Source organism: Lonchura striata, unplaced genomic scaffold (genome assembly GCF_046129695.1).
Source record: "Lonchura striata isolate bLonStr1 unplaced genomic scaffold, bLonStr1.mat Scaffold_82, whole genome shotgun sequence".
Lineage (NCBI taxonomy): Eukaryota > Metazoa > Chordata > Aves > Passeriformes > Estrildidae > Lonchura > Lonchura striata.
Genome location: NW_027461187.1, coordinates 701240 through 773328, shown reverse-complemented (window position 1 = coordinate 773328; position 72089 = coordinate 701240).

The window sequence follows — 72089 nt, the reverse complement described above, 5'->3', positions numbered from 1 at the left end:
TATTTAAACTTCTGAAAAATTGGGAAACTCCCAAAAGCTCAAAGCATGAAGCCATTTAAAGGAGATGCATTGGAATGACCAGAGAACAGCTGCAGGAGGAAATCTGGGAGCAATGGGAAGGACATACATGCAGCTGCTCTAAATGAAGAGATGTCCTTAGATAGGGCCATTTAACCAGGAGTCCTGGAAACACCCAAAGGAAGCGCGTCATGAAATATTATACTGAATGTTGGTGGCAGAGGTAGAGGGGAAGATGAGTATTTCTTCTCCTGCCATCAGTAGAAGAAAGCAGTAGAGCCAGGAAATTGCTGTTCTGGGTGGGAAAACATTACCATTTCTTCAAAGTTCTCCAGTGAGCCAGATAATAAAGATTTGCTTGTATGTTATGGAACAGAGAGATATTGAAACCTGCTCCCCTTTCCATGAACAGGCATGTTCTACTTGTTGGGCCCCAGTACCCTGAGGTGCTGAGCTGGGATTGGCATATCTAAGAGAGGAGCTGAGGTAGAGCAGAGCACCTTGCAGGCTGAGGTGTCTGCTGGAATTGCATGTCCTCCCCATGCCACAGCTTCCCTGCATTTCCCTCCTCCAGCCTCTGTCCCCAGCACAGCCATGGAGGCTCTTTGGCCTCTTGACTTTTCCTGCAGGCATCAAGAGCAGCTGAGCTCTGCCTTTGGCACAGTCAGCCCTGGCCAGCGCAGGCCATGCTCAGCAATTCCTTGTCTGTGCCCGGACTTGCTGCGAGCCCCGGCAGCGGCTGCGGGGCCCCTTTGTGGCCCTGTGCTGGCCCAGCCATGGTGCCACAGCCCCTGTGCAGCCCAGGCCAGGCCAGGAGCATTGGGGCTGGGAACGGCCCCTGTGCCGTGGGGCCCTGGGCAGCCTTGGGGCTCTGTGCCCCATGGCCTCCCTGCTGGGCAGCCTCTGCCAGCTCCTGCAGAGCCCGTGGGGGCTCCTTCTGCTGCCCTGAGCCTGCAGAGCAGGGCAGCGTTGGCTGCTGGTCTGAGTCATTCCTAAAGATCCCGTCGGGCTGTCTCAGACACTTGGGGCCAGGGATTCCTTCCAACCTGGGCCACTTTGGGTGGGCACGGGGTGGCCCCAGGACAGGTGGCAGTGTGTGCAAGGCCCTTTGTGACACATACAGCATGGAATGGAGCCGGGTGTCCAAGGGCCCCTGGTGACATGGTGCAGCATGGAACGGATCTAGGTGTCCAAGTGCCCTTGGTGACACGGTGCAGCATGGAACGGATCCAGGTCTCCAAGGGCCCTTTGTGACACGTGCTGACATAGGAGCTGTAAGTGGCAAGAGCACGCCACAGTGCTCGGAGCAGGCGACGGGACAGGACGGGACAGAGCGGTGCCGTGAGGTGCCCCCGCACAGCGCGCTCGTTCCTGCCCTACCCGGAGCTTTTCTGAGGCATTGTTCCTGCAGCTGACCTCGAGGCCAGAGCACAGGACTCGGTGACCTGTGGCGTTCCGAGGCTTCAATTTTGCAGGTGCCTTTGAGGACACACGGTGGGACTTGGTGACCCAGAATTTTCCAAGGCGTCTCTCTTGAGGGTAGCCAGAAATCCGGTCAGTGACATGAGAGTGCCCAAGCTGACCTGGATGGAGGAAGAAGAAGCTGCTCCAGCACTGCAGACTGAAGAGGTGGTGCCTTTCCATGCAGCGCAGGAGGGTGAGTGGCAGAGCCAGGACGCAGGGCTGGTGCCTTCAGCCAGCTTGGCCCCATCCCACCCCATCCCGTCAAATCCTGTCACATCCCACCCCATCCTGTCCCGTCCCGTCCCATCCCCTGGGGACGTGCCCATGGACTGGACCAAAGAGGGGCCCGGGCAGACACCCCACAGTGGCCGTGCTCCATCCACCTGGGGCATCCTGGGGCTGTCCCTGCCTGGGGAGCGCAGGGCTGGGCTGTGTTCTCCGGCCTCTCCCGCAGACCCTCAGCCCTGGCTGCGCTCGCTCTTTCCCAGATGCAGCCCTGGACCAGACACAAGAGCAGGAACCCACCCATGGCCGCTTCCACAGAACAGCACAGGTACCTGCAGCCATCCCCACCTGGGCTGGGCCTGCTGTCACTGCTCAGCCCAGCAGCACACCTGCAGCACTCCATGGCTTCTTGCTCTTCTCCTACAGCTCGTTTGCAAATTCATCAAGAGAATTCGGCAGGAAGAGACCAGTGTCATGAGCCCTGGGCTCAGAGCATACTCAGAGCTCCTCGGACATGAGACCAGTGCCGCCCTGCTGGATTTGCTTGTGCAGAGTGGTGTTCCCAGAGCAGAGCAAGTAAGCAGATGTGGCCAGGCTTCAATTGCCCCATGAGTCACATGGCTTCCCAAGCCACTAGTGCTGGCCCCTGTGAGCCTTTGAGGCCATCGCAGTGCGGCGGGAAGGGAAGCACTTCTCTGGGGACCCTGGGAACGCTGATCCCTCTGGCAGCTTTCCAAGTCTCCCTGTGCCTTCTCCAGGTGCCCGGCATGGTGAGATACATCCACCAGTGGCTCATGGCCAATGATTCTGCTGAGCACAGGCTGGACAACGCCCTGCTGTATCTCACAGAAGCGCAGCCAAATGAGGCAGTAATGACACTCCTGCGTGTGGCCCCATCCTGTGACAGGTATGGGGCCCATCTGCCCAGAGGGCTCAGGGCTCACCCCAACCCATCGCCCTGTACAGCCTGGGCCAGGTTTCTGACCAACAGAGAGTCCCAGGGCCCTCTGGCTGCTCCCTTTCCAGGCCCTGGCATGTCAGCCCCAAGCCTGCTGCCATGCTCCCTCGTTGTCCCACAGGGGCCTGTCCCCACAGGGCTGGGCTGCCTGGCTGCTGCTGGAGAGGGGCAGTGGGCAAAGGCAGAGCCGGCAGTCAACCCGGGCCTCTAGAGATGCCCAGACCACGGTGCTGTGTCTGAGATGCCCTGAGACAGAGCTCTAACCCCGCAGAGCTGCCATGGCCATGTGGAAGACCATCATGTGCACACCCTGGACTGCAGAGCTGGCACAGCAGATACTCCTGGATGTGCTGGGGAGCTGGCCAGAGCACAGCATGAGCACCTGCGATGGGAACAGAATGACTGTCTTTGCCCTGGCTGTGAGTTTCTGCCAGTGGACTTTGCTGGCCCCAAGGCCACCTGTCCAGCAGCTCTCCATCCTCCTTTCCCCACTGCATCTCCCTGCCTCAGGCACTGGCCTGAAAGCTGGCCTAGGGACAGCTGCAGGGCCACCAGGCCCGCTGCTCCCCCTGTGTCTCTCTGGACCTCTCCCTGCCACGCTCGGGCCCTGTCACACGGACACCTTGGCACTGAACGCTGCCTCGGGGGGCTTCGTCCTTTGCAGGCAACTGTGGTGATATGGAAGATCCTCCAGGAGCGCTGTGTCCCAGATATAGTGGATGAGCATTTCCCGCAGTTATTTGTGCATCTGCTCTTCCAAGTGTTCTTCAGCACCAAAGAGATGCCAGAGGAGGTGGATACCTTCTGGAAGGGATGCCAGGAAGAACATGGCCTTGCCAGCAGCCCTAACAGGTGCTCTATCCCAATCCTTCTGTCCCTGCCACATGGCCAGGGCAGGAGCCAGTGCTCCCAGTGTGACCCGGGCTTTGCTCTGCACTCAGGTTTGCAGTGAGGACCCTGAAGTCCCTGCTGTGCCAAATGGACTATGAGGATGTGGTGTTGTCAATGGAGCGCAAGCATGGCTGGGACACGCTGCTCTGTGCTGACACCCACATTTATGCCGTGGGTCTGCTGGCCAGGTGAGACCCCCTTCTCCCCATTGCTCCCGGCATTTGTGCTCTGTGGCTGGGATATCCCACTCAGTCCCCATGGCCATGGGCCAGAGGGACAAGGGACAGCCAAGCAGACTGGGAAAGGCTGGGAGAGGAGGGTGCCTAGCAGCAGCCACATCTCAAAGGGCCCAGGTCCCCCTGCAGGGTGGGGGGTAAAGACAAGAACTGCATCAGTCTGTCCTGGGAGGGGCTTCCCCCCCCGACTCAGGGTCTTAGTGTCGTAGGAGCGGGCCCCCGGCCAGTAATTATCACTGACTCCATGTATTTCAGAGGTCCGATCAATAATAATTATTATTAAGAAACCCATTGTTCTTATAGATAGTTATGATATAGGTTGATTTAATGTGTTTTCTAGTCTAAACACTATACCATTAGTTACTTAAGAAAGCACATTTTGGTAGACAAATCTCTGTAACATATTCCGAATGTTCACAATGCCAGGTGCAGCATGTTAAGATAAGAATGTTTTTTCATTCTTTCCTCTGATCTTCTCAGACTTTCTCAGGCGATGCCTGGGAAAGTTGTTTGTTTCTCTCTGAGGCCAGAGAGCTGCTGCCACATCTTAGTGCCATTTTCTGCCTTCCAGGGAGATGGGCAAAGAATCCATCGATGAGTGTAAAAGCATCTTAGACTATCTCCTTCAGTTGCTCCGCAAAGAGATGCCATACTGGCACTTCCCTGCCCTGGCATTCCTTGTGGAGGTGAGTCTGAAGGCCGGCGCTGCCTCCCAGCTCTCTGCCCTCTCGTAGCCGCAGCTGCCTGGGATGGTGCCCACGCCCTGCGCTGCTGCCTGGTCCCCGCCCTGTGCGGTTCTGGGCTCCTGCCGGCCGGGTCCCCTGTCACTGCCCTGTGCCTTTCAGGTCCTGCATTGCCTGGACTTGAGTGCATGCAGTGACAGCATCATGGATCTCTTGTCGAGGCACTTGCTGAGTGAGCACACAGAGATGCGCCGCCAGGTTCTGAGAGCCCTCCTCTTGGTCAGGGATAATCCCTCGCTGGTAAGGAGGGGGCAGCAGCTGAAGCCGTGCAGGCAGCGTGGTGCTGGGGAACGCAGTTGCTGGTCTTCAGGCACTGGGTCAGCCGCTCCCAGCTCTCCTGCCTCCCACTTCAGCTGCCCGAGGGCTGCGGGACAGGCCTTTGGCCTCTGGGCCCTGTGGCAGCAGGGTGGCCTTTCACACACTTTTGTTCCGCACAGGCCAAAAGAATGCGGAGCCTGACCGAAAGCCTTGGGGAGCTCCTGCAGGAAAATGATAGTGATGTGGTCAGGATGAGCATTGTTCTACTTAGTGATTTCTTCTTGGATAATGACACCCCAATACCCAGCCCCATCGCCCTGCAGCTGGCTAAGGTGCTCCTGCCACTCTTTGAACACGTAAGGCTCTGTGCCCTCAGCCACGGCCACTGGCTGCTGCCCAGACACTTGGTGCCCTGTGGAGATGCAGGCCTGCGCCAAGGTGGGCCAGAATCAGCTGATGCCAAGGTCTTGTTTCCTTCCTGTTACACAGGATGACTGGCATGTGCAGTGGATCTCCATGTTTGTATTTCGAGCCTTGCTGTCTACTGTAGTGGAAGAAGAGAAAAAGCTCCTGATGACACAAGTGTGTCACAGCCTGCTCCCACTCTTCTTCCACTGCCATGATGAGAATCAGAGTGTGGCAGAGGTGAGGACTCACGGGCTGCTGCTGTCGCCCTGGGAGGGGGCTTGGCTGCCTCCTGCCCTGGCGCCTGGCAGGCTGCATCCTCCTCCTGGCCCTGGCACAGGGATGCTGATCCTGGGCTGTGGGGCCATTTCCGTGTCTCTACTGCTCTCCAGGCTTCTTGGGAAACCCTGCTTTGTGTGGCCAAATTCCTGAACAGGAGAGATCTTGAAAAACCTGTAAAGAAGGAGAAACTGTGGAGGTTCATTGAGATCCTGGTAAGGAGGGCCGGGAAGCCGCAGCCCCAGCCTGGAGCAGCCCCTGAGCGCGGTGCTCGGTGTGCGGGCTGGCAGCTGTGCCCCTGCCCGCTGCTGCAGCCCGAGGCCGCGCGGGCTCTGCTCCAGGCTCCTGCGGCCCGAGCCGGGTGCCCATGGAGCCCCGGCCCGGGGGGCTGCGGGGCCAACCCTTCCCTCCTGTCGCTCTCTCCAGCTGGCAGAGGACAGCAGCAGCGTGGCCGAGCACCTGCGCCGGGCCCTGCCCTACCTGCAGAGCCCACAGGAGCCCCTGCGAGAGGCGGCCGTCAGGTTCATGGGTGAGCCACGAGCCGGGCCAGGAGGGCGTGTGGGCACAGGGCTGGCGGCGCCGCTGGCAGGGAGCTGTGCCCTGGGCCTGACAGGCTCTGTGTTCCCAGGGACGGCCGGGCGGTACCTGAGGGGGAGGAAGGAAGAGCTCCATCTCATCTGTGAGGGTGAGTGAGGGCAGCGGGCTGCACGCGAGGGCTGGCGGGGGAGCTGCGAGCCCTGCCCCGGCTGTGGAGGGCTCTGCTCCCTGTGCGGACCAGGGGCAGCGTGGACAGAGCACACAGAGCTTTCAGGGCACCTGGGGGATTCGTGGCTAGCAGCTTTGGGCTGATCCAGCTGGTCCCTGCTCCCTGCTGGCCATAGCCAGAGCCGGCTGGGATGGCCCTGGCACAGGGATCTCCTTGGGTCCCCTCAGATGCGGGAACTGACCATGGCGCTGTTCCTCTCTCTTTCAGCCCTAGAAGACACGGCCAATGACATCAGTGTCGCTGTTGCGAGCCTGGCAGTTCAAACATTGTCTGTCCTCCAGGGAATAGAGAGAGCTCGATATTCCCGCTTCCACAGCCTGCATGATCGGCTCTGCAGGGCATGGAGGAGACGGCCTCGTCTGTCGGGGCTCGGCTGGCTGCGCTGCTGCAGCTCTGCAGAGAGCTGATCCCAGAGGCTCTGTCTGCTGGGGCCACTCGAGCCAGCAGGAATGTTTCGTTTCTTTAGGATTGTTCTTTTCTTCTTTTTGTTTTTCTTTAGCATAGAAATATAGGATGTGTTGTAATAGACAGACTCCCAGGATCTTTCTTTTGCTGCCCAGGCTCTGCAGGGCCTAGGGGAAGAGGGAGAAAAGGGTTCCTGGGCTCAGCAAGCTGCCCAGGCATGCAGGGTTGCAGGGAAAATGGCCAGAAGCCCCTTGGCCTTTGGTGGTTCTGCTGAAGCCTTTGTGCTGCCCACAGAGCAGATGGGCAGGGGCTGGAGCTGTGGGGATCTCTGTGAGAGCGGTGCCTGGAGATGGCCACAAGCCCTGTCCCAGGCAGGAAGCGCCATCCGTGTCCTCCTGCCCGTGTGTTGCTGCCTGGAATGCTGAGGGCTCCCAGGTGCCTCTTGATGGATCAGGTTGGCCAGGCTGGGGGAGACCCTGAGGGGACGGGGCCACGAAGGGATGAGGGGCTGTGGAAGCCCAGACAGGACAAGGCAGTGGGAAGGCACGGGGGGGACGTGTGAGGGAGTGGGTAACGTTGGCTCGGGGAGGAAAGTTGGTTGGAACCAAAGGCACCACTCACCCTCACAAAAATATCACCAAAAGTCCTCACAAAAATATCATCAAAATCCCATAAAAATCCCCCCCAAAACACCCAAAACCCAACTAAAATCTTCCTAAAAAATCCCCCAAAACTCCCCAAAATCCAATAGAAATCGACTCAAAATCCTCACAAAAAATCCCACCAAAAATACCATAAAATTCCCACAAAAATTCCACTGTAGATTCCTTGAAAATGCCAGAAAAACCACACAAAATCCCAGGTAAATCTCCACAAAAATTCCACCCACAAGCCCACAAAACTCACCCAAAAAAATCCACAAAAAATCACCCCAAGGCTCACAGAAATCCCTCAAAATCCCCATAAAAATCGCCCCCAAAATCCCCTTAAATGCCACACAAAAATCCCACAAAAAGTCCCACTAAATCCCCATGAAAATCCCACAGAATCCACAGAGAAAAATTTGTACAAAAATGCAGCCAAAAATCCCCCAATCACACAAAATCCACACAAAAAATCCCACCAAATCACCCAAAATATCCGACCAAAATTTCCCTAAACCCCCCCAAAATCCACACCAAATACACTCAAAAAATCCGCGCCGAAATCCCACCAAACCGCTCTCAAATTCCCCAAAAAATGCCCCCAAGTCCTATCACATCCCACCCGAAGTGCGAGGAAATCCACCCAAAAAATCCCCACGAAAACTTCCCTCAAAATGCCAGCCAAACCTCCCAGGAGCAGCCCAAGAATCCCGCAGAGATCGCTGCGAGTGCCCGAATCGCCCGGAACAATCGCCGAGCCATCCCCGCCCGGCCCCGCGCTCCGGCCCCGCTCTCTGTGGGGCCGGGGCCTCTCCCCCCTTGGCTCTGCGCTGGTCCCGTTCGCGCTCCGCTCCCGCTCCCGCCCCACCAGCGCTCCCTGCCCTGGGCCGCGCTGGCCGAGCCCGGCCGGGCGCGCTGGATCCGCTGGGACGGCGCATCCCGGCCCCGGCCCCGGCCCCGCGGGGCTCCCGGGGCAGCTCCGGCCGGGATGCGGCACTGCCGCGGGGCTTTGGGCTTTCCCGGCGCTGCCCGGCGGCTCCCGGGGATCTGCGGCTTCCCGAGGGACTCGGGGAGCTTCCAGAGGGGACCTGGGCTGGCTCCGGGGGGATTTGGGATCACTCCGGGGGGAGCTGGGGACGGCTCGGGGGGTTTGGGGTTGTTCCCGAGGATTTTGGGGGGATCTGGAAGAGGCTCCAGAGGGGATCTGGGGCTTTCTGAGGGATCTGGGGGAATTCAGAGGGGATCTGGGAGAGTTTCAAGAGGGATTTTGGGGTTTTCCACGGGATTTTCAGAAGTTCGGAGGGATTTGGGGATGCTCCAGAATGGATCTGGGGCAGTTCCAGAAGCAATCAGGGACGTTTTTGAGGGATTTTGGCAAGTCCTAGAAGGAATTTGGGGAATTTCAGCAGGATTTTGGGGTAATTCAGAGGAATTGGGGAGGTTCCAGCAGGAATTTGGGGTCATTCCCAGGGGATTGCGGGGTGGATTTCTGGTGAGATTTCAGTTTCTTCCCCAGATTTCAGGCTTTTTCCCAAGATTTCCTGTTTTTTCAAGAATCTGTGGATTTTTCCCTGAATTTGGGTCTCACTGTGGGGTAGAAGTTGAAGGTTTGGGAGATTCAGGGTGAATTCTTGGGGGCTCCTGGACGGATTTTGGGTGGGTTCCCAATTGAATTTTGTGCTTTTGTCCCAGAATTTCAGGATTTTTCCCAAAATTTGGGTATTTGCCTGAAGATTCTGCTATTATCACAGGTTTGTCCCGGAAGGGGAAGCTTTGGCGGGTGGGTGGAGGGGGGGGGGGGGGCGTTAGGGTGGATTTTAGGGATACTGAGGCTGGATTTGGGTTTTTTCCCAAGGATTTTGGAGTTTTTCCCAGAATTTCAGGATTGTTCCCAAAATCCCAGGACTTCTACTCTGATTTGTCTCTTACCATGGGCATTTGGTAGAAGGGGAAGCTTTGGGGCGGTTCCTGGTTTGATTTTGGCGATATTTGAGGCTGCATTTTGAGTTTTTCCCCCAGGAATTCAGGATTTCTCCCAGAATTTCAGGATTTTTTCCCAAAATGTCAGGATTTTCCCAAGGATTTGGGTCTCACCATGGACTTGTCATAGAAGGGGAAGCTTTGGGGGGTTCCTGGTTGGATTTAGGGGTGTTTCCAACTCAATTTCAGGGATTCTTGATGGGATTTTGGGGGGAATCCTGGTTGGGTTTGTTTTTTTTCCTCAGGATTTTGGGTTTTTTCCATGAGAATTCCAGGATTTCACCCAGCATTTCTGTCTTACCATGGGCTTGTCATAGAAAGGGAAGCTTTGGGGTGCTCAGGGTGAATGAATTTGGTGGGATTCCAAGTTGGACTTTGGGGGTATCTGAGGCCAGAGTTTGGCGTTTTTTCCCCAGCATTGCAGTTCTTTCCCCAGTGCCAGAACTCCCCCAGCCGCTGTCTCCCCACGGGTTGGCCGCAGGAGGGGAAGCCCTGCAGGGAGCGCAGGGCGTTGGTGGCGCTGCTCATCTCCCTGAAGGTGAGGAAGGCCTGGCCCCGCAGGCCGAGACTGCGCCGCACCAAAATGTCCAAAATCCGCCCAAACGGCGAGGAAACGGCGCAGAGGGACTTCTCCAGCTCTGGGACACCCAGGGGACAGCCTGAGCCCCTGGGGACAGGCACGGACACTCTCAGAGCCCCCAGGACCCCCCAGCCATCCCCGTCCTCCTTGGTGTCCCGGTTCAGGTGGTTGATGGAGATGCTGGGCTGGGGCTGGGGGTCCTGCACCGCCAGGGCCGGGACCCCTCTGTGGGGACAGGGGGGCTTCAGGGGGCGTCTGGGGGGCTGCGACCCCTTCACCCCCTGGCACCCCTTTAGGTGTCCCCAGAGCCCCAAATCCACCCCAGACCCACCTAAAGCCCCCAAATTACCCTCAGATCCCCCCACTTTACCCCAAAATTGACCCCAGAGCCACCTCAGAACCCCCAGATCCCCCCAGTTCCTCTCACAACTCCGCCAAAGTCCCCTCGGACCCCCGCAATTACCCTCAGATCCCCCTAAACCCAACGGAGAACGCTCCAGAAGCTCTCAAGCTCCCCCCAAAGCTCCCTAAAGCCCCCTCATTCCCCCAAACCCAGCAGACACACGCCTATTTCCTGTCAGTTCCCCAGAAATCCCCAGTTTCTCCCCGAGCCGCCCCAAACCCCCCGTTCAGTTTCCCCGGCCCCACCTCAGCCCCTCCTCAGCCGCGCTCCCCTGACAATTTCCCGCCTGCCCCGCGCGCGCGGGCTCCTCCAGCCAATAGCGGCGCGCCCCGTGCCGAACCAACCAATCAGCGCGCGGCTGCAGCCAATCAGAGGGAGCCGGGAGCGGCGCCCCTCCCCCGGCGGCCCCGCCCCCCGGGCTCGGGCGGGCCCTGCGGGCGGCACTGCCAGAGCGGGGGAGGCGCTGGGAGAGGCGGGAGCCGCGGGAGCCGCGGGGGCCGCAACGCTGGGGAGGGGGCTCCGCACAGGGGCCGGGGGCTGGGAGGGGCTGGGGGGGCTGGGGAGGGGTCCTGGGGGGATCGGGGGCCTTTGGGGAGGGATCCGGGGGGAGTTTAGGGAGGGCTCTGGGGGGTCCTGGATGGCTCATGGAGGAGTCCTCGGGGGAGTCTGGGCGTCCTGGAGGGCTCTTGGGTGGGGGATCCTGAGGGGTCCTGGAGGTGTCAGGGAGAGTCTGGGGAGGGGTCTTGGAGCATTGTGGGGGGACCTGGGGGGTGGGGATGGGTCCTGAGAGGGGCCTGGAGGGGGGGTCTTGGGAGGGTGTGGGCGGAGTTGGGGGAGCGGTCTGGGGGGTCCTGGTGGCGTCCTAGGAGGTTTTGGAGGTTTTGGGGAGGGGCTTTGGGGGATCTGGAAGGGGCCCAGAGAGGGTCTGGGGGGAGTTAGGGGTTTTTGGGAGAGGTCTAGGAGGGATCTGGGGAGAGGCTGGGGGGTCCAGAGTTGGGTTTGGGGCGGGGTCTGGAGGGTCCTGGAAGGGTCCTGGGTGGGGTCTTGGGAAGGGTCTGGGGGGGTCTCAGGGGGCATCCTGGGCTGGGTGCAATTGGGGTCTGGGGGTTCTCAGGGGGTCCTGGGCCAACTTTGGGGGTGGGGCTCTGGGGAAGATTTGGGGTTCCTGGAGGGGGTCCTATGGAGATCTGGGGGTCCCAGGCAGTCCCAGGCCCACCCTGAATGGGGTATGGGGGATTCGGGGGACGGGGGCACAACAGCGGTGATTTTTAGGGGATTTTGGGTGTTTTTAGTGGAATTTTGGGGGCCTTCATGTAGTAAACAGGGCTCATGCCTTTATTAATGTTCAGTTCTTTATTAAAAAGATCAGCTGGGCAGGGAGCTCAAGACGGAGCTTGCCCCCGCTTTTGTAGCTTTTTCCCGGTAGCCAAAGGGCGAGAAGGCTGCAGAGTCACTCCCTGGAGTCTCCGTGGCACACTGGTAGCCGGAGGTGAAGAGGTGTGCAGTCTGTGTCTGAAGTCCTGGTAGCCGAAGGGTGAGGGCATGTGCAGAGCCTGCTGCCAAAGTGCAGCAGCAGCTGTCCCCTGTCCTTCCCTCCTGGGAACACCAGGAAGAGTTGTTCCTTTGTTCCTGCTTCCCACAGCCCCGTCCAGTGTGGTCCCCTGCAGGCTATGGTGACAGGTCAGACACAGACCAGGGATGTGGTTCCCTTTTCCCCAAGCAGCTCACCCATCCAGCCCCCTCCACTGTGCCCAGCCTTCCACTTAGGGGTGTTTTCATCCCCAAAACCCCCTCCCGTGATTCCACTGGTCTCTCTATTTTGCATCCCAGTCCTAGAATGGTAGTGTGGGTGGGGGTGTAGGTGATTCCCAGGAGCAATTCGCTAATTAATATTTCAATGTCAGTACTTAGCCCAAACCGAAGTGTCTCAGCAAGGCTGTTTTGTTCATAATAAATCCCTCCACTATTTCTTTGATCGGGCTTAAGCCTGCATCAACTTACAGTCTCTGGCTTTTGAGGGTTAGCTTCTTTGGGTAATTCTCTTAATTCCTAGCAACTAAGTGAGACTTAATAATATTCTAACTAAAACTTTCTTCAGTTGACTTCCTTGGCTAAAGGACACTTATTAAAGAATTACAAAGTGTTTAAACTTTTACTGTGGTACTTTAACTCAGAAACGGTTACTACTACCTTACTGTATATCAGCTTCTAGCAAGTTTTTTTTAAATTAAAGTCTTCGGGTCCCCTAATTACCGTCCATATACAAGAGGAGGTGGGTGACCCTGTTGGGTGTGGTCTGGTGTCTGGGGGTGGCACTGGTCCTTTTACTCTGGTGATATAGATTCAGCCTTTTTCTTGAATACCTGGAAAGGTCCTTCAAATTTGAGGGTTAGTGGAGTGGTGGTGTTCTAGGATTTTATTAACACCCAGTCCTCAGGACTGATGTGGGCATTGGTATCCAGAGGGGAGGTTTTGGGGAGATAGCCCTTCTTTCTGAGGCCTTCTAGGGATTTTCTTATGATTTTTAAATATTTTTGAGTTGCTGCCTCCCCTTTTAAATAATCTGCAGTACTGAAAAGGGTGATTAGAAGAGGGAGTCTAAACATTATTTCATAAGGAGAAGCCCCTATGTCGGACCGAGGTCTTGTTCTGATGCACAAGAGAGTAAGAGGTAAATATTTGAGCTAATTAATTTTTGTCTCTTTAATTAATTTGGTTGTTACATTTTTAAGAGTTCTAGTCATCCTTTCTGCCCTTCTCGAGTTTTGAGGATGCCATGGGGTGTGCAATCTCTACCTTATCTCCAGGGTTTTTGTTACTTGATGCAAAGTTCAAGCGACAAAATGCGGACCTCAGTGCGAGTCAATGTTGTTGACTAGCCCGTATGGAGGTATGATATTTTCTAAGATTATTTTTGCAACTTCTTGTGCGGTTTCCTTTTTGGTAGGGAAAGCCTCTGCCCAGTGAGTGAGATGATCTACGATCACTAGTAAATGTTTGTACCTCTGCACAGAGGGCATTTTACTGAAATCTACTTGTATGTTTTGGAAAGGTCTTAAAGCAAGTTTTCCTCCCCCATGTGCTGTTTTTCTCATTACCTATTGGTCAGTTTTCAGGCAAATCGCACATCCTCTTGTGACTGCCTTTGCCAGGTCATACACTCCAATACATAAATTTTCCCATAAAATGTGGTCGCACAAACCTTGGATTCTCCAGTGGGTCAATTCATGACTTGAACTATTATCTTTTTATCTCGTGGGATGGTCCTTACCTTTAATTGGATTTGCAAGTTGTGAGAACCCTGGGTTTGGTTTGGGGTCTCGAGTGGTGGTAAAGTCTGTCTTCCAACCCGTGCTTCCAAAGAAAAACTCCACAGTCTCTTGTTGTTCGGTCTCAAGACGATTTATTGCTAGTTATCTAACAGATATGTTCTCGGGCTGCGGCTGTTTGATCAGCGGCCCGGGCAGAGACGCACACACTCCTGACACCCTGACTGTCCGGTGTCTTCTTCTTCTCCCTCCCCGCCCAGGGCTGCTGCTATCTTTTATAAGATATATTACGTATAACATGTTTACAATTATTCCCCAATACCTACTACCTATATTACCAAGTGCTTTTCTACTCTAAACCAATCTGCAAATGCCAACATCACCAAGAACATGGAGGTAAGGAAGAAGAAAGAGGAAAGACAGGAACAGCCCACTTTCCTCCATCTTAGAACTTCTGACCCCCATGTACAAAGTAAAAAACCCCTTGTATATATGCTAAAACCCCCCTGTACAATACTAAAAAAATTTCCCCTCTACTTTGTAACTACTTTTACTATACTATCTAACCCTTTATGACTGCTTGTTTCACCTTCAAATTTGGTAATTCATTCCATGGTTCAAACTCGAAATCACAGCTGTTTCCAGCTGCCTGCCGGGGTCTAGAATGCCTCTGACCAAGGCCTGGAACCTTTAAAAATGTCTGAGAGACATTTTGAGTTCCCACATCTCCCCTCCCTGTTTGAACCAAAAACACCTGCTTTGCCACTTTGTTCAAGGCCCTTAGAATACACATGAAAATGCATGGCATAACAAGCAGAAGAACTACAAGCCCTATAAGAATGTAAAATATTATTTTTTAAATTTCTTTCCACACTGGTGAGAGATCAAAAAGGTTAAAGAAATCATCCCACCAGGATCCTGTTACTTTTTTCAACTTGGTGATACTACTTTCTAACTGTTTTATATTTTCATGAATGGTTTTTGAATGATCTGACAAGTTCATTCAGCACATCCCCTCAAATTCTTCACATCCATGCCCATGTGACAGCAACAAATAGTCAATTGCTGCCCTGTTTTGAAGCACTGCCTGTCTTGCACTGCTGATATCTGTTAACATGTCACTCAGTGCAGACGAAATGGCATGACTGTGTTTGCTCAACCAGCAAGCTATGTGGTCCAATTGTGTCAAGGCCACCCCTGATGCTGTTTGGGGCGAGAAAATTGCAACTGCAATTCTCCGAGCCTTGTCCCAGGTATAAACATCATCATCACAATTCGGACTCTATTGATCAAAGGATCTTTTTCTCTTTGCATGTCTGCTCCTTTAAAGTTTTCAAATCAGGTGTTATCAATGACAGCTCCCCAATGCTGCATGGACTGCCCTTGACTTTTGCAGGGATAGCAGGACAAACTCTGTCCCCGCAAATCAGAAACACTCCCTTCGGTAAAGTGGCTGGGTGTTGAAGGGATGATTTGCTCGTCACCTTGGTGTAATTGCACCAGGATGATGCATTTTTATAAAAAGGCTGATTTGGAGTGACATCTATTGTATGATTATCTGTCTTTGCCACTCCCACTGGATTAAATTTGATGCAGTATTTCATTTTTGTTGACCCAAAAATGTCCAACTCTGGGGGTTCCAGGTGAGGCACAGGGAGGTACTGCGTTCAAACATGCCATCCTTCCATAGGATCTGAAAAAGTTTTCAAAACCTTTGGAGGGATATTTTTTGGAATTGGCCACTCCTTCACTGGCACACCTACCAAACATGTTGAAAATGGTTTCCCTGGCTTTGAATGAGTCAGACAAATACTGTCCAGACCCGCTGCCTTTGCCAAAATTTCCCACACATTTTCCCTCAGTTGTTTCATGGGAAAGTCTGTCTCATTGCCCAAAGCAACAGGCAAGAGAATGAGATGCATGAACACTGCCTGTCTAAACTCCATGTCCATGTCCCCAACCTCTGTGAAAATCCCTGCAATACACCAACACTCAAATAACACTTAATTTCCCCAAAAAACCACTAAGTCTCTGGGTAATCAATCGTTGTCTGACGAGACGTCTGCAGCGTCGTTGTCTGCCTCCGTCTGCGTGCTCTCTTCTTTGCTCCTCGGGTCTGCGTCCACCTGTGTCTGCACCCGAAAAGGTTTCACATGCCTCGCCGACACCCACTTCGGTCCTCGCTCTGTGGAAACACAAGAGAAACCCTTGCCCCAAGTTATTAATGTAAATGGACCTTCAATTTGTCCTGATTCTGGATTTCTGATCAAAACCAAAGGATTTTCCCTTAACTTTGCTTGTGCACTGTTTGTAAAATGCCTGACAATTGGTGGTGTGGGCTCTGAGAATGAACCATTTAAAAAAATTCAACACATACAGAGCTTTGTTCAGCCACATATAAGGTGTTGTGCCTGCCTCTCCCCTTTTCTGTTTATCCAAAAGGGATTTCAGGGTGTGATGTGTTCTTTCAATGATTGCTTGACCTGAGGGAGAATAAGGAATACCAAAAGTGTGTTTCACTCCCCATTTTTTCAGAAATTTGTCAAGCACCTTGCCTGTATAAGTTGGACCATTATCTGTTTTTATTTCTTGTGGCACCCCGAGTGATGCAAATGCTTGTAGAAAGTGTCTGCAGGCATGTTCTGCGGTCTCCCCTGTATGTAATGATGCAAAAATCGCCCCTGAAAATGTGTCTACTGAAACATGGATATTTTTGAGCCTCCCAAAGGATGGGTATTTTGTGACATCAGCTTGCCAGAGCTGAAGACTCTGCAATCCCCTTGGATAGACAGCTCCTGTAGATGCAGGAGGCTGCACAAGCTGACAGTCTGGACAAGCACTGATGATCTCCTTTGCCTGACTTTTAGAAAGGCGAAAGGATTCCATCAATGGCTGTGCATTTTGATGGAAAAATGCATGGCTCAATTTTGCCTGCTCAAAAATATCTGGCAATGTCTGAGATATGGTCATTTTGAGCTTGTCTGTGTGAGCATTTCCTTCTGCTAAGAACCCTGGGAGTGATGAATGTGCCCTGATACGTACAACAAAATATTCGTGTTCTCTACCTTCTAGAATTGTCCTCATGCATGACAAATATGAATATAAAATTTCATTGTCAGTGTGTTTCAAAAGTGATTCCTCTAACCGTTTGACCACATTCGCAACATATGCTGAATCTGTGATCAGATTGAGAGGTTCCTGAAACAATTGACAAACCCTGACCACTGCTGCCAATTCCACAATTTGTGGTGAATCCTGTACCATTTTAATGTCTGATTCCCACTCCCCTGTTTTTGGGTTTTGCCATGTAACTACTGATTTGTGTGTTTTTCCCAAACCATCAGTGAACACTGTCACCCCTTCCACTGGTTCCTGGCTTATTTTTGGTTTTTCCCTGAAACTTACTTTTGCATTCAGCATCCTGTGAGCTGGAAAATGAATTGTACAAATTCCCAGATATCCTAACAAAGCAACTACAAAATCCTGTGATTTCTGCATCGCCCATTCAAAATACGCATTTTTCAAAGGAACATGAATAACTGAGAAATCTCTGCCTGACATTGTCAGCAACCTGTTTCTCACCTTGATAATAATCTGTGCTACCATTTCTAGATCTGTGAGAATTGTTTTTGAGGGCCTGTAAGCTAAAAAATCCCACTCTATCAAGAAAAGAGGGTCCACTTGAGACAAATCCCACTGAAAAATCAACCCATATAACTGTGCTGTTTCCCCCAACACTGCTAAATGAAAAGGCAATGATTCTACAAAGCGATGTGCTTGTCTCTGCTGAATCATGTCTGTGATCTTTTCAAGGTTTCTTTTTGCTTCAGGCGTCAGAGTTCTGGGAGATTTGATGTTGTTGTCCCCTCTCAAAAGATCGAGCAATGACGAGATGTCATCATTGGTGATTCCCAGGATCGGTCTCATCCAGTTGATCTCCCCCAAAAGCTGTTACAAGTCCTGGAGATCGGTGACCTTTGTGTTGATTTCCAGTTTCTGTGGCCTTATCGTTTGCTTTGTGATCTTCCATCCCAAGTATTTCCAAGGTGCAATTTCCTGTATTTTTGGTGTACTATTTTCCAGTCCTGCTTTTTGCACCTGCGCAATCACACAGTCACGAACCTCTTGCACCTCCTGTTTTGTTGGTGCTGCAAAGAGCAAATTGTCCATATAATGGATAATATTTTTTTGGATGTTTCTCTCATGCTGGATGCAAAGCTTGGGCCACGTACCATTGGCAAATACTTGGAGAATTTTTGAGCCCCTGAGGAAGAACCGTCCAGTGGTGTCTTTGCAGAGGTTCTTCTCTGTTGATGCTTGGGACAGAAAATGCAAAGCATGGAGCATCATCTGGATGAAGTGGAATGCTGAAAAAATAGGCCTTGAGATCAATGATCACAAGCGACCAGTCCCTTGGGATCATCGAGAGAGATGGAAGCCCAAGCTGCAGTGGCCCCATGTCCTGATGACCTCGTTGATTTTCCTGAGATCATGAAGCACTCTCCAAGACCCTGAAGTTTTCTTGCAAATGACGAACACTGGGGAGTTCCATGGGCTGTCTGTTGGTTTGATGTGTCCCTTCTGCAGCTGTTCCTGGACCAACTTTTTCAATGCACTCAATTTTCTCCACTCCAGGGGCCACTGATCCACCCAAAGAGGATCATTTGTTTTCCAGGTCAGTTTCAGAGTTTGAGTGCCACAGTGACCCCTGTTAAAAATCCAATTCTAATTTCAGTCCCCATTGTGCCAAAAGGTCCCTTCCCCACACTGTGATGGGCTTTTGCACGATGAAAGGACGGATAACTGCTGTCTTTTTTCCCGGGCCTGTGACAACAATTGCATTCTCACTCTGCATGCACAGGGAACTCCCCCCTATGCCTGTGAGAGAACCCAAAGCTGCAACCAAGTCCCATTCCCGAGGCCAAAAAATGTATGAAATAACTGTAACATCCACTCCTGTGTCAAGCATCCCTGTAATAGCAATTGTCTTTTTGTTACAAGTCAACTGACAAGTAACGATGGGTCGATCCCGGCTCAAATGTTTCACCCAAGATGCATGCACGTCTGCTTGATCACCAGGAAAAGAGTCCCGTTTGTAAAACACCGGCATGGCTTGCCTTTCTGGATGAGATGGCAGAGCCATGGCTCGAGCAATCGGTGTGTTTTGTGGAATTGTCAGAGGTGGTCGCAAGGCTTTTGCCGTGACCATCAACTCCTCATTATGGTTTGCTGAAATCAAAGATGGATAAACAACAAGTCCAAGGATAGTACTTCTGTCCCTGGCCATTATTAAAAAGTCCTGCCTTTTCCAAGAAGTCCCTGTGACACCTGTAGGTATCACTGCATGGCTATTGTCCAAAAGACACGTCAATTTGGAGGTTGCCAAGACACATTGGAATCCAGGTGGTACCAAGTCTGGGTCGCTGGGGATTTTGGAGATTGCTCTGCTGAGGGGCTCTGTTCATTTCTCCCCGAGGATTGTTCCTGTTGGTTCTGTGTCACCGCCAGGATTTTTGCCTGAGCGCGCTGGTGTTGATTTGCGCTCTTTTTCCTGTTTCCCAGAATCGGAAGAAGTTTCCCATCCACATCTGTCTGTGAGTGACACTCACTTGTGAGATGTTTCCCTCTCCTGCATCGAGGGCAAAGGTCTGGTGGCTTGTTGGTCTTTGCAAGTTGTGGGCAGTTCCTTTTAATATGTCCTTGTGTCCCACACCCAAAGCACCGTCTCTTTGCCTAGAGTTGCCCTTTGTATAATTTGCAAGAACTTCCCTAACACGTTTTTCAATTCGATCCCCCAAGTGTTCCTCCATGATGGAATCAACATGTTGTGGTGTCCCCACCTTGCTGCACGCCTCGATCATGTCTGCCAAGGTGGCCTGGTACGGCATCATGCTGATGATCCGTCTGCACTCCGGACTGGCATTGGAGAACGCAAGGCTTTTGACCAGGTGTGGTTTCGCTTCCTCCTCGCTCACCTGCCGCTCCACTGCCTGAGAAAGACGATCCACGAATGAAGAAAACGGCTCTGAAGGACCCTGTTTGATCTCCGTGTAGATGTTGTCCTGGACCCCCACTGGAGCAATTTGAAGAATTGCCCTCCGTGCTGCCTCTTTGATGTCGCTGAGCACGTGATGCGGGAGCCTCACCGCCTGTTGAGTTGGATCGTCCTCAGGAGGATCACCAGCAAGCTGCACCATGGTGAGGTTTGCATTTGGCCCGCCCTGGTATCTGGCTCTCAGCTCCTCCAGGGATCTCCTCCATGCCTTCTGCCACATGAGAGCTTGGGTGTCTGTAAGAACTGATGTTGCAAGATATTTAAGATCATATGGTGTTAAGTCATACATGCTAAAAATACTTTTTAACATCTGCTTGAAATATGGTGATGACAACCCATTGTCCCGAATGGCCTTAGCTAAATCTTTGATTGCTCCACGGTCCAGGCGTTCCCATCTCGGGTCTTGGCCCTAAGCGTCATAGTTCACGGCCATCATTATATTTCCCGAGCCAACTCTGCTCGAATGTCCTGCCAGTCCAATTTTGCACTCTGCAAAGCTGTAAATTCAGTGGGTACTTGCCTGTAGAGTGGAGTCATCTGTTGTGGCTGCACCTCTGGTGCAGCAGCACTCACCGATACCAACGGCGTCTGCAGCATCTGCGAAGATGAAGGCTGAGAGTCTCTGGAGAAAAGTGAAGCATCTGCTGTGGATAAGAACACACGACTGCCCTGCATTATTTGGAAAATTTTTGGAAGATGAACCAACAGTTCTGGCTCTGACTCCAAGGCTGTGCTTAAATATTGTAAAATAAATTCAACAACCCCCTTTGATATTAAAATTGACTCTCCCGGCCCCGAAATTTTGGCAGACCTTGATTTTGGAATTGTCCAAGCTGGGACACCCTCCGAAGCAGTGATGCGTATCGTTTCATCCCGTTGCTGCGCCTCAGCAGAAGTGTCCTGAGTCCCGCACTGTTCCGGTGTCAGTGGAGGTTCCTGCTGCCGTGCAGATGTGACCTTTTTCACCCTGGAGTTTTTCTTAAAAGAAACTGGAAAAAAGTCCTGCAATGTCACGGTCCCACCACTGGGTGGCGCAGTGCCTTGACCGGACAAGTTCTGCGAAGCCTGTTGCAATGTTGTGGTTCCGCCGCTAGATGGCGCTGCCGCCTGACCAGCTGAGGTGGGAACCGCACTCTGCTCTTCAATCTGCACTTCCGATAAACATTTGAGCATTTCTTCGGACAATTGATTTACATTTGCAAATCCCGCAATATTCCTGATAAACCTTTGAGCATTTCTCCTAACAACTGATTCACGTTTGCGATCCCTGCAATCGGAGAAACTGACTCTTGTTGCAATAATTGTTTTAATTTGGCCATGTCTGAAGCTGACAGGGATTAGCCCTGGGTTTGGGCTAGCTGTTGCCATGGGAATGATGACGGAACCGTGCCCTGAGGAATTTTTACATCCTGGCCACGCCCCGTCCGTGCCTGCATCATCACGGGGGAGTGAACGCTTCTGCTCCAACCCCGGCTATGCTTCGGCCTCGCTCTGCCCCACAACGCCTCTGATTCAGAGCCACTGTCATACCCCTGAGACAGACATAACCACTCTCCTGTTCCCATTCCGGCTTTGGCATCGCCCCAGGAAATGAAGGGTTGAGCCTGGAGCAGACAGTGTCTGTGATGAGCTCCAGAGGAGCTGAGCCCAGGGGCTGCTGGCCAAGGCCCTGGCCCAGTGAGCATTTCTCAGCTGGCAGGGCGGCCTGAGAAGGGGAAAGGGGAATGCACCAGACCAGGAACCATGGAACCAAGGGACCATTGTTACACTGTGGGGCCATGTGAGAAGAAGTGACCATTGGGACACTGTGGGGCCTTGTGAGACCAAGGGACCATTGGGACACTGTGGGACCATGTGAGATCAAGGGACCATTGGGATACTGTGAGTCCTCATGGATTCATGGACACCACTGTGACATTGCTGGGCCTCATGGAAGCAAGGGGACCCTAGTGACGCCGTGTGCCTCAGTGGAATGTAGGCATCATTGTGACACTGTGAGGCCCCATCCAGCCAAGGCTCCATTGGGACACTGCGAGACCCCATGGAAACAAAGCTCCAGGGTAACACAGAGAGGCTGCCTGTAATCAGTGCTCCATTGTGACCCTGTGGAGCCAAAGGAGAGCGTTGTGACACTGCAAAGCCCCATGGTCCATTGGTCCAAAGGTCCATTGTGACATTGCAGGACTCATGGAACAGAGGAGTCACATGACACTGTGGGGCCTGTGGAACCATGGAGAACATTGTGACACTGCAAGGCCTCAAGGAATCATTAGGACTGTTATATGTCTATAGGATAATTCGTGCAAATAAAATTGTCGTCTATTTTATAGTCATGTGCTGTTAAATTATACTCTTATAAGAAGTTTTTAAATCGCACAAGCCAGCAACAGCGACTGCAACACCATGTGAAAGCCACCTGGACAAGAGAGGGAGGACTTTATTTACAAGCGAACGAAAGTGGCCAGCCCAGAGAGGGATCATGCATCAAGGTTGTCCGAGAAACACCCGGACGATAAATACACGATAAATATCCGAGACCGAGATAGTCAGAGCCATCAGGGAGGTACATCTCAAATCCGAATTCCGGGACTGCAAACACAGGTGTTCATCACTCTCCGGACACGTATTGTTCAACTTGCCACAGAGAAAAGAACTCCACATGAATACATGCACTTTGAAAAGGAAGAAAGGGGACTCTGGCTCAGGCAAGGAAAATCGTATAAAAATGGGTCAGACAGGACGGTCGGTGTGAAGCATAGAGGACCCTCTGCTGCAGCTGTCCAACCTGTGTCTCACCCGGTGGCAATCCCGGGCTCCACATTGACTTTTTTTATAGTGGCTTTTTTTCATTTTTCTCAAAGTTTATATTTGGTACACTTAATAACTTTTATTAAATTAAAAATTAATAACTTGGAGCCTTGCATTTCTAAGATGTTTATCACATTCGGTTTCTCATGATAAGCCTATCTACTTCTGCTAATTCTGAGATGGGGAAAATGAACTGTCATGATTCCCGCTTGCACTAAAGGATTGTGACACGGGCTGACTTTGTGATGCCAGAGTCTTCTGTGCCATCACAGCGCAACTGTATGACATCCCAGAGTGATAGAGCAGCACTGGCTCTGTGACATCACAAGGGGGATTTGTGAGATCTCAGGGTGGGCTGTGACATCCCAGGAGGCAGTGTGACATCTCAGGGGCTCTGTGACCTTACTGGGGAGGTCACTTCAAGCCAGCTCCCACTCACAGTTCCTCCCAGAGAAGTCCAAAGCTGCTCGTGCCCGGTGGCATCCCGTGTCCCTCTGGGTCCCCCTGCCCCTGGCGCTGCAGCCTCCTGCTGAGGATGTTCGAGGAGATCAAGCCCAGAGCCTGACACGGGGACAGGGGCTCAGGGCCGTCACAGTTGGAACAGGGAGACAGGGACCCCCTAGCAGCATCCCTGTGCCCCCAGGGCCAGAGCTTGGCCAGGGCTCCTTCACCCTCTTATGAAGGAGGGCTTGAGAGCACTTTAAAAATCCCCAGCAGGGGAGTAGCATAAAACAGCTTTAAGATTAAGTGACAGCACCACAGAGTTCCTTGGCAAGAGTCACTCTGCTCCTGACTGGACACTTCAGGCACACCAAGGAAACAAAGCAACAACAAAACCAAACAAAATCCAGGCAATCAAACCAAAAAGGAGTCAAGAACTGTCCCGGTGTCTGTGTGTCTCTGTGTGTTTGTGTGTGTGTGTGTGTGTGTGTGTGTGTGTGTGTGTGTGTGTGTGTGTGTGACGAAAGGACAGTGAGGGCAAGGATAAAAGGAATACAGCCTAAAAGCTAAACAGAGCTGTGGAATAACACTTAACAATATTCAACTTCGCTTATAACTTCTATTAAGCTTCACAAATTAGCAAAAGAACAACTCTTAGCAGCATTTAACTTTGCTTACAGCTTGTGACTTTGTCGCTATAAGACACGTGAAAGCACGACGCGAGCCACCTGCTATTTTCAAGGTAAAGAGAAAAGTTTATTCTCTGACTCCAACTTTTATACTTTCCCAAAGGTGACATTGGATTGGAGAGTGAATGGGCCACCTGTCCAAAGACATTGGACAAAGCACTAGTACATCAAGTTTGTCCAGCCCCATAAAAGATTGTAAACAATATGTTGTTGACAGAAATTGTGTGGGAAGGTTCTCCAACAGAATGGAAACTCAGAAGGCTTTAGAAAATCTTAAGAATCAGGGTGACATGACTTAACCTTACTTGCAGGCCTGACTGGCTCAGCTATCCAAGGCAATCAAAGCCCTCAGAGAGCAGCATTTCTGCCACATTTCCCTGAGCACAGGCACTCCTGTGTGCACACAGACACAAAGAGTCACTACAAGGCACCTGTGAGAAATTCCCCTGAGCAAAGGGAAATGTTCCCTGAGGAGACTTTGGCATCTCCCCAGGGGATGAAGGGTTGAGCCTGGAGCAGACAGTGTCTGTGATGAGCTCCAGAGGAGCTGAGCCCAGGGGCTGCTGGCCAAGGCCCTGGCCCAGTGAGCATTTCTCAGCTGGCAGGGCGGCCTGAGAAGGGGAAAGGGGAATGCACCAGACCAGGAACCATGGAACCAAGGGACCATTGTTACACTGTGGGGCCATGTGAGAAGAAGTGACCATTGGGACACTGTGGGGCCTTGTGAGACCAAGGGACCATTGGGACAATGTGGGACCATGTGAGATCAAGAGACCATTGGGATACTGTGAGTCCTCATGGATTCATGGACACCACTGTGACATTGCTGGGCCTCATGGAAGCAAGGGGACCCTAGTGACGCCGTGTGCCTCAGTGGAATGTAGGCATCATTGTGACACTGTGAGGCCCCATCCAGCCAAGGCTCCATTGGGACACTGCGAGACCCCACAGAAACAAAGCTCCAGGGTAACACAGAGAGGCTGCCTGTAATCAGTGCTCCATTGTGACCCTGTGGAGCCAAAGGAGAGCGTTGTGACACTGCAAAGCCCCATGGTCCATTGGTCCAAAGGTCCATTGTGACATTGCAGGACTCATGGAACAGAGGAGTCACATGACACTGTGGGGCCTGTGGAACCATGGAGAACATTGTGACACTGCAAGGCCTCAAGGAATCATTAGGACTGTTATATGTCTATAGGATAATTCGTGCAAATAAAATTGTCGTCTCTTTTATAGTTATGTGCTGTTAAATTATACTCTTATAAGAAGTTTTTAAATCGCACAAGCCAGCAACAGCGACTGCAACACCATGTGAAAGCCACCTGGACAAGAGAGGGAGGACTTTATTTACAAGCGAACGAAAGTGGCCAGCCCAGAGAGGGATCATGCATCAAGGTTGTCCGAGAAACACCCGGACGATAAATACACGATAAATATCCGAGACCGAGATAGTCAGAGCCATCAGGGAGGTACATCTCAAATCCGAATTCCGGGACTGCAAACACAGGTGTTCATCACTCTCCGGACACGTATTGTTCAACTTGCCACAGAGAAAAGAACTCCACATGAATACATGCACTTTGAAAAGGAAGAAAGGGGACTCTGGCTCAGGCAAGGAAAATCGTATAAAAATGGGTCAGACAGGACGGTCGGTGTGAAGCATAGAGGACCCTCTGCTGCAGCTGTCCAACCTGTGTCTCACCCGGTGGCAATCCCAGGCTCCACATTGACCTTTTTTTATAGTGGCTTTTTTTCATTTTTCTCAAAGTTTATATTTGGTACACTTAATAACTTTTATTAAATTAAAAATTAATAACTTGGAGCCTTGCATTTCTAAGATGTTTATCACATTCGGTTTCTCATGATAAGCCTATCTACTTCTGCTAATTCTGAGATGGGGAAAATGAACTGTCATGATTCCCGCTGGCACTAAAGGATTGTGACACGGGCTGACTTTGTGATGCCAGAGTCTTCTGTGCCATCACAGCGCAACTGTATGACATCCCAGAGTGATAGAGCAGCACTGGCTCTGTGACATCACAAGGGGGATTTGTGAGATCTCAGGGTGGGCTGTGACATCCCAGGAGGCAGTGTGACATCTCAGGGGCTCTGTGACCTTACTGGGGAGGTCACTTCAAGCCAGCTCCCACTCACAGTTCCTCCCAGAGAAGTCCAAAGCTGCTCGTGCCCGGTGGCATCCCGTGTCCCTCTGGGTCCCCCTGCCCCTGGCGCTGCAGCCTCCCGCTGAGGATGTTCGAGGAGATCAAGCCCAGAGCCTGACACGGGGACAGGGGCTCAGGGCCGTCACAGTTGGAACAGGGAGACAGGGACCCCCTAGCAGCATCCCTGTGCCCCCAGGGCCAGAGCTTGACCAGGGCTCCTTCACCCTCTTATGAAGGAGGGCTTGAGAGCACTTTAAAAATCCCCAGCAGGGGAGTAGCATAAAACAGCTTTAATATTAAGTGACAGCACCACAGAGTTCCTTGGCAAGAGTCACTCTGCTCCTGACTGGACACTTCAGGCACACCAAGGAAACAAAGCAACAACAAAACCAAACAAAATCCAGGCAATCAAACCAAAAAGGAGTCAAGAACTGTCCCGGTGTCTGTGTGTCTCTGTGTGTTTGTGTGTGTGTGTGTGTGACGAAAGGACAGTGAGGGCAAGGATAAAAGGAATACAGCCTAAAAGCTAAAGAGAGCTGTGGAATAACACTTAACAATATTCAACTTCGCTTATAACTTCTATTAAGCTTCACAAATTAGCAAAAGAACAACTCTTAGCAGCATTTAACTTTGCTTACAGCTTGTGACTTTGTCGCTATAAGACACGTGAAAGCACGACGCGAGCCACCTGCTATTTTCAAGGTAAAGAGAAAAGTTTATTCTCCGACTCCAACTTTTATACTTTCCCAAAGGTGACATTGGATTGGAGAGTGAATGGGCCACCTGTCCAAAGACATTGGACAAAGCACTAGTACATCAAGTTTGTCCAGCCCCATAAAAGATTGTAAACAATATGTTGTTGACAGAAATTGTGTGGGAAGGTTCTCCAACAGAATGGAAACTCAGAAGGCTTTAGAAAATCTTAAGAATCAGGGTGACATGACTTAACCTTACTTGCAGGCCTGACTGGCTCAGCTATCCAAGGCAATCAAAGCCCTCAGAGAGCAGCATTTCTGCCACATTTCCCTGAGCACAGGCACTCCTGTGTGCACACAGACACAAAGAGTCACTACAAGGCACCTGTGAGAAATTCCCCTGAGCAAAGGGAAATGCTCCCTGTGGAGGCTTTGGCATCTCCCCAGGGGATGAAGGGTTGAGCCTGGAGCAGACAGTGTCTGTGATGAGCTCCAGAGGAGCTGAGCCCAGGGGCTGCTGGCCAAGGCCCTGGCCCAGTGAGCATTTCTCAGCTGGCAGGGCGGCCTGAGAAGGGGAAAGGGGAATGCACCAGACCAGGAACCATGGAACCAAGGGACCATTGTTACACTGTGGGGCCATGTGAGAAGAAGTGACCATTGGGACACTGTGGGGCCTTGTGAGACCAAGGGACCATTGGGACACTGTGGGACCATGTGAGATCAAGGGACCATTGGGATACTGTGAGTCCTCATGGATTCATGGACACCACTGTGACATTGCTGGGCCTCATGGAAGCAAGGGGACCCTAGTGATGCCGTGTGCCTCAGTGGAATGTAGGCATCATTGTGACACTGTGAGGCCCCATCCAGCCAAGGCTCCATTGGGACACTGCGAGACCCCACGGAAACAAAGCTCCAGGGTAACACAGAGAGGCTGCCTGTAATCAGTGCTCCATTGTGACCCTGTGGAGCCAAAGGAGAGCGTTGTGACACTGCAAAGCCCCATGGTCCATTGGTCCAAAGGTCCATTGTGACATTGCAGGACTCATGGAACAGAGGAGTCACATGACACTGTGGGGCCTGTGGAACCATGGAGAACATTGTGACACTGCAAGGCCTCAAGGAATCATTAGGACTGTTATATGTCTATAGGATAATTCGTGCAAATAAAATTGTCGTCTATTTTATAGTTATGTGCTGTTAAATTATACTCTTATAAGAAGTTTTTAAATCGCACAAGCCAGCAACAGCGACTGCAACACCATGTCAAAGCCACCTGGACGAGAGAGGGAGGACTTTATTTACAAGCGAACGAAAGTGGCCAGCCCAGAGAGGGATCATGCATCAAGGTTGTCCGAGAAACACCCGGACGATAAATACACGATAAATATCCGAGACCGAGATAGTCAGAGCCATCAGGGAGGTACATCTCAAATCCGAATTCCGGGACTGCAAACACAGGTGTTCATCACTCTCCGGACACGTATTGTTCAACTTGCCACAGAGAAAAGAACTCCACATGAATACATGCACTTTGAAAAGGAAGAAAGGGGACTCTGGCTCAGGCAAGGAAAATCGTATAAAAATGGGTCAGACAGGACGGTCGGTGTGAAGCATAGAGGACCCTCTGCTGCAGCTGTCCAACCTGTGTCTGACCCGGTCGCAATCCCGGGCTCCACATTGACCTTTTTTTATAGTGGCTTTTTTTCATTTTTCTCAAAGTTTATATTTGGTACACTTAATAACTTTTATTAAATTAAAAATTAATAACTTGGAGCCTTGCATTTCTAAGATGTTTATCACATTTGGTTTCTCATGATAAACCTATTTACTTCTGCTAATTCTGAGATGGGGAAAATGAACTGTCATGATTCCCGCTGGCACTAAAGGATTGTGACACGGGCTGACTTTGTGATGCCAGAGTCTTCTGTGCCATCACAGCGCAACTGTATGACATCCCAGAGTGATGGAGCAGCACTGGCTCTGTGACATCACAAGGGGGATTTGTGAGATCTCAGGGTGGGCTGTGACATCCCAGGAGGCAGTGTGACATCTCAGGGGCTCTGTGACCTTACTGGGGAGGTCACTTCAAGCCAGCTCCCACTCACAGTTCCTCCCAGAGAAGTCCAAAGCTGCTCGTGCCCGGTGGCATCCCGTGTCCCTCTGGGTCCCCCTGCCCCTGGCGCTGCAGCCTCCCGCTGAGGATGTTCGAGGAGATCAAGCCCAGAGCCTGACACGGGGACAGGGGCTCAGGGCCGTCACAGTTGGAACAGGGAGACAGGGACCCCCTAGCAGCATCCCTGTGCCCCCAGGGCCAGAGCTTGACCAGGGCTCCTTCACCCTCTTATGAAGGAGGGCTTGAGAGCACTTTAAAAATCCCCAGCAGGGGAGTAGCATAAAACAGCTTTAATATTAAGTGACAGCACCACAGAGTTCCTTGGCAAGAGTCACTCTGCTCCTGACTGGACACTTCAGGCACACCAAGGAAACAAAGCAACAACAAAACCAAACAAAATCCAGGCAATCAAACCAAAAAGGAGTCAAGAACTGTCCCGGTGTCTGTGTGTCTCTGTGTGTTTGTGTGTGTGTGGGTGTGTGACGAAAGGACAGTGAGGGCAAGGATAAAAGGAATACAGCCTAAAAGCTAAAGAGAGCTGTGGAATAACACTTAACAATATTCAACTTCGCTTATAACTTCTATTAAGCTTCACAAATTAGCAAAAGAACAACTCTTAGCAGCATTTAACTTTGCTTACAGCTTGTGACTTTGTCGCTATAAGACACGTGAAAGCACGACGCGAGCCACCTGCTATTTTCAAGGTAAAGAGAAAAGTTTATTCTCCGACTCCAACTTTTATACTTTCCCAAAGGTGACATTGGATTGGAGAGTGAATGGGCCACCTGTCCAAAGACATTGGACAAAGCACTAGTACATCAAGTTTGTCCAGCCCCATAAAAGATTGTAAACAATATGTTGTTGACAGAAATTGTGTGGGAAGGTTCTCCAACAGAATGGAAACTCAGAAGGCTTTAGAAAATCTTAAGAATCAGGGTGACATGACTTAACCTTACTTCCAGGCCTGACTGGCTCAGCTATCCAAGGCAATCAAAGCCCTCAGAGAGCAGCATTTCTGCCACATTTCCCTGAGCACAGGCACTCCTGTGTGCACACAGACACAAAGAGTCACTACAAGGCACCTGTGAGAAATTCCCCTGAGCAAAGGGAAATGCTCCCTGTGGAGGCTTTGGCATCTCCCCAGGGGATGAAGGGTTGAGCCTGGAGCAGACAGTGTCTGTGATGAGCTCCAGAGGAGCTGAGCCCAGGGGCTGCTGGCCAAGGCCCTGGCCCAGTGAGCATTTCTCAGCTGGCAGGGCGGCCTGAGAAGGGGAAAGGGGAATGCACCAGACCAGGAACCATGGAACCAAGGGACCATTGTTACACTGTGGGGCCATGTGAGAAGAAGTGACCATTGGGACACTGTGGGGCCTTGTGAGACCAAGGGACCATTGGGACACTGTGGGACCATGTGAGATCAAGGGACCATTGGGATACTGTGAGTCCTCATGGATTCATGGACACCACTGTGACATTGCTGGGCCTCATGGAAGCAAGGGGACCCTAGTGATGCCGTGTGCCTCAGTGGAATGTAGGCATCATTGTGACACTGTGAGGCCCCATCCAGCCAAGGCTCCATTGGGACACTGCGAGACCCCACGGAAACAAAGCTCCAGGGTAACACAGAGAGGCTGCCTGTAATCAGTGCTCCATTGTGACCCTGTGGAGCCAAAGGAGAGCGTTGTGACACTGCAAAGCCCCATGGTCCATTGGTCCAAAGGTCCATTGTGACATTGCAGGACTCATGGAACAGAGGAGTCACATGACACTGTGGGGCCTGTGGAACCATGGAGAACATTGTGACACTGCAAGGCCTCAAGGAATCATTAGGACTGTTATATGTCTATAGGATAATTCGTGCAAATAAAATTGTCGTCTATTTTATAGTTATGTGCTGTTAAATTATACTCTTATAAGAAGTTTTTAAATCGCACAAGCCAGCAACAGCGACTGCAACACCATGTCAAAGCCACCTGGACGAGAGAGGGAGGACTTTATTTACAAGCGAACGAAAGTGGCCAGCCCAGAGAGGGATCATGCATCAAGGTTGTCCGAGAAACACCCGGACGATAAATACACGATAAATATCCGAGACCGAGATAGTCAGAGCCATCAGGGAGGTACATCTCAAATCCGAATTCCGGGACTGCAAACACAGGTGTTCATCACTCTCCGGACACGTATTGTTCAACTTGCCACAGAGAAAAGAACTCCACATGAATACATGCACTTTGAAAAGGAAGAAAGGGGACTCTGGCTCAGGCAAGGAAAATCGTATAAAAATGGGTCAGACAGGACGGTCGGTGTGAAGCATAGAGGACCCTCTGCTGCAGCTGTCCAACCTGTGTCTCACCCGGTGGCAATCCCGGGCTCCACATTGACCATTTTTTATAGTGGCTTTTTTTCATTTTTCTCAAAGTTTATATTTGGTACACTTAATAACTTTTATTAAATTAAAAATTAATAACTTGGAGCCTTGCATTTCTAAGATGTTTATCACATTCAGTTTCTCATGATAAGCCTATCTACTTCTGCTAATTCTGAGATGGGGAAAATGAACTGGCATGATTCCTGCTTGCACTAGAGGATTGTGACACGGGCTGACTTTGTGATGCCAGTCTTCTGTGCCATCACAGCGCAACTGTATGACATCCCAGAGTGATGGAGCAGCACTGGCTCTGTGACATCACAAGGGGGATTTGTGAGATCTCAGGGTGGGCTGTGACATCCCAGGAGGCAGTGTGACATCTCAGGGGCTCTGTGACCTTACTGGGGAGGTCACTTCAAGCCAGCTCCCACTCACAGTTCCTCCCAGAGAAGTCCAAAGCTGCTCGTGCCCGGTGGCATCCCGTGTCCCTCTGGGTCCCCCTGCCCCTGGCGCTGCAGCCTCCCGCTGAGGATGTTCGAGGAGATCAAGCCCAGAGCCTGACACGGGGACAGGGGCTCAGGGCCGTCACAGTTGGAACAGGGAGACAGGGACCCCCTAGCAGCATCCCTGTGCCCCCAGGGCCAGAGCTTGGACAGGGCTCCTTCACCCTCTTATGAAGGAGGGCTTGAGAGCACTTTAAAAATCCCCAGCAGGGGAGTAGCATAAAACAGCTTTAATATTAAGTGACAGCACCACAGAGTTCCTTGGCAAGAGTCACTCTGCTCCTGACTGGACACTTCAGGCACACCAAGGAAACAAAGCAACAACAAAACCAAACAAAATCCAGGCAATCAAACCAAAAAGGAGTCAAGAACTGTCCCGGTGTCTGTGTGTCTCTGTGTGTTTGTGTGTGTGTGTGGGTGTATGTGTGTGTGTCTGTGTGTGTGTGTGTGTGTGTGTGTGACGAAAGGACAGTGAGGGCAAGGATAAAAGGAATACAGCCTAAAAACTAAACAGAGCTGTGGAATAACACTTAACAATATTCAACTTCGCTTATAACTTCTATTAAGCTTCACAAATTAGCAAAAGAACAACTCTTAGCAGCATTTAACTTTGCTTACAGCTTGTGACTTTGTCGCTATAAGACACGTGAAAGCACGACGCGAGCCACCTGCTATTTTCAAGGTAAAGAGAAAAGTTTATTCTCTGAGTCCAACTTTTATACTTTCCCAAAGGTGACATTGGATTGGAGAGTGAATGGACCACCTGTCCAAAGACATTGGACAAAGCACTAGTACATCAAGTTTGTCCAGCCCCATAAAAGATTGTAAACAATATGTTGTTGACAGAAATTGTGTGGGAAGGTTCTCCAACAGAATGGAAACTCAGAAGGCTTTAGAAAATCTTAAGAATCAGGGTGACATGACTTAACCTTACTTCCAGGCCTGACTGGCTCAGCTATCCAAGGCAATCAAAGCCCTCAGAGAGCAGCATTTCTGCCACATTTCCCTGAGCACAGGCACCCCTGTGTGCACACAGACACAAAGAGTCACTACAAGGCACCTGTGAGAAATTCCCCTGAGCAAAGGGAAATGCTCCCTGTGGAGGCTTTGGCATCTCCCCAGGGGATGAAGGGTTGAGCCTGGAGCAGACAGTGTCTGTGATGAGCTCCAGAGGAGCTGAGCCCAGGGGCTGCTGGCCAAGGCCCTGGCCCAGTGAGCATTTCTCAGCTGGCAGGGCGGCCTGAGAAGGGGAAAGGGGAATGCACCAGACCAGGAACCATGGAACCAAGGGACCATTGTTACACTGTGGGGCCATGTGAGAAGAAGTGACCATTGGGACACTGTGGGGCCTTGTGAGACCAAGGGACCATTGGGACACTGTGGGACCATGTGAGATCAAGGGACCATTGGGATACTGTGAGTCCTCATGGATTCATGGACACCACTGTGACATTGCTGGGCCTCATGGAAGCAAGGGGACCCTAGTGACGCCGTGTGCCTCAGTGGAATGTAAGCATCATTGTGACACTGTGAGGCCCCACGGAAACAAAGCTCCAGGGTAACACAGAGAGGCTGCCTGTAATCAGTGCTCCATTGTGACCCTGTGGAGCCAAAGGAGAGCGTTGTGACACTGCAAAGCCCCATGGTCCATTGGTCCAAAGGTCCACTCTGACATTGCAGGACTCATGGAACAGAGGAGTCACATGACACTGTGGGGCCTGTGGAACCATGGAGAACATTGTGACACTGCAAGGCCTCAAGGAATCATTAGGACTGTTATATGTCTATAGGATAATTCGTGCAAATAAAATTGTCGTCTCTTTTATAGTTATGTGCTGTTAAATTATACTCTTATAAGAAGTTTTTAAATCGCACAAGCCAGCAACAGCGACTGCAACACCATGTCAAAGCCACCTGGACGAGAGAGGGAGGACTTTATTTACAAGCGAACGAAAGTGGCCAGCCCAGAGAGGGATCATGCATCAAGGTTGTCCGAGAAACACCCGGACGATAAATACACGATAAATATCCGAGACCGAGATAGTCAGAGCCATCAAGGAGGTACATCTCAAATCCGAATTCCGGGACTGCAAACACAGGTGTTCATCACTCTCCGGACACGTATTGTTCAACTTGCCACAGAGAAAAGAACTCCACATGAATACATGCACTTTGAAAAGGAAGAAAGGGGACTCTGGCTCAGGCAAGGAAAATCGTATAAAAATGGGTCAGACAGGACGGTCGGTGTGAAGCATAGAGGACCCTCTGCTGCAGCTGTCAAACCTGTGTCTCACCCGGTGGCAATCCCGGGCTCCACATTGACCTTTTTTTATAGTGGCTTTTTTTCATTTTTCTCAAAGTTTATATTTGGTACACTTAATAACTTTTATTAAATTAAAAATTAATAACTTGGAGCCTTGCATTTCTAAGATGTTTATCACATTTGGTTTCTCATGATAAACCTATTTACTTCTGCTAATTCTGAGGTGGGGAAAATGAACTGTCATGATTCCCGCTGGCACTAAAGGATTGTGACACGGGCTGACTTTGTGATGCCAGAGTCTTCTGTGCCATCACAGCGCAACTGTATGACATCCCAGAGTGATGGAGCAGCACTGGCTCTGTGACATCACAAGGGGGATTTGTGAGATCTCAGGGTGGGCTGTGACATCCCAGGAGGCAGTGTGACATCTCAGGGGCTCTGTGACCTTACTGGGGAGGTCACTTCAAGCCAGCTCCCACTCACAGTTCCTCCCAGAGAAGTCCAAAGCTGCTCGTGCCCGGTGGCATCCCGTGTCCCTCTGGGTCCCCCTGCCCCTGGCGCTGCAGCCTCCCGCTGAGGATGTTCGAGGAGATCAAGCCCAGAGCCTGACACGGGGACAGGGGCTCAGGGCCGTCACAGTTGGAACAGGGAGACAGGGACCCCCTAGCAGCATCCCTGTGCCCCCAGGGCCAGAGCTTGACCAGGGCTCCTTCACCCTCTTATGAAGGAGGGCTTGAGAGCACTTTAAAAATCCCCAGCAGGGGAGTAGCATAAAACAGCTTTAATATTAAGTGACAGCACCACAGAGTTCCTTGGCAAGAGTCACTCTGCTCCTGACTGGACACTTCAGGCACACCAAGGAAACAAAGCAACAACAAAACCAAACAAAATCCAGGCAATGAAACCAAAAAGGAGTCAAGAACTGTCCCGGTGTCTGTGTGTCTCTGTGTGTTTGTCTGTGTGTGTGTGTGTGTGTGTGTGTGTGTGTGTGTGTGTGACGAAAGGACAGTGAGGGCAAGGATAAAAGGAATACAGCCTAAAAGCTAAAGAGAGCTGTGGAATAACACTTAACAATATTCAACTTCGCTTATAACTTCTATTAAGCTTCACAAATTAGCAAAAGAACAACTCTTAGCAGCATTTAACTTTGCTTACAGCTTGTGACTTTGTCGCTATAAGACACGTGAAAGCACGACGCGAGCCACCTGCTATTTTCAAGGTAAAGAGAAAAGTTTATTCTCCGACTCCAACTTTTATACTTTCCCAAAGGTGACATTGGATTGGAGAGTGAATGGGCCACCTGTCCAAAGACATTGGACAAAGCACTAGTACATCAAGTTTGTCCAGCCCCATAAAAGATTGTAAACAATATGTTGTTGACAGAAATTGTGTGGGAAGGTTCTCCAACAGAATGGAAACTCAGAAGGCTTTAGAAAATCTTAAGAATCAGGGTGACATGACTTAACCTTACTTCCAGGCCTGACTGGCTCAGCTATCCAAGGCAATCAAAGCCCTCAGAGAGCAGCATTTCTGCCACATTTCCCTGAGCACAGGCACTCCTGTGTGCACACAGACACAAAGAGTCACTACAAGGCACCTGTGAGAAATTCCCCTGAGCAAAGGGAAATGCACCCAGGGGAGGCTTTGGCATCTCCCCAGGGGATGAAGGGTTGAGCCTGGAGCAGACAGTGTCTGTGATGAGCTCCAGAGGAGCTGAGCCCAGGGGCTGCTGGCCAAGGCCCAGGCCCAGTGAGCATTTCTCAGCTGGCAGGGCGGCCTGAGAAGGGGAAAGGGGAATGCACCAGACCAGGAACCATGGAACCAAGGGACCATTGTTACACTGTGGGGCCATGTGAGACCAAGGGACCATTGGGACACTGTGGGACCATGTGAGATCAAGGGACCATTGGGATACTGTGAGTCCTCATGGATTCATGGACACCACTGTGACATTGCTGGGCCTCATGGAAGCAAGGGGACCCTAGTGATGCCGTGTGCCTCAGTGGAATGTAGGCATCATTGTGACACTGTGAGGCCCCATCCAGCCAAGGCTCCATTGGGACACTGCGAGACCCCACGGAAACAAAGCTCCAGGGTAACACAGAGAGGCTGCCTGTAATCAGTGCTCCATTGTGACCCTGTGGAGCCAAAGGAGAGCGTTGTGACACTGCAAAGCCCCATGGTCCATTGGTCCAAAGGTCCATTGTGACATTGCAGGACTCATGGAACAGAGGAGTCACATGACACTGTGGGGCCTGTGGAACCATGGAGAACATTGTGACACTGCAAGGCCTCAAGGAATCATTAGGACTGTTATATGTCTATAGGATAATTCGTGCAAATAAAATTGTCGTCTCTTTTATAGTTATGTGCTGTTAAATTATACTCTTATAAGAAGTTTTTAAATCGCACAAGCCAGCAACAGCGACTGCAACACCATGTCAAAGCCACCTGGACGAGAGAGGGAGGACTTTATTTACAAGCGAACGAAAGTGGCCAGCCCAGAGAGGGATCATGCATCAAGGTTGTCCGAGAAACACCCGGACGATAAATACACGATAAATATCTGAGACCGAGATAGTCAGAGCCATCAGGGAGGTACATCTCAAATCCGAATTCCGGGACTGCAAACACAGGTGTTCATCACTCTCCGGACACGTATTGTTCAACTTGCCACAGAGAAAAGAACTCCACATGAATACATGCACTTTGAAAAGGAAGAAAGGGGACTCTGGCTCAGGCAAGGAAAATCGTATAAAAATGGGTCAGACAGGACGGTCGGTGTGAAGCATAGAGGACCCTCTGCTGCAGCTGTCCAACCTGTGTCTCACCCGGTGGCAATCCCGGGCTCCACATTGACCATTTTTTATAGTGGCTTTTTTTCATTTTTCTCAAAGTTTATATTTGGTACACTTAATAACTTTTATTAAATTAAAAATTAATAACTTGGAGCCTTGCATTTCTAAGATGTTTATCACATTCGGTTTCTCATGATAAGCCTATCTACTTCTGCTAATTCTGAGATGGGGAAAATGAACTGGCATGATTCCTGCTTGCACTAGAGGATTGTGACACGGGCTGACTTTGTGATGCCAGAGTCTTCTGTGCCATCACAGCGCAACTGTATGACATCCCAGAGTGATGGAGCAGCACTGGCTCTGTGACATCACAAGGGGGATTTGTGAGATCTCAGGGTGGGCTGTGACATCCCAGGAGGCAGTGTGACATCTCAGGGGCTCTGTGACCTTACTGGGGAGGTCACTTCAAGCCAGCTCCCACTCACAGTTCCTCCCAGAGAAGTCCAAAGCTGCTCGTGCCCGGTGGCATCCCGTGTCCCTCTGGGTCCCCCTGCCCCTGGCGCTGCAGCCTCCCGCTGAGGATGTTCGAGGAGATCAAGCCCAGAGCCTGACACGGGGACAGGGGCTCAGGGCCGTCACAGTTGGAACAGGGAGACAGGGACCCCCTAGCAGCATCCCTGTGCCCCCAGGGCCAGAGCTTGGCCAGGGCTCCTTCACCCTCTTATGAAGGAGGGCTTGAGAGCACTTTAAAAATCCCCAGCAGGGGAGTAGCATAAAACAGCTTTAAGATTAAGTGACAGCACCACAGAGTTCCTTGGCAAGAGTCACTCTGCTCCTGACTGGACACTTCAGGCACACCAAGGAAACAAAGCAACAACAAAACCAAACAAAATCCAGGCAATCAAACCAAAAAGGAGTCAAGAACTGTCCCGGTGTCTGTGTGTCTCTGTGTGTTTGTGTGTGTGTGTGGGTGTGTGTGTGTGTGTGTGTGTGTGTGACGAAAGGACAGTGAGGGCAAGGATAAAAGGAATACAGCCTAAAAACTAAACAGAGCTGTGGAATAACACTTAACAATATTCAACTTCGCTTATAACTTCTATTAAGCTTCACAAATTAGCAAAAGAACAACTCTTAGCAGCATTTAACTTTGCTTACAGCTTGTGACTTTGTCGCTATAAGACACGTGAAAGCACGACGCGAGCCACCTGCTATTTTCAAGGTAAAGAGAAAAGTTTATTCTCTGACTCCAACTTTTATACTTTCCCAAAGGTGACATTGGATTGGAGAGTGAATGGACCACCTGTCCAAAGACATTGGACAAAGCACTAGTACATCAAGTTTGTCCAGCCCCATAAAAGATTGTAAACAATATGTTGTTGACAGAAATTGTGTGGGAAGGTTCTCCAACAGAATGTAAACTCAGAAGGCTTTAGAAAATCTTAAGAATCAGGGTGACATGACTTAACCTTACTTCCAGGCCTGACTGGCTCAGCTATCCAAGGCAATCAAAGCCCTCAGAGAGCAGCATTTCTGCCACATTTCCCTGAGCACAGGCACCCCTGTGTGCACACAGACACAAAGAGTCACTACAAGGCACCTGTGAGAAATTCCCCTGAGCAAAGGGAAATGCTCCCTGTGGAGGCTTTGGCATCTCCCCAGGGGATGAAGGGTTGAGCCTGGAGCAGACAGTGTCTGTGATGAGCTCCAGAGGAGCTGAGCCCAGGGGCTGCTGGCCAAGGCCCTGGCCCAGTGAGCATTTCTCAGCTGGCAGGGCGGCCTGAGAAGGGAAAAGGGGAATGCACCAGACCAGGAACCATGGAACCAAGGGACCATTGTTACACTGTGGGGCCATGTGAGAAGAAGTGACCACTGGGACACTGTGGGGCCTTGTGAGACCAAGGGACCATTGGGACACTGTGGGACCATGTGAGATCAAGAGACCATTGGGATACTGTGAGTCCTCATGGATTCATGGACACCACTGTGACATTGCTGGGCCTCATGGAAGCAAGGGGACCCTAGTGACGCCGTGTGCCTCAGTGGAATGTAGGCATCATTGTGACACTGTGAGGCCCCATCCAGCCAAGGCTCCATTGGGACACTGCGAGACCCCACGGAAACAAAGCTCCAGGGTAACACAGAGAGGCTGCCTGTAATCAGTGCTCCATTGTGACCCTGTGGAGCCAAAGGAGAGCGTTGTGACACTGCAAAGCCCCATGGTCCATTGGTCCAAAGGTCCATTGTGACATTGCAGGACTCATGGAACAGAGGAGTCACATGACACTGTGGGGCCTGTGGAACCATGGAGAACATTGTGACACTGCAAGGCCTCAAGGAATCATTAGGACTGTTATATGTCTATAGGATAATTCGTGCAAATAAAATTGTCGTCTATTTTATAGTTATGTGCTGTTAAATTATACTCTTATAAGAAGTTTTTAAATCGCACAAGCCAGCAACAGCGACTGCAACACCATGTCAAAGCCACCTGGACGAGAGAGGGAGGACTTTATTTACAAGCGAACGAAAGTGGCCAGCCCAGAGAGGGATCATGCATCAAGGTTGTCCGAGAAACACCCGGACGATAAATACACGATAAATATCCGAGACCGAGATAGTCAGAGCCATCAGGGAGGTACATCTCAAATCCGAATTCCGGGACTGCAAACACAGGTGTTCATCACTCTCCGGACACGTATTGTTCAACTTGCCACAGAGAAAAGAACTCCACATGAATACATGCACTTTGAAAAGGAAGAAAGGGGACTCTGGCTCAGGCAAGGAAAATCGTATAAAAATGGGTCAGACAGGACGGTCGGTGTGAAGCATAGAGGACCCTCTGCTGCAGCTGTCCAACCTGTGTCTCACCCGGTGGCAATCCCGGGCTCCACATTGACCTTTTTTTATAGTGGCTTTTTTTCATTTTTCTCAAAGTTTATATTTGGTACACTTAATAACTTTTATTAAATTAAAAATTAATAACTTGGAGCCTTGCATTTCTAAGATGTTTATCACATTCGGTTTCTCATGATAAGCCTATCTACTTCTGCTAATTCTGAGATGGGGAAAATGAACTGTCATGATTCCTGCTTGCACTAGAGGATTGTGACACGGGCTGACTTTGTGATGCCAGAGTCTTCTGTGCCATCACAGCGCAACTGTATGACATCCCAGAGTGATGGAGCAGCACTGGCTCTGTGACATCACAAGGGGGATTTGTGAGATCTCAGGGTGGGCTGTGACATCCCAGGAGGCAGTGTGACATCTCAGGGGCTCTGTGACCTTACTGGGGAGGTCACTTCAAGCCAGCTCCCACTCACAGTTCCTCCCAGAGAAGTCCAAAGCTGCTCGTGCCCGGTGGCATCCCGTGTCCCTCTGGGTCCCCCTGCCCCTGGCGCTGCAGCCTCCCGCTGAGGATGTTCGAGGAGATCAAGCCCAGAATCTGACATGGGGACAGGGGCTCAGGGCCGTCACAGTTGGAACAGGGAGACAGGGACCCCCTAGCAGCATCCCTGTGCCCCCAGGGCCAGAGCTTGGCCAGGGCTCCTTCACCCTCTTATGAAGGAGGGCTTGAGAGCACTTTAAAAATCCCCAGCAGGGGAGTAGCATAAAACAGCTTTAATATTAAGTGACAGCACCACAGAGTTCCTTGGCAAGAGTCACTCTGCTCCTGACTGGACACTTCAGGCACACCAAGGAAACAAAGCAACAACAAAACCAAACAAAATCCAGGCAATCAAACCAAAAAGGAGTCAAGAACTGTCCCGGTGTCTGTGTGTCTCTGTGTGTTTGTGTGTGTGTGTGGGTGTGTGTGTGTGTGTGTGTGTGACGAAAGGACAGTGAGGGCAAGGATAAAAGGAATACAGCCTAAAAACTAAACAGAGCTGTGGAATAACACTTAACAATATTCAACTTCGCTTATAACTTCTATTAAGCTTCACAAATTAGCAAAAGAACAACTCTTAGCAGCATTTAACTTTGCTTACAGCTTGTGACTTTGTCGCTATAAGACACGTGAAAGCACGACGCGAGCCACCTGCTATTTTCAAGGTAAAGAGAAAAGTTTATTCTCTGACTCCAACTTTTATACTTTCCCAAAGGTGACATTGGATTGGAGAGTGAATGGACCACCTGTCCAAAGACATTGGACAAAGCACTAGTACATCAAGTTTGTCCAGCCCCATAAAAGATTGTAAACAATATGTTGTTGACAGAAATTGTGTGGGAAGGTTCTCCAACAGAATGGAAACTCAGAAGGCTTTAGAAAATCTTAAGAATCAGGGTGACATGACTTAACCTTACTTCCAGGCCTGACTGGCTCAGCTATCCAAGGCAATCAAAGCCCTCAGAGAGCAGCATTTCTGCCACATTTCCCTGAGCACAGGCACCCCTGTGTGCACACAGACACAAAGAGTCACTACAAGGCACCTGTGAGAAATTCCCCTGAGCAAAGGGAAATGCTCCCTGTGGAGGCTTTGGCATCTCCCCAGGGGATGAAGGGTTGAGCCTGGAGCAGACAGTGTCTGTGATGAGCTCCAGAGGAGCTGAGCCCAGGGGCTGCTGGCCAAGGCCCTGGCTCAGTGAGCATTTCTCAGCTGGCAGGGCGGCCTGAGAAGGGAAAAGGGGAATGCACCAGACCAGGAACCATGGAACCAAGGGACCATTGTTACACTGTGGGGCCATGTGAGAAGAAGTGACCACTGGGACACTGTGGGGCCTTGTGAGACCAAGGGACCATTGGGACACTGTGGGACCATGTGAGATCAAGGGACCATTGGGATACTGTGAGTCCTCATGGATTCATGGACACCACTGTGACATTGCTGGGCCTCATGGAAGCAAGGGGACCCTAGTGACGCCGTGTGCCTCAGTGGAATGTAAGCATCATTGTGACACTGCGAGACCCCACGGAAACAAAGCTCCAGGGTAACACAGAGAGGCTGCCTGTAATCAGTGCTCCATTGTGACCCTGTGGAGCCAAAGGAGAGCGTTGTGACACTGCAAAGCCCCATGGTCCATTGGTCCAAAGGTCCATTGTGACATTGCAGGACTCATGGAACAGAGGAGTCACATGACACTGTGGGGCCTGTGGAACCATGGAGAACATTGTGACACTGCAAGGCCTCAAGGAATCATTAGGACTGTTATATGTCTATAGGATAATTCGTGCAAATAAAATTGTCGTCTCTTTTATAGTTATGTGCTGTTAAATTATACTCTTATAAGAAGTTTTTAAATCGCACAAGCCAGCAACAGCGACTGCAACACCATGTCAAAGCCACCTGGACGAGAGAGGGAGGACTTTATTTACAAGCGAACGAAAGTGGCCAGCCCAGAGAGGGATCATGCATCAAGGTTGTCCGAGAAACACCCGGACGATAAATACACGATAAATATCCGAGACCGAGATAGTCAGAGCCATCAAGGAGGTACATCTCAAATCCGAATTCCGGGACTGCAAACACAGGTGTTCATCACTCTCCGGACACGTATTGTTCAACTTGCCACAGAGAAAAGAACTCCACATGAATACATGCACTTTGAAAAGGAAGAAAGGGGACTCTGGCTCAGGCAAGGAAAATCGTATAAAAATGGGTCAGACAGGACGGTCGGTGTGAAGCATAGAGGACCCTCTGCTGCAGCTGTCAAACCTGTGTCTCACCCGGTGGCAATCCCGGGCTCCACATTGACCTTTTTTTATAGTGGCTTTTTTTCATTTTTCTCAAAGTTTATATTTGGTACACTTAATAACTTTTATTAAATTAAAAATTAATAACTTGGAGCCTTGCATTTCTAAGATGTTTATCACATTTGGTTTCTCATGATAAACCTATTTACTTCTGCTAATTCTGAGATGGGGAAAATGAACTGTCATGATTCCCGCTGGCACTAAAGGATTGTGACACGGGCTGACTTTGTGATGCCAGAGTCTTCTGTGCCATCACAGCGCAACTGTATGACATCCCAGAGTGATGGAGCAGCACTGGCTCTGTGACATCACAAGGGGGATTTGTGAGATCTCAGGGTGGGCTGTGACATCCCAGGAGGCAGTGTGACATCTCAGGGGCTCTGTGACCTTACTGGGGAGGTCACTTCAAGCCAGCTCCCACTCACAGTTCCTCCCAGAGAAGTCCAAAGCTGCTCGTGCCCGGTGGCATCCCGTGTCCCTCTGGGTCCCCCTGCCCCTGGCGCTGCAGCCTCCCGCTGAGGATGTTCGAGGAGATCAAGCCCAGAGCCTGACACGGGGACAGGGGCTCAGGGCCGTCACAGTTGGAACAGGGAGACAGGGACCCCCTAGCAGCATCCCTGTGCCCCCAGGGCCAGAGCTTGGCCAGGGCTCCTTCACCCTATAATGAAGGAGGGCTTGAGAGCACTTTAAAAATCCCCAGCAGGGGAGTAGCATAAAACAGCTTTAATATTAAGTGACAGCACCACAGAGTTCCTTGGCCAGAGTCACTCTGCTCCTGACTGGACACTTCAGGCACACCAAGGAAACAAAGCAACAACAAAACCAAACAAAATCCAGGCAATCAAACCAAAAAGGAGTCAAGAACTGTCCCGGTGTCTGTGTGTCTCTGTGTGTTTGTGTGTGTGTGTGTGTGTGACGAAAGGACAGTGAGGGCAAGGATAAAAGGAATACAGCCTAAAAGCTAAAGAGAGCTGTGGAATAACACTTAACAATATTCAACTTCGCTTATAACTTCTATTAAGCTTCACAAATTAGCAAAAGAACAACTCTTAGCAGCATTTAACTTTGCTTACAGCTTGTGACTTTGTCGCTATAAGACACGTGAAAGCACGACGCGAGCCACCTGCTATTTTCAAGGTAAAGAGAAAAGTTTATTCTCCGACTCCAACTTTTATACTTTCCCAAAGGTGACATTGGATTGGAGAGTGAATGGGCCACCTGTCCAAAGACATTGGACAAAGCACTAGTACATCAAGTTTGTCCAGCCCCATAAAAGATTGTAAACAATATGTTGTTGACAGAAATTGTGTGGGAAGGTTCTCCAACAGAATGGAAACTCAGAAGGCTTTAGAAAATCTTAAGAATCAGGGTGACATGACTTAACCTTACTTCCAGGCCTGACTGGCTCAGCTATCCAAGGCAATCAAAGCCCTCAGAGAGCAGCATTTCTGCCACATTTCCCTGAGCACAGGCACTCCTGTGTGCACACAGACACAAAGAGTCACTACAAGGCACCTGTGAGAAATTCCCCTGAGCAAAGGGAAATGTTCCCTGTGGAGGCTTTGGCATCTCCCCAGGGGATGAAGTGTTGAGCCTGGAGCAGACAGTGTCTGTGATGAGCTCCAGAGGAGCTGAGCCCAGGGGCTGCTGGCCAAGGCCCAGGCCCAGTGAGCATTTCTCAGCTGGCAGGGCGGCCTGAGAAGGGGAAAGGGGAATGCACCAGACCAGGAACCATGGAACCAAGGGACCATTGTTACACTGTGGGGCCATGTGAGAAGAAGTGACCATTGTGACACTGTGGGGCCTTGTGAGACCAAGGGACCATTGGGACACTGTGGGACCATGTGAGATCAAGGGACCATTGGGATACTGTGAGTCCTCATGGATTCATGGACACCACTGTGACATTGCTGGGCCTCATGGAAGCAAGGGGACCCTAGTGATGCCGTGTGCCTCAGTGGAATGTAGGCATCATTGTGACACTGTGAGGCCCCATCCAGCCAAGGCTCCATTGGGACACTGCGAGACCCCACGGAAACAAAGCTCCAGGGTAACACAGAGAGGCTGCCTGTAATCAGTGCTCCATTGTGACCCTGTGGAGCCAAAGGAGAGCGTTGTGACACTGCAAAGCCCCATGGTCCATTGGTCCAAAGGTCCATTGTGACATTGCAGGACTCATGGAACAGAGGAGTCACATGACATTGTGGGGCCTGTGGAACCATGGAGAACATTGTGACACTGCAAGGCCTCAAGGAATCATTAGGACTGTTATATGTCTATAGGATAATTCGTGCAAATAAAATTGTCGTCTCTTTTATAGTTATGTGCTGTTAAATTATACTCTTATAAGAAGTTTTTAAATTGCACAAGCCAGCAACAGCGACTGCAACACCATGTCAAAGCCACCTGGACGAGAGAGGGAGGACTTTATTTACAAGCGAACGAAAGTGGCCAGCCCAGAGAGGGATCATGCATCAAGGTTGTCCGAGAAACACCCGGACGATAAATACACGATAAATATCCGAGACCGAGATAGTCAGAGCCATCAAGGAGGTACATCTCAAATCCGAATTCCGGGACTGCAAACACAGGTGTTCATCACTCTCCGGACACGTATTGTTCAACTTGCCACAGAGAAAAGAACTCCACATGAATACATGCACTTTGAAAAGGAAGAAAGGGGACTCTGGCTCAGGCAAGGAAAATCGTATAAAAATGGGTCAGACAGGACGGTCGGTGTGAAGCATAGAGGACCCTCTGCTGCAGCTGTCCAACCTGTGTCTCACCCGGTGGCAATCCCGGGCTCCACATTGACCTTTTTTTATAGTGGCTTTTTTTCATTTTTCTCAAAGTTTATATTTGGTACACTTAATAACTTTTATTAAATTAAAAATTAATAACTTGGAGCCTTGCATTTCTAAGATGTTTATCACATTCGGTTTCTCATGATAAGCCTATCTACTTCTGCTAATTCTGAGATGGGGAAAATGAACTGGCATGATTCCTGCTTGCACTAGAGGATTGTGACACGGGCTGACTTTGTGATGCCAGAGTCTTCTGTGCCATCACAGCGCAACTGTATGACATCCCAGAGTGATGGAGCAGCACTGGCTCTGTGACATCACAAGGGGGATTTGTGAGATCTCAGGGTGGGCTGTGACATCCCAGGAGGCAGTGTGACATCTCAGGGGCTCTGTGACCTTACTGGGGAGGTCACTTCAAGCCAGCTCCCACTCACAGTTCCTCCCAGAGAAGTCCAAAGCTGCTCGTGCCCGGTGGCATCCCGTGTCCCTCTGGGTCCCCCTGCCCCTGGCGCTGCAGCCTCCCGCTGAGGATGTTCGAGGAGATCAAGCCCAGAGCCTGACATGGGGACAGGGGCTCAGGGCCGTCACAGTTGGAACAGGGAGACAGGGACCCCCTAGCAGCATCCCTGTGCCCCCAGGGCCAGAGCTTGGCCAGGGCTCCTTCACCCTCTTATGAAGGAGGGCTTGAGAGCACTTTAAAAATCCCCAGCAGGGGAGTAGCATAAAACAGCTTTAATATTAAGTGACAGCACCACAGAGTTCCTTGGCAAGAGTCACTCTGCTCCTGACTGGACACTTCAGGCACACCAAGGAAACAAAGCAACAACAAAACCAAACAAAATCCAGGCAATCAAACCAAAAAGGAGTCAAGAACTGTCCCGGTGTCTGTGTTTCTCTGTGTGTTTTTCTGTGTGTGTGTGTGTGTGTGTGTGTGTGTGTGTGTGTGTGTGTGACGAAAGGACTGTGAGGGCAAGGATAAAAGGAATACAGCCTAAAAACTAAACAGAGCTGTGGAATAACACTTAACAATATTCAACTTCGCTTATAACTTCTATTAAGCTTCACAAATTAGCAAAAGAACAACTCTTAGCAGCATTTAACTTTGCTTACAGCTTGTGCCTTTGTCGCTATAAGACACGTGAAAGCACGACGCGAGCCACCTGCTATTTTCAAGGTAAAGAGAAAAGTTTATTCTCCGACTCCAACTTTTATACTTTCCCAAAGGTGACATTGGATTGGAGAGTGAATGGGCCACCTGTCCAAAGACATTGGACAAAGCACTAGTACATCAAGTTTGTCCAGCCCCATAAAAGATTGTAAACAATATGTTGTTGACAGAAATTGTGTGGGAAGGTTCTCCAACAGAATGGAAACTCAGAAGGCTTTAGAAAATCTTAAGAATCAGGGTGACATGACTTAACCTTACTTCCAGGCCTGACTGGCTCAGCTATCCAAGGCAATCAAAGCCCTCAGAGAGCAGCATTTCTGCCACATTTCCCTGAGCACAGGCACCCCTGTGTGCACACAGACACAAAGAGTCACTACAAGGCACCTGTGAGAAATTCCCCTGAGCAAAGGGAAATGCTCCCTGTGGAGGCTTTGGCATCTCCCCAGGGGATGAAGGGTTGAGCCTGGAGCAGACAGTGTCTGTGATGAGCTCCAGAGGAGCTGAGCCCAGGGGCTGCTGGCCAAGGCCCTGGCCCAGTGAGCATTTCTCAGCTGGCAGGGCGGCCTGAGAAGGGAAAAGGGGAATGCACCAGACCAGGAACCATGGAACCAAGGGACCATTGTTACACTGTGGGGCCATGTGAGAAGAAGTGACCACTGGGACACTGTGGGGCCTTGTGAGACCAAGGGACCATTGGGACACTGTGGGACCATGTGAGATCAAGAGACCATTGGGATACTGTGAGTCCTCATGGATTCATGGACACCACTGTGACATTGCTGGGCCTCATGGAAGCAAGGGGACCCTAGTGACGCCGTGTGCCTCAGTGGAATGTAGGCATCATTGTGACACTGTGAGGCCCCATCCAGCCAAGGCTCCATTGGGACACTGCGAGACCCCACGGAAACAAAGCTCCAGGGTAACACAGAGAGGCTGCCTGTAATCAGTGCTCCATTGTGACCCTGTGGAGCCAAAGGAGAGCGTTGTGACACTGCAAAGCCCCATGGTCCATTGGTCCAAAGGTCCATTGTGACATTGCAGGACTCATGGAACAGAGGAGTCACATGACACTGTGGGGCCTGTGGAACCATGGAGAACATTGTGACACTGCAAGGCCTCAAGGAATCATTAGGACTGTTATATGTCTATAGGATAATTCGTGCAAATAAAATTGTCGTCTCTTTTATAGTTATGTGCTGTTAAATTATACTCTTATAAGAAGTTTTTAAATCGCACAAGCCAGCAACAGCGACTGCAACACCATGTCAAAGCCACCTGGACGAGAGAGGGAGGACTTTATTTACAAGCGAACGAAAGTGGCCAGCCCAGAGAGGGATCATGCATCAAGGTTGTCCGAGAAACACCCGGACGATAAATACACGATAAATATCCGAGACCGAGATAGTCAGAGCCATCAAGGAGGTACATCTCAAATCCGAATTCCGGGACTGCAAACACAGGTGTTCATCACTCTCCGGACACGTATTGTTCAACTTGCCACAGAGAAAAGAACTCCACATGAATACATGCACTTTGAAAAGGAAGAAAGGGGACTCTGGCTCAGGCAAGGAAAATCGTATAAAAATGGGTCAGACAGGACGGTCGGTGTGAAGCATAGAGGACCCTCTGCTGCAGCTGTCAAACCTGTATCTCACCCGGTGGCAATCCCGGGCTCCACATTGACCTTTTTTTATAGTGGCTTTTTTTCATTTTTCTCAAAGTTTATATTTGGTACACTTAATAACTTTTATTAAATTAAAAATTAATAACTTGGAGCCTTGCATTTCTAAGATGTTTATCACATTTGGTTTCTCATGATAAACCTATTTACTTCTGCTAATTCTGAGATGGGGAAAATGAACTGTCATGATTCCCGCTGGCACTAAAGGATTGTGACACGGGCTGACTTTGTGATGCCAGAGTCTTCTGTGCCATCACAGCGCAACTGTATGACATCCCAGAGTGATGGAGCAGCACTGGCTCTGTGACATCACAAGGGGGATTTGTGAGATCTCAGGGTGGGCTGTGACATCCCAGGAGGCAGTGTGACATCTCAGGGGCTCTGTGACCTTACTGGGGAGGTCACTTCAAGCCAGCTCCCACTCACAGTTCCTCCCAGAGAAGTCCAAAGCTGCTCGTGCCCGGTGGCATCCCGTGTCCCTCTGGGTCCCCCTGCCCCTGGCGCTGCAGCCTCCCGCTGAGGATGTTCGAGGAGATCAAGCCCAGAGCCTGACACGGGGACAGGGGCTCAGGGCCGTCACAGTTGGAACAGGGAGACAGGGACCCCCTAGCAGCATCCCTGTGCCCCCAGGGCCAGAGCTTGACCAGGGCTCCTTCACCCTCTTATGAAGGAGGGCTTGAGAGCACTTTAAAAATCCCCAGCAGGGGAGTAGCATAAAACAGCTTTAATATTAAGTGACAGCACCACAGAGTTCCTTGGCCAGAGTCACTCTGCTCCTGACTGGACACTTCAGGCACACCAAGGAAACAAAGCAACAACAAAACCAAACAAAATCCAGGCAATCAAACCAAAAAGGAGTCAAGAACTGTCCCGGTGTCTGTGTGTCTCTGTGTGTTTGTGTGTGTGTGTGTGTGTGACGAAAGGACAGTGAGGGCAAGGATAAAAGGAATACAGCCTAAAAGCTAAAGAGAGCTGTGGAATAACACTTAACAATATTCAACTTCGCTTATAACTTCTATTAAGCTTCACAAATTAGCAAAAGAACAACTCTTAGCAGCATTTAACTTTGCTTACAGCTTGTGACTTTGTCGCTATAAGACACGTGAAAGCACGACGCGAGCCACCTGCTATTTTCAAGGTAAAGAGAAAAGTTTATTCTCCGACTCCAACTTTTATACTTTCCCAAAGGTGACATTGGATTGGAGAGTGAATGGGCCACCTGTCCAAAGACATTGGACAAAGCACTAGTACATCAAGTTTGTCCAGCCCCATAAAAGATTGTAAACAATATGTTGTTGACAGAAATTGTGTGGGAAGGTTCTCCAACAGAATGGAAACTCAGAAGGCTTTAGAAAATCTTAAGAATCAGGGTGACATGACTTAACCTTACTTCCAGGCCTGACTGGCTCAGCTATCCAAGGCAATCAAAGCCCTCAGAGAGCAGCATTTCTGCCACATTTCCCTGAGCACAGGCACTCCTGTGTGCACACAGACACAAAGAGTCACTACAAGGCACCTGTGAGAAATTCCCCTGAGCAAAGGGAAATGTTCCCTGTGGAGGCTTTGGCATCTCCCCTGGGGATGAAGTGTTGAGCCTGGAGCAGACAGTGTCTGTGATGAGCTCCAGAGGAGCTGAGCCCAGGGGCTGCTGGCCAAGGCCCAGGCCCAGTGAGCATTTCTCAGCTGGCAGGGCGGCCTGAGAAGGGGAAAGGGGAATGCACCAGACCAGGAACCATGGAACCAAGGGACCATTGTTACACTGTGGGGCCATGTGAGACCAAGGGACCATTGGGACACTGTGGGACCATGTGAGATCAAGGGACCATTGGGATACTGTGAGTCCTCATGGATTCATGGACACCACTGTGACATTGCTGGGCCTCATGGAAGCAAGGGGACCCTAGTGATGCCGTGTGCCTCAGTGGAATGTAGGCATCATTGTGACACTGTGAGGCCCCATCCAGCCAAGGCTCCATTGGGACACTGCGAGACCCCACGGAAACAAAGCTCCAGGGTAACACAGAGAGGCTGCCTGTAATCAGTGCTCCATTGTGACCCTGTGGAGCCAAAGGAGAGCGTTGTGACACTGCAAAGCCCCATGGTCCATTGGTCCAAAGGTCCATTGTGACATTGCAGGACTCATGGAACAGAGGAGTCACATGACACTGTGGGGCCTGTGGAACCATGGAGAACATTGTGACACTGCAAGGCCTCAAGGAATCATTAGGACTGTTATATGTCTATAGGATAATTCGTGCAAATAAAATTGTCGTCTCTTTTATAGTTATGTGCTGTTAAATTATACTCTTATAAGAAGTTTTTAAATCGCACAAGCCAGCAACAGCGACTGCAACACCATGTCAAAGCCACCTGGACGAGAGAGGGAGGACTTTATTTACAAGCGAACGAAAGTGGCCAGCCCAGAGAGGGATCATGCATCAAGGTTGTCCGAGAAACACCCGGACGATAAATACACGATAAATATCCGAGACCGAGATAGTCAGAGCCATCAAGGAGGTACATCTCAAATCCGAATTCCGGGACTGCAAACACAGGTGTTCATCACTCTCTGGACACGTATTGTTCAACTTGCCACAGAGAAAAGAACTCCACATGAATACATGCACTTTGAAAAGGAAGAAAGGGGACTCTGGCTCAGGCAAGGAAAATCGTATAAAAATGGGTCAGACAGGACGGTCGGTGTGAAGCATAGAGGACCCTCTGCTGCAGCTGTCAAACCTGTGTCTCACCCGGTGGCAATCCCGGGCTCCACATTGACCTTTTTTTATAGTGGCTTTTTTTCATTTTTCTCAAAGTTTATATTTGGTACACTTAATAACTTTTATTAAATTAAAAATTAATAACTTGGAGCCTTGCATTTCTAAGATGTTTATCACATTCGGTTTCTCATGATAAGCCTATCTACTTCTGCTAATTCTGAGATGGGGAAAATGAACTGTCATGATTCCTGCTTGCACTAGAGGATTGTGACACGGGCTGACTTTGTGATGCCAGTCTTCTGTGCCATCACAGCGCAACTGTATGACATCCCAGAGTGATGGAGCAGCACTGGCTCTGTGACATCACAAGGGGGATTTGTGAGATCTCAGGGTGGGCTGTGACATCCCAGGAGGCAGTGTGACATCTCAGGAACTCTGTGACCTTACTGGGGAGGTCAATTCAAGCCAGCTCCCACTCACAGTTCCTCCCAGAGAAGTCCAAAGCTGCTCGTGCCCGGTGGCATCCCGTGTCCCTCTGGGTCCCCCTGCCCCTGGCGCTGCAGCCTCCCGCTGAGGATGTTCGAGGAGATCAAGCCCAGAGCCTGACATGGGGACAGGGGCTCAGGGCCGTCACAGTTGGAACAGGGAGACAGGGACCCCCTAGCAGCATCCCTGTGCCCCCAGGGCCAGAGCTTGGCCAGGGCTCCTTCACCCTCTTATGAAGGAGGGCTTGAGAGCACTTTAAAAATCCCCAGCAGGGGAGTAGCATAAAACAGCTTTAAGATTAAGTGACAGCACCACAGAGTTCCTTGGCAAGAGTCACTCTGCTCCTGACTGGACACTTCAGGCACACCAAGGAAACAAAGCAACAACAAAACCAAACAAAATCCAGGCAATCAAACCAAAAAGGAGTCAAGAACTGTCCCGGTGTCTGTGTGTCTCTGTGTGTTTGTGTGTGTGTGTGTGTGTGTGTGACGAAAGGACAGTGAGGGCAAGGATAAAAGGAATACAGCCTAAAAGCTAAAGAGAGCTGTGGAATAACACTTAACAATATTCAACTTCGCTTATAACTTCTATTAAGCTTCACAAATTAGCAAAAGAACAACTCTTAGCAGCATTTAACTTTGCTTACAGCTTGTGACTTTGTCGCTATAAGACACGTGAAAGCACGACGCGAGCCACCTGCTATTTTCAAGGTAAAGAGAAAAGTTTATTCTCTGACTCCAACTTTTATACTTTCCCAAAGGTGACATTGGATTGGAGAGTGAATGGGCCACCTGTCCAAAGACATTGGACAAAGCACTAGTACATCAAGTTTGTCCAGCCCCATAAAAGATTGTAAACAATATGTTGTTGACAGAAATTGTGTGGGAAGGTTCTCCAACAGAATGGAAACTCAGAAGGCTTTAGAAAATCTTAAGAATCAGGGTGACATGACTTAACCTTACTTCCAGGCCTGACTGGCTCAGCTATCCAAGGCAATCAAAGCCCTCAGAGAGCAGCATTTCTGCCACATTTCCCTGAGCACAGGCACTCCTGTGTGCACACAGACACAAAGAGTCACTACAAGGCACCTGTGAGAAATTCCCCTCAGCAAAGGGAAATGCACCCAGGGGAGGCTTTGGCATCTCCCCAGGGGATGAAGGGTTGAGCCTGGAGCAGACAGTGTCTGTGATGAGCTCCAGAGGAGCTGAGCCCAGGGGCGGCTGGCCAAGGCCCAGGCCCAGTGAGCATTTCTCAGCTGGCAGGGCGGCCTGAGAAGGGGAAAGGGGAATGCACCAGACCAGGAACCATGGAACCAAGGGACCATTGTTACACTGTGGGGCCATGTGAGAAGAAGTGACCATTGGGACACTGTGGGGCCTTGTGAGACCAAGGGACCATTGGGACACTGTGGGACCATGTGAGATCAAGGGACCATTGGGATACTGTGAGTCCTCATGGATTCATGGACACCACTGTGACATTGCTGGGCCTCATGGAAGCAAGGGGACCCTAGTGATGCCGTGTGCCTCAGTGGAATGTAGGCATCATTGTGACACTGTGAGGCCCCATCCAGCCAAGGCTCCATTGGGACACTGCGAGACCCCACGGAAACAAAGCTCCAGGGTAACACAGAGAGGCTGCCTGTAATCAGTGCTCCATTGTGACCCTGTGGAGCCAAAGGAGAGCGTTGTGACACTGCAAAGCCCCATGGTCCATTAGTCCAAAGGTCCATTGTGACATTGCAGGACTCATGGAACAGAGGAGTCACATGACACTGTGGGGCCTGTGGAACCATGGAGAACATTGTGACACTGCAAGGCCTCAAGGAATCATTAGGACTGTTATATGTCTATAGGATAATTCGTGCAAATAAAATTGTCGTCTCTTTTATAGTTATGTGCTGTTAAATTATACTCTTATAGGAAGTTTTTAAATCGCACAAGCCAGCAACAGCGACTGCAACACCATGTCAAAGCCACCTGGACGAGAGAGGGAGGACTTTATTTACAAGCGAACGAAAGTGGCCAGCCCAGAGAGGGATCATGCATCAAGGTTGTCCGAGAAACACCCGGACGATAAATACACGATAAATATCCGAGACCGAGATAGTCAGAGCCATCAAGGAGGTACATCTCAAATCCGAATTCCGGGACTGCAAACACAGGTGTTCATCACTCTCCGGACACGTATTGTTCAACTTGCCACAGAGAAAAGAACTCCACATGAATACATGCACTTTGAAAAGGAAGAAAGGGGACTCTGGCTCAGGCAAGGAAAATCGTATAAAAATGGGTCAGACAGGACGGTCGGTGTGAAGCATAGAGGACCCTCTGCTGCAGCTGTCAAACCTGTGTCTCACCCGGTGGCAATCCCGGGCTCCACATTGACCTTTTTTTATAGTGGCTTTTTTTCATTTTTCTCAAAGTTTATATTTGGTACACTTAATAACTTTTATTAAATTAAAAATTAATAACTTGGAGCCTTGCATTTCTAAGATGTTTATCACATTTGGTTTCTCATGATAAACCTATTTACTTCTGCTAATTCTGAGATGGGGAAAATGAACTGTCATGATTCCCGCTGGCACTAGAGGATTGTGACACGGGCTGACTTTGTGATGCCAGAGTCTTCTGTGCCATCACAGCGCAACTGTATGACATCCCAGAGTGATGGAGCAGCACTGGCTCTGTGACATCACAAGGGGGATTTGTGAGATCTCAGGGTGGGCTGTGACATCCCAGGAGGCAGTGTGACATCTCAGGGGCTCTGTGACCTTACTGGGGAGGTCACTTCAAGCCAGCTCCCACTCACAGTTCCTCCCAGAGAAGTCCAAAGCTGCTCGTGCCCGGTGGCATCCCGTGTCCCTCTGGGTCCCCCTGCCCCTGGCGCTGCAGCCTCCCGCTGAGGATGTTCGAGGAGATCAAGCCCAGAGCCTGACATGGGGACAGGGGCTCAGGGCCGTCACAGTTGGAACAGGGAGACAGGGACCCCCTAGCAGCATCCCTGTGCCCCCAGGGCCAGAGCTTGGCCAGGGCTCCTTCACCCTCTTATGAAGGAGGGCTTGAGAGCACTTTAAAAATCCCCAGCAGGGGAGTAGCATAAAACAGCTTTAAGATTAAGTGACAGCACCACAGAGTTCCTTGGCAAGAGTCACTCTGCTCCTGACTGGACACTTCAGGCACACCAAGGAAACAAAGCAACAACAAAACCAAACAAAATCCAGGCAATCAAACCAAAAAGGAGTCAAGAACTGTCCCGGTGTCTGTGTGTCTCTGTGTGTTTGTGTGTGTGTGTGTGTGTGTGTGACGAAAGGACAGTGAGGGCAAGGATAAAAGGAATACAGCCTAAAAGCTAAAGAGAGCTGTGGAATAACACTTAACAATATTCAACTTCGCTTATAACTTCTATTAAGCTTCACAAATTAGCAAAAGAACAACTCTTAGCAGCATTTAACTTTGCTTACAGCTTGTGACTTTGTCGCTATAAGACACGTGAAAGCACGACGCGAGCCACCTGCTATTTTCAAGGTAAAGAGAAAAGTTTATTCTCTGACTCCAACTTTTATACTTTCCCAAAGGTGACATTGGATTGGAGAGTGAATGGGCCACCTGTCCAAAGACATTGGACAAAGCACTAGTACATCAAGTTTGTCCAGCCCCATAAAAGATTGTAAACAATATGTTGTTGACAGAAATTGTGTGGGAAGGTTCTCCAACAGAATGGAAACTCAGAAGGCTTTAGAAAATCTTAAGAATCAGGGTGACATGACTTAACCTTACTTCCAGGCCTGACTGGCTCAGCTATCCAAGGCAATCAAAGCCCTCAGAGAGCAGCATTTCTGCCACATTTCCCTGAGCACAGGCACTCCTGTGTGCACACAGACACAAAGAGTCACTACAAGGCACCTGTGAGAAATTCCCCTCAGCAAAGGGAAATGCACCCAGGGGAGGCTTTGGCATCTCCCCAGGGGATGAAGGGTTGAGCCTGGAGCAGACAGTGTCTGTGATGAGCTCCAGAGGAGCTGAGCCCAGGGGCGGCTGGCCAAGGCCCAGGCCCAGTGAGCATTTCTCAGCTGGCAGGGCGGCCTGAGAAGGGGAAAGGGGAATGCACCAGACCAGGAACCATGGAACCAAGGGACCATTGTTACACTGTGGGGCCATGTGAGAAGAAGTGACCATTGGGACACTGTGGGGCCTTGTGAGACCAAGGGACCATTGGGACACTGTGGGACCATGTGAGATCAAGGGACCATTGGGATACTGTGAGTCCTCATGGATTCATGGACACCACTGTGACATTGCTGGGCCTCATGGAAGCAAGGGGACCCTAGTGATGCCGTGTGCCTCAGTGGAATGTAGGCATCATTGTGACACTGTGAGGCCCCATCCAGCCAAGGCTCCATTGGGACACTGCGAGACCCCACGGAAACAAAGCTCCAGGGTAACACAGAGAGGCTGCCTGTAATCAGTGCTCCATTGTGACCCTGTGGAGCCAAAGGAGAGCGTTGTGACACTGCAAAGCCCCATGGTCCATTGGTCCAAAGGTCCATTGTGACATTGCAGGACTCATGGAACAGAGGAGTCACATGACACTGTGGGGCCTGTGGAACCATGGAGAACATTGTGACACTGCAAGGCCTCAAGGAATCATTAGGACTGTTATATGTCTATAGGATAATTCGTGCAAATAAAATTGTCGTCTCTTTTATAGTTATGTGCTGTTAAATTATACTCTTATAGGAAGTTTTTAAATCGCACAAGCCAGCAACAGCGACTGCAACACCATGTCAAAGCCACCTGGACGAGAGAGGGAGGACTTTATTTACAAGCGAACGAAAGTGGCCAGCCCAGAGAGGGATCATGCTTCAAGGTTGTCCGAGAAACACCCGGACGATAAATACACGATAAATATCCGAGACCGAGATAGTCAGAGCCATCAAGGAGGTACATCTCAAATCCGAATTCCGGGACTGCAAACACAGGTGTTCATCACTCTCCGGACACGTATTGTTCAACTTGCCACAGAGAAAAGAACTCCACATGAATACATGCACTTTGAAAAGGAAGAAAGGGGACTCTGGCTCAGGCAAGGAAAATCGTATAAAAATGGGTCAGACAGGACGGTCGGTGTGAAGCATAGAGGACCCTCTGCTGCAGCTGTCAAACCTGTGTCTCACCCGGTGGCAATCCCGGGCTCCACATTGACTTTTTTTTATAGTGGCTTTTTTTCATTTTTCTCAAAGTTTATATTTGGTACACTTAGAAACTTTTATTAAATTAAAAATTAATAACTTGGAGCCTTGCATTTCTAAGATGTTTATCACATTCGGTTTCTCATGATAAGCCTATCTACTTCTGCTAATTCTGAGATGGGGAAAATGAACTGTCATGATTCCCGCTGGCACTAGAGGATTGTGACACGGGCTGACTTTGTGATGCCAGAGTCTTCTGTGCCATCACAGCGCAACTGTATGACATCCCAGAGTGATGGAGCAGCACTGGCTCTGTGACATCACAAGGGGGATTTGTGAGATCTCAGGGTGGGCTGTGACGTCCCAGGAGGCAGTGTGACATCTCAGGGGCTCTGTGACCTTACTGGGGAGGTCAATTCAAGCCAGCTCCCACTCACAGTTCCTCCCAGAGAAGTCCAAAGCTGCTCGTGCCCGGTGGCATCCCGTGTCCCTCTGGGTCCCCCTGCCCCTGGCGCTGCAGCCTCCCGCTGAGGATGTTCGAGGAGGTCAAGCCCAGAGCCTGACACGGGGACAGGGGCTCAGGGCCGTCACAGTTGGAACAGGGAGACAGGGACCCCCTAGCAGCATCCCTGTGCCCCCAGGGCCAGAGCTTGGCCAGGGCTCCTTCACCCTCTTATGAAGGAGGGCTTGAGAGCACTTTAAAAATCCCCAGCAGGGGAGTAGCATAAAACAGCTTTAATATTAAGTGACAGCACCACAGAGTTCCTTGGCAAGAGTCACTCTACTCCTGACTGGACACTTCAGGCACACCAAGGAAACAAAGCAACAACAAAACCAAACAAAATCCAGGCAATGAAACCAAAAAGGAGTCAAGAACTGTCCCGGTGTCTGTGTGTCTCTGTGTGTTTGTGTGTGTGTGTGTGTGTGTGGGTGTGTGTGTGTGTGTGTGTGTGTGTGACGAAAGGACAGTGAGGGCAAGGATAAAAGGAATACAGCCTAAAAGCTAAACAGAGCTGTGGAATAACACTTAACAATATTCAACTTCGCTTATAACTTCTATTAAGCTTCACAAATTAGCAAAAGAACAACTCTTAGCAGCATTTAACTTTGCTTACAGCTTGTGACTTTGTCGCTATAAGACACGTGAAAGCACGACGCGAGCCACCTGCTATTTTCAAGGTAAAGAGAAAAGTTTATTCTCCGACTCCAACTTTTATACTTTCCCAAAGGTGACATTGGATTGGAGAGTGAATGGGCCACCTGTCCAAAGACATTGGACAAAGCACTAGTACATCAAGTTTGTCCAGCCCCATAAAAGATTGTAAACAATATGTTGTTGACAGAAATTGTGTGGGAAGGTTCTCCAACAGAATGGAAACTCAGAAGGCTTTAGAAAATCTTAAGAATCAGGGTGACATGACTTAACCTTACTTCCAGGCCTGACTGGCTCAGCTATCCAAGGCAATCAAAGCCCTCAGAGAGCAGCATTTCTGCCACATTTCCCTGAGCACAGGCACTCCTGTGTGCACACAGACACAAAGAGTCACTACAAGGCACCTGTGAGAAATTCCCCTCAGCAAAGGGAAATGCACCCAGGGGAGGCTTTGGCATCTCCCCAGGGGATGAAGGGTTGAGCCTGGAGCAGACAGTGTCTGTGATGAGCTCCAGAGGAGCTGAGCCCAGGGGCGGCTGGCCAAGGCCCAGGCCCTGTGAGCATTTCTCAGCTGGCAGGGCGGCCTGAGAAGGGGAAAGGGGAATGCACCAGACCAGGAACCATGGAACCAAGGGACCATTGTTACACTGTGGGGCCATGTGAGAAGAAGTGACCATTGGGACACTGTGGGGCCTTGTGAGACCAAGGGACCATTGGGACACTGTGGGACCATGTGAGATCAAGGGACCATTGGGATACTGTGAGTCCTCATGGATTCATGGACACCACTGTGACATTGCTGGGCCTCATGGAAGCAAGGGGACCCTAGTGATGCCGTGTGCCTCAGTGGAATGTAGGCATCATTGTGACACTGTGAGGCCCCATCCAGCCAAGGCTCCATTGGGACACTGCGAGACCCCACGGAAACAAAGCTCCAGGGTAACACAGAGAGGCTGCCTGTAATCAGTGCTCCATTGTGACCCTGTGGAGCCAAAGGAGAGCGTTGTGACACTGCAAAGCCCCATGGTCCATTGGTCCAAAGGTCCATTGTGACATTGCAGGACTCATGGAACAGAGGAGTCACATGACACTGTGGGGCCTGTGGAACCATGGAGAACATTGTGACACTGCAAGGCCTCAAGGAATCATTAGGACTGTTATATGTCTATAGGATAATTCGTGCAAATAAAATTGTCGTCTCTTTTATAGTTATGTGCTGTTAAATTATACTCTTATAGGAAGTTTTTAAATCGCACAAGCCAGCAACAGCGACTGCAACACCATGTCAAAGCCACCTGGACGAGAGAGGGAGGACTTTATTTACAAGCGAACGAAAGTGGCCAGCCCAGAGAGGGATCATGCATCAAGGTTGTCCGAGAAACACCCGGACGATAAATACACGATAAATATCCGAGACCGAGATAGTCAGAGCCATCAAGGAGGTACATCTCAAATCCGAATTCCGGGACTGCAAACACAGGTGTTCATCACTCTCCGGACACGTATTGTTCAACTTGCCACAGAGAAAAGAACTCCACATGAATACATGCACTTTGAAAAGGAAGAAAGGGGACTCTGGCTCAGGCAAGGAAAATCGTATAAAAATGGGTCAGACAGGACGGTCGGTGTGAAGCATAGAGGACCCTCTGCTGCAGCTGTCAAACCTGTGTCTCACCCGGTGGCAATCCCGGGCTCCACATTGACTTTTTTTTATAGTGGCTTTTTTTCATTTTTCTCAAAGTTTATATTTGGTACACTTAGAAACTTTTATTAAATTAAAAATTAATAACTTGGAGCCTTGCATTTCTAAGATGTTTATCACATTCGGTTTCTCATGATAAGCCTATCTACTTCTGCTAATTCTGAGATGGGGAAAATGAACTGTCATGATTCCCGCTGGCACTAGAGGATTGTGACACGGGCTGACTTTGTGATGCCAGAGTCTTCTGTGCCATCACAGCGCAACTGTATGACATCCCAGAGTGATGGAGCAGCACTGGCTCTGTGACATCACAAGGGGGATTTGTGAGATCTCAGGGTGGGCTGTGACATCCCAGAAGGCAGTGTGACATCTCAGGGGCTCTGTGACCTTACTGGGGAGGTCAATTCAAGCCAGCTCCCACTCACAGTTCCTCCCAGAGAAGTCCAAAGCTGCTCGTGCCCGGTGGCATCCCGTGTCCCTCTGGGTCCCCCTGCCCCTGGCGCTGCAGCCTCCCGCTGAGGATGTTCGAGGAGGTCAAGCCCAGAGCCTGACACGGGGACAGGGGCTCAGGGCCGTCACAGTTGGAACAGGGAGACAGGGACCCCCTAGCAGCATCCCTGTGCCCCCAGGGCCAGAGCTTGGCCAGGGCTCCTTCACCCTCTTATGAAGGAGGGCTTGAGAGCACTTTAAAAATCCCCAGCAGGGGAGTAGCATAAAACAGCTTTAATATTAAGTGACAGCACCACAGAGTTCCTTGGCAAGAGTCACTCTACTCCTGACTGGACACTTCAGGCACACCAAGGAAACAAAGCAACAACAAAACCAAACAAAATCCAGGCAATGAAACCAAAAAGGAGTCAAGAACTGTCCCGGTGTCTGTGTGTCTCTGTGTGTTTGTGTGTGTGTGTGTGTGTGGGTGTGTGTGTGTGTGTGTGTGTGTGTGACGAAAGGACAGTGAGGGCAAGGATAAAAGGAATACAGCCTAAAAGCTAAACAGAGCTGTGGAATAACACTTAACAATATTCAACTTTGCTTATAACTTCTATTAAGCTTCACAAATTAGCAAAAGAACAACTCTTAGCAGCATTTAACTTTGCTTACAGCTTGTGACTTTGTCGCTATAAGACACGTGAAAGCACGACGCGAGCCACCTGCTATTTTCAAGGTAAAGAGAAAAGTTTATTCTCCAACTTTTATACTTTCCCAAAGGTGACATTGGATTGGAGAGTGAATGGGCCACCTGTCCAAAGACATTGGACAAAGCATTAGTACATCAAGTTTGTCCAGCCCCATAAAAGATTGTAAACAATATGTTGTTGACAGAAATTGTGTGGGAAGGTTCTCCAACAGAATGGAAACTCAGAAGGCTTTAGAAAATCTTAAGAATCAGGGTGACATGACTTAACCTTACTTGCAGGCCTGACTGGCTCAGCTATCCAAGGCAATCAAAGCCCTCAGAGAGCAGCATTTCTGCCACATTTCCCTGAGCACAGGCACTCCTGTGTGCACACAGACACAAAGAGTCACTACAAGGCACCTGTGAGAAATTCCCCTGAGCAAAGGGAAATGCTCCCTGTGGAGGCTTTGGCATCTCCCCAGGGGATGAAGGGTTGAGCCTGGAGCAGACAGTGTCTGTGATGAGCTCCAGAGGAGCTGAGCCCAGGGGCTGCTGGCCAAGGCCCTGGCCCAGTGAGCATTTCTCAGCTGGCAGGGCGGCCTGAGAAGGGGAAAGGGGAATGCACCAGACCAGGAACCATGGAACCAAGGGACCCTTGTTACACTGTGGGGCCATGTGAGAAGAAGTGACCATTGGGACACTGTGGGGCCTTGTGAGACCAAGGGACCATTGGGACACTGTGGGACCATGTGAGATCAAGGGACCATTGGGATACTGTGAGTCCTCATGGATTCATGGACACCACTGTGACATTGCTGGGCCTCATGGAAGCAAGGGGACCCTAGTGACGCCGTGTGCCTCAGTGGAATGTAGGCATCATTGTGACACTGTGAGGCCCCATCCAGCCAAGGCTCCATTGGGACACTGCGAGACCCCACGGAAACAAAGCTCCAGGGTAACACAGAGAGGCTGCCTGTAATCAGTGCTCCATTGTGACTCTGTGGAGCCAAAGGAGAGCGTTGTGACACTGCAAAGCCCCATGGTCCATTGGTCCAAAGGTCCATTGTGACATTGCAGGACTCATGGAACAGAGGAGTCACATGACACTGTGGGGCCTGTGGAACCATGGAGAACATTGTGACACTGCAAGGCCTCAAGGAATCATTAGGACTGTTATATGTCTATAGGATAATTCGTGCAAATAAAATTGTCGTCTATTTTATAGTCATGTGCTGTTAAATTATACTCTTATAAGAAGTTTTTAAATCGCACAAGCCAGCAACAGCGACTGCAACACCATGTCAAAGCCACCTGGACGAGAGAGGGAGGACTTTATTTACAAGCGAACGAAAGTGGCCAGCCCAGAGAGGGATCATGCATCAAGGTTGTCCGAGAAACACCCGGACGATAAATACACGATAAATATCCGAGACCGAGATAGTCAGAGCCATCAGGGAGGTACATCTCAAATCCGAATTCCGGGACTGCAAACACAGGTGTTCATCACTCTCCGGACACGAATTGTTCAACTTGCCACAGAGAAAAGAACTCCACATGAATACATGCACTTTGAAAAGGAAGAAAGGGGACTCTGGCTCAGGCAAGGAAAATCGTATAAAAATGGGTCAGACAGGACGGTCGGTGTGAAGCATAGAGGACCCTCTGCTGCAGCTGTCCAACCTGTGTCTCACCCGGTGGCAATCCCGGGCTCCACATTGACCTTTTTTTATAGAGGCTTTTTTTCATTTTTCTCAAAGTTTATATTTGGTACACTTAATAACTTTTATTAAATTAAAAATTAATAACTTGGAGCCTTGCATTTCTAAGATGTTTATCACATTTGGTTTCTCATGATAAACCTATTTACTTCTGCTAATTCTGAGATGGGGAAAATGAACTGTCATGATTCCCGCTGGCACTAGAGGATTGTGACACGGGCTGACTTTGTGATGCCAGAGTCTTCTGTGCCATCACAGCGCAACTGTATGACATCCCAGAGTGATGGAGCAGCACTGGCTCTGTGACATCACAAGGGGGATTTGTGAGATCTCAGGGTGGGCTGTGACATCCCAGGAGGCAGTGTGACATCTCAGGGGCTCTGTGACCTTACTGGGGAGGTCACTTCAAGCCAGCTCCCACTCACAGTTCCTCCCAGAGAAGTCCAAAGCTGCTCGTGCCCGGTGGCATCCCGTGTCCCTCTGGGTCCCCCTGCCCCTGGCGCTGCAGCCTCCCGCTGAGGATGTTCGAGGAGATCAAGCCCAGAGCCTGACACGGGGACAGGGGCTCAGGGCCGTCACAGTTGGAACAGGGAGACAGGGACCCCCTAGCAGCATCCCTGTGCCCCTAGGGCCAGAGCTTGACCAGGGCTCCTTCACCCTCTTATGAAGGAGGGCTTGAGAGCACTTTAAAAATCCCCAGCAGGGGAGTAGCATAAAACAGCTTTAATATTAAGTGACAGCACCACAGAGTTCCTTGGCAAGAGTCACTCTGCTCCTGACTGGACACTTCAGGCACACCAAGGAAACAAAGCAACAACAAAACCAAACAAAATCCAGGCAATCAAACCAAAAAGGAGTCAAGAACTGTCCCGGTGTCTGTGTGTCTCTGTGTGTTTGTGTGTGTGTGTGTGTGTGACGAAAGGACAGTGAGGGCAAGGATAAAAGGAATACAGCCTAAAAGCTAAAGAGAGCTGTGGAATAACACTTAACAATATTCAACTTCGCTTATAACTTCTATTAAGCTTCACAAATTAGCAAAAGAACAACTCTTAGCAGCATTTAACTTTGCTTACAGCTTGTGACTTTGTCGCTATAAGACACGTGAAAGCACGACGCGAGCCACCTGCTATTTTCAAGGTAAAGAGAAAAGTTTATTCTCCGACTCCAACTTTTATACTTTCCCAAAGGTGACATTGGATTGGAGAGTGAATGGGCCACCTGTCCTAAGACATTGGACAAAGCACTAGTACATCAAGTTTGTCCAGCCCCATAAAAGATTGTAAACAATATGTTGTTGACAGAAATTGTGTGGGAAGGTTCTCCAACAGAATGGAAACTCAGAAGGCTTTAGAAAATCTTAAGAATCAGGGTGACATGACTTAACCTTACTTCCAGGCCTGACTGGCTCAGCTATCCAAGGCAATCAAAGCCCTCAGAGAGCAGCATTTCTGCCACATTTCCCTGAGCACAGGCACTCCTGTGTGCACACAGACACAAAGAGTCACTACAAGGCACCTGTGAGAAATTCCCCTGAGCAAAGGGAAATGCACCCAGGGGAGGCTTTGGCATCTCCCCAGGGGATGAAGGGTTGAGCCTGGAGCAGACAGTGTCTGTGATGAGCTCCAGAGGAGCTGAGCCCAGGGGCTGCTGGCCAAGGCCCAGGCCCAGTGAGCATTTCTCAGCTGGCAGGGCGGCCTGAGAAGGGGAAAGGGGAATGCACCAGACCAGGAACCATGGAACCAAGGGACCATTGTTACACTGTGGGGCCATGTGAGACCAAGGGACCATTGGGACACTGTGGGACCATGTGAGATCAAGGGACCATTGGGATACTGTGAGTCCTCATGGATTCATGGACACCACTGTGACATTGCTGGGCCTCATGGAAGCAAGGGGACCCTAGTGATGCCGTGTGCCTCAGTGGAATGTAGGCATCATTGTGACACTGTGAGGCCCCATCCAGCCAAGGCTCCATTGGGACACTGCGAGACCCCACGGAAACAAAGCTCCAGGGTAACACAGAGAGGCTGCCTGTAATCAGTGCTCCATTGTGACCCTGTGGAGCCAAAGGAGAGCGTTGTGACACTGCAAAGCCCCATGGTCCATTGGTCCAAAGGTCCATTGTGACATTGCAGGACTCATGGAACAGAGGAGTCACATGACACTGTGGGGCCTGTGGAACCATGGAGAACATTGTGACACTGCAAGGCCTCAAGGAATCATTAGGACTGTTATATGTCTATAGGATAATTCGTGCAAATAAAATTGTCGTCTATTTTATAGTTATGTGCTGTTAAATTATACTCTTATAAGAAGTTTTTAAATCGCACAAGCCAGCAACAGCGATTGCAACACCATGTCAAAGCCACCTGGACGAGAGAGGGAGGACTTTATTTACAAGCGAACGAAAGTGGCCAGCCCAGAGAGGGATCATGCATCAAGGTTGTCCGAGAAACACCCGGACGATAAATACACGATAAATATCCGAGACCGAGATAGTCAGAGCCATCAGGGAGGTACATCTCAAATCCGAATTCCGGGACTGCAAACACAGGTGTTCATCACTCTCCGGACACGTATTGTTCAACTTGCCACAGAGAAAAGAACTCCACATGAATACATGCACTTTGAAAAGGAAGAAAGGGGACTCTGGCTCAGGCAAGGAAAATCGTATAAAAATGGGTCAGACAGGACGGTCGGTGTGAAGCATAGAGGACCCTCTGCTGCAGCTGTCCAACCTGTGTCTCACCCGGTGGCAATCCCGGGCTCCACATTGACCATTTTTTATAGTGGCTTTTTTTCATTTTTCTCAAAGTTTATATTTGGTACACTTAATAACTTTTATTAAATTAAAAATTAATAACTTGGAGCCTTGCATTTCTAAGATGTTTATCACATTCGGTTTCTCATGATAAGCCTATCTACTTCTGCTAATTCTGAGATGGGGAAAATGAACTGGCATGATTCCTGCTTGCACTAGAGGATTGTGACACGGGCTGACTTTGTGATGCCAGTCTTCTGTGCCATCACAGCGCAACTGTATGACATCCCAGAGTGATGGAGCAGCACTGGCTCTGTGACATCACAAGGGGGATTTGTGAGATCTCAGGGTGGGCTGTGACATCCCAGGAGGCAGTGTGACATCTCAGGGGCTCTGTGACCTTACTGGGGAGGTCACTTCAAGCCAGCTCCCACTCACAGTTCCTCCCAGAGAAGTCCAAAGCTGCTCGTGCCCGGTGGCATCCCGTGTCCCTCTGGGTCCCCCTGCCCCTGGCGCTGCAGCCTCCCGCTGAGGATGTTCGAGGAGATCAAGCCCAGAGCCTGACACGGGGACAGGGGCTCAGGGCCGTCACAGTTGGAACAGGGAGACAGGGACCCCCTAGCAGCATCCCTGTGCCCCCAGGGCCAGAGCTTGGCCAGGGCTCCTTCACCCTCTTATGAAGGAGGGCTTGAGAGCACTTTAAAAATCCCCAGCAGGGGAGTAGCATAAAACAGCTTTAATATTAAGTGACAGCACCACAGAGTTCCTTGGCAAGAGTCACTCTGCTCCTGACTGGACACTTCAGGCACACCAAGGAAACAAAGCAACAACAAAACCAAACAAAATCCAGGCAATCAAACCAAAAAGGAGTCAAGAACTGTCCCGGTGTCTGTGTGTCTCTGTGTGTTTGTGTGTGTGTGTGTGTGTGTGTGTGTGTGTGTGTGTGTGTGACGAAAGGACAGTGAGGGCAAGGATAAAAGGAATACAGCCTAAAAACTAAACAGAGCTGTGGAATAACACTTAACAATATTCAACTTCGCTTATAACTTCTATTAAGCTTCACAAATTAGCAAAAGAACAACTCTTAGCAGCATTTAACTTTGCTTACAGCTTGTGACTTTGTCGCTATAAGACACGTGAAAGCACGACGCGAGCCACCTGCTATTTTCAAGGTAAAGAGAAAAGTTTATTCTCTGAGTCCAACTTTTATACTTTCCCAAAGGTGACATTGGATTGGAGAGTGAATGGACCACCTGTCCAAAGACATTGGACAAAGCACTAGTACATCAAGTTTGTCCAGCCCCATAAAAGATTGTAAACAATATGTTGTTGACAGAAATTGTGTGGGAAGGTTCTCCAACAGAATGGAAACTCAGAAGGCTTTAGAAAATCTTAAGAATCAGGGTGACATGACTTAACCTTACTTCCAGGCCTGACTGGCTCAGCTATCCAAGGCAATCAAAGCCCTCAGAGAGCAGCATTTCTGCCACATTTCCCTGAGCACAGGCACCCCTGTGTGCACACAGACACAAAGAGTCACTACAAGGCACCTGTGAGAAATTCCCCTGAGCAAAGGGAAATGCTCCCTGTGGAGGCTTTGGCATCTCCCCAGGGGATGAAGGGTTGAGCCTGGAGCAGACAGTGTCTGTGATGAGCTCCAGAGGAGCTGAGCCCAGGGGCTGCTGGCCAAGGCCCTGGCCCAGTGAGCATTTCTCAGCTGGCAGGGCGGCCTGAGAAGGGAAAAGGGGAATGCACCAGACCAGGAACCATGGAACCAAGGGACCATTGTTACACTGTGGGGCCATGTGAGAAGAAGTGACCACTGGGACACTGTGGGGCCTTGTGAGACCAAGGGACCATTGGGACACTGTGGGACCATGTGAGATCAAGGGACCATTGGGATACTGTGAGTCCTCATGGATTCATGGACACCACTGTGACATTGCTGGGCCTCATGGAAGCAAGGGGACCCTAGTGACGCCGTGTGCCTCAGTGGAATGTAGGCATCATTGTGACACTGCGAGACCCCACGGAAACAAAGCTCCAGGGTAACACAGAGAGGCTGCCTGTAATCAGTGCTCCATTGTGACCCTGTGGAGCCAAAGGAGAGCGTTGTGACACTGCAAAGCCCCATGGTCCATTGGTCCAAAGGTCCATTGTGACATTGCAGGACTCATGGAACAGAGGAGTCACATGACACTGTGGGGCCTGTGGAACCATGGAGAACATTGTGACACTGCAAGGCCTCAAGGAATCATTAGGACTGTTATATGTCTATAGGATAATTCGTGCAAATAAAATTGTCGTCTCTTTTATAGTTATGTGCTGTTAAATTATACTCTTATAAGAAGTTTTTAAATTGCACAAGCCAGCAACAGCGACTGCAACACCATGTCAAAGCCACCTGGACGAGAGAGGGAGGACTTTATTTACAAGCGAACGAAAGTGGCCAGCCCAGAGAGGGATCATGCATCAAGGTTGTCCGAGAAACACCCGGACGATAAATACACGATAAATATCCGAGACCGAGATAGTCAGAGCCATCAAGGAGGTACATCTCAAATCCGAATTCCGGGACTGCAAACACAGGTGTTCATCACTCTCCGGACACGTATTGTTCAACTTGCCACAGAGAAAAGAACTCCACATGAATACATGCACTTTGAAAAGGAAGAAAGGGGACTCTGGCTCAGGCAAGGAAAATCGTATAAAAATGGGTCAGACAGGACGGTCGGTGTGAAGCATAGAGGACCCTCTGCTGCAGCTGTCAAACCTGTGTCTCACCCGGTGGCAATCCCGGGCTCCACATTGACCTTTTTTTATAGTGGCTTTTTTTCATTTTTCTCAAAGTTTATATTTGGTACACTTAATAACTTTTATTAAATTAAAAATTAATAACTTGGAGCCTTGCATTTCTAAGATGTTTATCACATTTGGTTTCTCATGATAAACCTATTTACTTCTGCTAATTCTGAGATGGGGAAAATGAACTGTCATGATTCCCGCTGGCACTAAAGGATTGTGACACGGGCTGACTTTGTGATGCCAGAGTCTTCTGTGCCATCACAGCGCAACTGTATGACATCCCAGAGTGATGGAGCAGCACTGGCTCTGTGACATCACAAGGGGGATTTGTGAGATCTCAGGGTGGGCTGTGACATCCCAGGAGGCAGTGTGACATCTCAGGGGCTCTGTGACCTTACTGGGGAGGTCACTTCAAGCCAGCTCCCACTCACAGTTCCTCCCAGAGAAGTCCAAAGCTGCTCGTGCCCGGTGGCATCCCGTGTCCCTCTGGGTCCCCCTGCCCCTGGCGCTGCAGCCTCCCGCTGAGGATGTTCGAGGAGATCAAGCCCAGAGCCTGACACGGGGACAGGGGCTCAGGGCCGTCACAGTTGGAACAGGGAGACAGGGACCCCCTAGCAGCATCCCTGTGCCCCCAGGGCCAGAGCTTGGCCAGGGCTCCTTCACCCTATAATGAAGGAGGGCTTGAGAGCACTTTAAAAATCCCCAGCAGGGGAGTAGCATAAAACAGCTTTAATATTAAGTGACAGCACCACAGAGTTCCTTGGCCAGAGTCACTCTGCTCCTGACTGGACACTTCAGGCACACCAAGGAAACAAAGCAACAACAAAACCAAACAAAATCCAGGCAATCAAACCAAAAAGGAGTCAAGAACTGTCCCGGTGTCTGTGTGTCTCTGTGTGTTTGTGTGTGTGTGTGTGTGTGACGAAAGGACAGTGAGGGCAAGGATAAAAGGAATACAGCCTAAAAGCTAAAGAGAGCTGTGGAATAACACTTAACAATATTCAACTTCGCTTATAACTTCTATTAAGCTTCACAAATTAGCAAAAGAACAACTCTTAGCAGCATTTAACTTTGCTTACAGCTTGTGACTTTGTCGCTATAAGACACGTGAAAGCACGACGCGAGCCACCTGCTATTTTCAAGGTAAAGAGAAAAGTTTATTCTCCGACTCCAACTTTTATACTTTCCCAAAGGTGACATTGGATTGGAGAGTGAATGGGCCACCTGTCCAAAGACATTGGACAAAGCACTAGTACATCAAGTTTGTCCAGCCCCATAAAAGATTGTAAACAATATGTTGTTGACAGAAATTGTGTGGGAAGGTTCTCCAACAGAATGGAAACTCAGAAGGCTTTAGAAAATCTTAAGAATCAGGGTGACATGACTTAACCTTACTTCCAGGCCTGACTGGCTCAGCTATCCAAGGCAATCAAAGCCCTCAGAGAGCAGCATTTCTGCCACATTTCCCTGAGCACAGGCACTCCTGTGTGCACACAGACACAAAGAGTCACTACAAGGCACCTGTGAGAAATTCCCCTGAGCAAAGGGAAATGTTCCCTGTGGAGGCTTTGGCATCTCCCCAGGGGATGAAGTGTTGAGCCTGGAGCAGACAGTGTCTGTGATGAGCTCCAGAGGAGCTGAGCCCAGGGGCTGCTGGCCAAGGCCCAGGCCCAGTGAGCATTTCTCAGCTGGCAGGGCGGCCTGAGAAGGGGAAAGGGGAATGCACCAGACCAGGAACCATGGAACCAAGGGACCATTGTTACACTGTGGGGCCATGTGAGACCAAGGGACCATTGGGACACTGTGGGACCATGTGAGATCAAGGGACCATTGGGATACTGTGAGTCCTCATGGATTCATGGACACCACTGTGACATTGCTGGGCCTCATGGAAGCAAGGGGACCCTAGTGATGCCGTGTGCCTCAGTGGAATGTAGGCATCATTGTGACACTGTGAGGCCCCATCCAGCCAAGGCTCCATTGGGACACTGCGAGACCCCACGGAAACAAAGCTCCAGGGTAACACAGAGAGGCTGCCTGTAATCAGTGCTCCATTGTGACCCTGTGGAGCCAAAGGAGAGCGTTGTGACACTGCAAAGCCCCATGGTCCATTGGTCCAAAGGTCCATTGTGACATTGCAGGACTCATGGAACAGAGGAGTCACATGACACTGTGGGGCCTGTGGAACCATGGAGAACATTGTGACACTGCAAGGCCTCAAGGAATCATTAGGACTGTTATATGTCTATAGGATAATTCGTGCAAATAAAATTGTCGTCTATTTTATAGTCATGTGCTGTTAAATTATACTCTTATAAGAAGTTTTTAAATTGCACAAGCCAGCAACAGCGACTGCAACACCATGTCAAAGCCACCTGGACGAGAGAGGGAGGACTTTATTTACAAGCGAACGAAAGTGGCCAGCCCAGAGAGGGATCATGCATCAAGGTTGTCCGAGAAACACCCGGACGATAAATACACGATAAATATCCGAGACCGAGATAGTCAGAGCCATCAAGGAGGTACATCTCAAATCCGAATTCCGGGACTGCAAACACAGGTGTTCATCACTCTCCGGACACGTATTGTTCAACTTGCCACAGAGAAAAGAACTCCACATGAATACATGCACTTTGAAAAGGAAGAAAGGGGACTCTGGCTCAGGCAAGGAAAATCGTATAAAAATGGGTCAGACAGGACGGTCGGTGTTAAGCATAGAGGACCCTCTGCTGCAGCTGTCAAACCTGTGTCTCACCCGGTGGCAATCCCGGGCTCCACATTGACCTTTTTTTATAGTGGCTTTTTTTCATTTTTCTCAAAGTTTATATTTGGTACACTTAATAACTTTTATTAAATTAAAAATTAATAACTTGGAGCCTTGCATTTCTAAGATGTTTATCACATTCGGTTTCTCATGATAAGCCTATCTACTTCTGCTAATTCTGAGATGGGGAAAATGAACTGTCATGATTCCCGCTGGCACTAGAGGATTGTGACACGGGCTGACTTTGTGATGCCAGAGTCTTCTGTGCCATCACAGCGCAACTGTATGACATCCCAGAGTGATGGAGCAGCACTGGCTCTGTGACATCACAAGGGGGATTTGTGAGATCTCAGGGTGGGCTGTGACATCCCAGAAGGCAGTGTGACATCTCAGGGGCTCTGTGACCTTACTGGGGAGGTCAATTCAAGCCAGCTCCCACTCACAGTTCCTCCCAGAGAAGTCCAAAGCTGCTCGTGCCCGGTGGCATCCCGTGTCCCTCTGGGTCCCCCTGCCCCTGGCGCTGCAGCCTCCCGCTGAGGATGTTCGAGGAGGTCAAGCCCAGAGCCTGACACGGGGACAGGGGCTCAGGGCCGTCACAGTTGGAACAGGGAGACAGGGACCCCCTAGCAGCATCCCTGTGCCCCCAGGGCCAGAGCTTGGCCAGGGCTCCTTCACCCTCTTATGAAGGAGGGCTTGAGAGCACTTTAAAAATCCCCAGCAGGGGAGTAGCATAAAACAGCTTTAATATTAAGTGACAGCACCACAGAGTTCCTTGGCAAGAGTCACTCTACTCCTGACTGGACACTTCAGGCACACCAAGGAAACAAAGCAACAACAAAACCAAACAAAATCCAGGCAATGAAACCAAAAAGGAGTCAAGAACTGTCCCGGTGTCTGTGTGTCTCTGTGTGTTTGTGTGTGTGTGTGTGTGTGGGTGTGTGTGTGTGTGTGTGTGTGTGTGACGAAAGGACAGTGAGGGCAAGGATAAAAGGAATACAGCCTAAAAGCTAAACAGAGCTGTGGAATAACACTTAACAATATTCAACTTCGCTTATAACTTCTATTAAGCTTCACAAATTAGCAAAAGAACAACTCTTAGCAGCATTTAACTTTGCTTACAGCTTGTGACTTTGTCGCTATAAGACACGTGAAAGCACGACGCGAGCCACCTGCTATTTTCAAGGTAAAGAGAAAAGTTTATTCTCCGACTCCAACTTTTATACTTTCCCAAAGGTGACATTGGATTGGAGAGTGAATGGGCCACCTGTCCAAAGACATTGGACAAAGCACTAGTACATCAAGTTTGTCCAGCCCCATAAAAGATTGTAAACAATATGTTGTTGACAGAAATTGTGTGGGAAGGTTCTCCAACAGAATGGAAACTCAGAAGGCTTTAGAAAATCTTAAGAATCAGGGTGACATGACTTAACCTTACTTCCAGGCCTGACTGGCTCAGCTATCCAAGGCAATCAAAGCCCTCAGAGAGCAGCATTTCTGCCACATTTCCCTGAGCACAGGCACTCCTGTGTGCACACAGACACAAAGAGTCACTACAAGGCACCTGTGAGAAATTCCCCTCAGCAAAGGGAAATGCACCCAGGGGAGGCTTTGGCATCTCCCCAGGGGATGAAGGGTTGAGCCTGGAGCAGACAGTGTCTGTGATGAGCTCCAGAGGAGCTGAGCCCAGGGGCGGCTGGCCAAGGCCCAGGCCCAGTGAGCATTTCTCAGCTGGCAGGGCGGCCTGAGAAGGGGAAAGGGGAATGCACCAGACCAGGAACCATGGAACCAAGGGACCATTGTTACACTGTGGGGCCATGTGAGAAGAAGTGACCATTGGGACACTGTGGGGCCTTGTGAGACCAAGGGACCATTGGGACACTGTGGGACCATGTGAGATCAAGGGACCAT